This window comes from Amborella trichopoda, chromosome 6 (assembly GCF_054954075.1).
Source record: "Amborella trichopoda isolate Santa Cruz 75 chromosome 6, AtrichopodaSantaCruz75HAP2 v2.0, whole genome shotgun sequence".
Taxonomy (NCBI): Eukaryota; Viridiplantae; Streptophyta; class Magnoliopsida; order Amborellales; family Amborellaceae; genus Amborella; species Amborella trichopoda.
The window spans coordinates 18,322,720-18,394,808 of NC_142341.1; the positions used below are offsets into that span (position 1 = coordinate 18,322,720).

General features: G+C 32.8%; 2 protein-coding genes and 1 long non-coding RNA gene across 4 annotated transcripts; 2 read left to right on the plus strand and 1 right to left on the minus strand.

The window, feature by feature from the left end:
• Positions 1 to 22,270: 22,270 nt before the first annotated feature.
• LOC18427345 (small ubiquitin-related modifier 2) lies at positions 22,271 to 31,024 on the plus strand. 2 transcript variants are annotated; one of them, XM_006836396.4, is made up of 3 exons: positions 22,271 to 22,349; positions 30,360 to 30,509; positions 30,703 to 31,024. In XM_006836396.4, the coding sequence occupies exons 1-3, from the start codon at positions 22,272 to 22,274 to the stop codon at positions 30,769 to 30,771; spliced, it is 297 nt and encodes a 98-aa protein (XP_006836459.1). In that variant the 5' UTR covers position 22,271; the 3' UTR covers positions 30,772 to 31,024. The 2 variants fall into 2 exon arrangements, with proteins under 2 accessions (XP_006836459.1, XP_011620834.1); XM_011622532.3 differs by having other exon boundaries at positions 22,271 to 22,337.
• A 435-nt stretch (positions 31,025 to 31,459) lies between these two features.
• Positions 31,460 to 31,852, plus strand: LOC148781647 (uncharacterized). The gene is made up of 2 exons (XR_016058100.1): positions 31,460 to 31,560; positions 31,709 to 31,852. It is a non-coding gene; the product is annotated as an uncharacterized LOC148781647 (long non-coding RNA).
• A 1,460-nt stretch (positions 31,853 to 33,312) lies between these two features.
• LOC18427344 (ER lumen protein-retaining receptor) lies at positions 33,313 to 54,836 on the minus strand. The gene is made up of 7 exons (XM_011622531.3): positions 54,743 to 54,836; positions 54,510 to 54,620; positions 49,495 to 49,760; positions 49,128 to 49,243; positions 34,042 to 34,115; positions 33,864 to 33,927; positions 33,313 to 33,618 (listed from the first exon to the last, which is right to left on the minus strand). Exons 2-7 carry the CDS (start codon positions 54,598 to 54,600, stop codon positions 33,582 to 33,584), a joined length of 648 nt encoding a protein of 215 aa, XP_011620833.1. The 5' UTR covers positions 54,601 to 54,620; positions 54,743 to 54,836; the 3' UTR covers positions 33,313 to 33,581.
• Positions 54,837 to 72,089: the final 17,253 nt, after the last annotated feature.

Sequence of the window (72,089 nt, forward strand, 5' to 3'; positions counted from 1 at the left end):
AGATAAAGATACATTCTACCATAAGAAATTAAGTGAGATTGACCACCAAGAAAGTTGGTCCGAGAGTTAAGACAAGAGACAAGTGAACGCCGATGTGAAAAGTACCGCCAAGGCCAGGAGAGCCGCTTAGGGAAAAAAACTAAGGCCACTGAATGTCCAGATTGTCATTATCCGCAACCTACGGATGGCAAATCTCATAAAAAATCTTACTGGTAAAACTGTACCTTCATCTTCAAAACTTAGAGTTAAGAATAAAGAACAAATTATTATAAATGATATTGAGGAAAATATCCAAAATTGGAATATTCCTAAGGTACCAATTCATGATGTTTATAATAAAGGAGCGTTTAAACTAAAAATGGGATATGCCATCAAAACTGTAGAAGAAAGTCTCTCAGTAACGCAAAACCAAGAAGACTTTCACCTACTCTCTAAAAAAGTAACAGAAAACCATAAAGAAAATAATTACAAATATTTACACATTGGCCTCATTCAAATAGCCGTAAAACCTTTGACCCGACCAGGGTTGAACACTTTTGTGCTTGTATGCCTAAGAGATACAAGACACAATATATTCACAGACTCGCTACTAGGCATGGTTGAATCCAGCCTTTGTAGTGGTCCAATTTATTTTAACTGTTTTCCTAATTTTTCTGTTTCTTTAACCGACTCAAATATCCTAGATATATTGACAATAAATCTCAAAACACATGGATTCAATATGGTCCATGGTTCACAAAGTCTAGCTATAGTCTATAGAATATATTATAAGGTCATGAATACACTAAGTCCCAATACCTTAAAACTTGATCAAAAAGATCAAACAATTTTGTTCCAAACAAATATAGAAAAATCTAATATGATAGTTCCAAAAACCATAAAATGGTCAGATATAATTCTACCACAATCATGGGCATTACAAAATGCCAATCAACCACAAGAAATTCCTCAACATCATATTCCCAACCATATCATCGAACATACAGATGGAAATGTAGAAATACAATTTCAAACTACAAATTTACAAGTCCAAGATGATATTGACATCAATAGGAAGAGAAATAGTAAACATAAAATACCAAGTAGAAAATCCATTTCTCACAACCCAAATGTAATTATATTACCTCCGCCTAATCAAATGTCTTCATCCAATAATCAAATGTCTTCATCCAATTCAAACATACAATTTCAAGGAACACATAGGACCAGAGATAATATTGTAATTCCAAAATATACATCAACATCTCATCCTACAACGTCTAATACTGAACCCAGTATAGAAGAATTACAAGACTTCCAAGTTTGTACATTACAACTTGAGGAGAATAATGATGATACTCAATATTCAGAAGAATATATAGCAGCCTATCTAGCCGCCAAGCTAGAAAGGAAACAAAGGAAAATAAATAAAGCTTTTATTAAAAAAGATTATTTATCAGAAGAAAATAAAAATATCCGAGAATGGTATTTAAAAAGATTCCAACCACCTAGATTATTAGACTTACTACATAAAAAATACAATAAATTTCTTCACAAAGAAAGATTAAATATAGGATTTTTTCAGTGGCTAAGGGATATATGTTTAGAGAAAAACATTACTATTCCCTCATTCAATAAAATTCAAACAATAGAAGAAAAGACATATATAAGCACTGATGGTACTACAACAGCTAGTACACATGCACCTGAAAAAAGTATCATACTTAAAGCAGGTATCCCAAAAAAGAATGAGCCTATAATGTTGATTTAAAACATCACTTTGAAATTTTGTAACACAATGGACTATGGCTAGTAATTATATATATATATATATATATATATATATATATATATATATATATATATATATATATATATATATATATATATATATATATATATGGCAATAGTTGTGTAGTAGTATAATGCAACCACATCTCTAGAAAACGCCGTTTTTGGCATTTGTATGACCCCAAATTTTGCACACATATTGTCTTCATCATCATAATCAATCTTATGAAAAAAAAATCAATTTGCACCCTAGATATGGTGAAAATTAGTAGCCTCCAACAGCAAATCTCGACTGTCCATTTGGTGAACTTCAAGATCTAAACCTTAACAAATTCAAAATTACTTTTGTTTTTTTAGCATTGTTAATCTAATGGTTATAATGCTATATGAAAATTTTGGGAATAAAAGAATCATTCTAAGACCTATAACTAACCATCTCACTTATGGCTTATATTATCTGGCCTAAAAAAACACTTTCTAAGGCGTTTTTTCAAAAGTTTTTTTTTCGTGATTATTCTTTAGAATGAAAAGAGTGTAGATTTAAAATTTTGTGTCAAACAAATGTCTCTAGCATGGTTTTTTAAGATGGTTGCATTAAACTACTATACAACCATTGCATGAAATAATTTCCCTATATATATATATATATATATATATATATATATATATATATATATATATATATATATATATATATATATATATATATATATGATCCTATAAGACCCTCCGCCACCCATATGTGTAGGACACCAAAGGATCACCATTAAATTTGGCACGAATATATAGAAAAGTCAAGTCCCACACTCATGTGATAACTTTTTTTGAGATTTATGCCAACTTTAATGGTGATCCTTTGGGGTCCTACACACATGGGTGGGGGAGGATCCTATAGGATCATTACTCATACTCATATATATATATATATATATATATATATAGGTAGACCTTACTACAGCTGGTCAGCCGTGTATAGGTGGAATGAGAGACGTCAGATCTTCATCATGCTGTTCTGAATGCACATCACTATTTTAATTTTAATTTTTTTTTATATAAATCTGATTCATATGACATTTTGTATGTATATACCTAATACTATTGTGCACAATAAAAATATAAATAATTATTTTCAATAATTTAAAATGACCAAACTAGCCCCGCCATTTTTCAGGGATATTAAGGTTATTTTATATTTTGGAAAAAATTTATTTTTTATTTTTTAGTACCTATGTCTAAAATTTTATTGTGATCCGATATATAAAAAATTAATTAAAATGAAAATAGTGATATGCATTATGAATTGCATGATGAAGATCTGACAGCTCTCATTCCACCTATATTACTATTCATTATAGCTGGCCAACTATTGTTAGCTTTTTGCTATATATATATATATATATATATATATATATATATATATATATATATATATATATATATATATATATATATATATATATATATATATATATATATATATATATATATATATATATATATATATATATATAAAAGAAAAGTCTTGCCAATGCCTATAGGCGAAAATGAATAGTGATTTCACCTACCCTCATAATTGTCCAAATTTCATCACGCGGTCACGATTGTCCGTTAGTATTTTATTTTTTATTTTCTTTCTATAAATTACAATAACCTGAAATTTGGAGGGTATGTACATCTTACTGGGGCCCATCTAATAAAAATATAAAATAAATTATCTGTGAAAAATAAATCGACCAAAATACCCCAAAACATTTTGGGGGTATTTTGGTCAATTTGTTTCATGTAAAATATATTTGTTTATAATTTTATAATATTCCCCTATTTTTTCTGAATATATGCTCCAAATTTCTGTCATTCTAATTTGTAGAAAAAAAATGAAAAATAAAACATTACCGGACAATCGTGACCACGCAATGAACTCTGGACAGTGATAGGGGTAAGTGAAATCACTGTTCATTTTCGCCTATAGGCATTGCGTAGTGTTATATATATATATATATATATATATATATATATATATATATATATATATATATAATCTAAACTTCACAACCCTTCAAATTACAAAGGTTCAAGATAGAGAGAATTGTGAATGGTGGATTTATTAATTTTGTAGTATATTTTTTAAAAAATGTTACTTCTGTGGGCTAATTTTGTAAATATTACTATAAGACAAAGGTTATTTTTGTCATCTCTATAAGTGGTAAAATTGAAATTTTAACTAAAGTACAAGGGCACTCTACAAATAAAGTTTTAGGACACTAATCTCCAAAATGCCAATGTATTTTTGTGAAAATTTCAAATTTGCCCTTGCTTAATGGTAAAGTTACTTATTGAAATAACTTTTTAATAAAAAGTAATCATTGTTTTGATAAATACACCCATCACAACCCTTTTTAACTTGAACCTTTGTATTTTGAGGGGTAGACAAACCCATATATATATATATATATATATATATATATATATATATATATATATATATATATATATATATATATATATATATATATATATATATATATATATATATATATATATATGACTATCAAGAGCCTTAAAAGTCAAGACTTATAATTATTATGACTACATAAAAGCATGGGATGTAGTCTTATTATTCCAAAATTCTATGAGGACACATAGTTGGTTTTTACAATTTAGATTAAATACTAAAATAAGTGTATTCCGTCAATGGTTTAAGAGGTAGATATCCAAATATCTACCCAAAATACCTAATAGAATCATATGAGCTCTTCCAAGCGTCTAATAAAGGAATAAATGAGGTGGACTTATGCATGCATTCTACAGTAATTTATGAAATCCCTTGGATCCTGAGAGGGAAATATTTCGTAACCCCTAATAATGATGAATGAAACTATCTTCCTCATTTAAAAAGAAGAATTATAATAAAATGGTGGGATTCTTTCAATGACAATTATCTCCAACCACAAAATATAACAATAGAAAAGCTTAAACAAGCTAATAGGAAAATCCCACGTCCTAATAAAATTGAAAACTACTTTAAGCTCTTAAAAGAGTATAATCTAGAATTATCTAATAAAGAAATCAAAAGACAAATACTATTAGCTCTAAATGATGAAGAGTTAGACGATATGATCATATCCTCCTCAAAAGACAAGGACGAAGACCATGCTGAAGACCATGATGAAGACAATGGAGATGACTCCTATGGAGTACTCACTCCTATCAAAAGAAATCCATAATGGGCTGACCCGACTCCAAAATAATCCAAGACACGAAGGCTCAATAAAATGACAAAAGCATGACAGTACTCTCCTGTAGCAAAAACTATAGCAGAAACAACAAGAAACTGTAGTGTCGGTAAGATTATTGTAGCAAGGACAATAATTGAAGACACTGTAGTGTCGGCAAGATTACTGTAGCAAAGACAATAATTGAAGACATTGTAGCGTCGAAGGTTGCTGAGTCACGGCATCTTTCTGGACTGCAAAATAAAATTTTGAAGTCCGATCTCTTGTCTATAAATAGGGAGAAAAGCCTTATCCTCAGGCATCGAAAAATTTTAGGAAGTTTTCCTTTCTGCAAGTTTAGTGCTAGTCTCTGGTCCTAGTTTCTGATATTAGTATCTCGTCTTGTTTCTTTGGAAAGTCTTGTATTGTACATGTGTGATTGCTTCTTGAAGGAAGTTCCAGACTACATTTCGGAACAATTGAAGCTATTTACTAGTTTTTGCATATGCGAAATGTAAGTATTTGGTTATGCAAGTAAAGTTTGTGGTTTGTATTAGAACTATAAGAGTCTCTTATATGACATGGTTTGTTATTAATTTGTCTATCTTATTGCTATTTTGTTGCATGTTTGTTGTCATACTATTATTATTGGGTGTTGTTTTATTTAGAAATTTAAATATTTTCTATTTTTGTGGCATATTAAATCTTTTCTATTTTTTGTGGCATGTTAAATCTTTTCTATTTTTGGTTGTTTATTGTCATGCTTGTTTGTTGGTATCAGAGCCAAGTTACACTATCTAGTTTTATTACTTAACTTTTGACCTTTCCAAAATAAGTAAACTATTGAAGTTGTAAGTGACAATACGCCTTATCTTGTTGAACCCTAAATCGTGGTTGAGTGAGTACGCGCAGAGAGTAAGTCGCTAATGCTATTTTCCCATTGACTATGAAACAAGAAATAGGTAACTGCGTTATTGACTCAATGGCAAACTTATTTAGGAGTAGATCTCAAACTTTAAGCGATAATACTAGCTCTTCAGGCTCTCATATAAGCAGTACAAAGAATACTGAAGAAATAATTATATCTAATATAGAGAAAAGCATACAAAATTGGAATATTCCTAAAATTCCTACTTGTGAAATTTATAGAAAAGGCTCTTTTCAATTTAAGAGTGATTATACAATAAAAATTGTTGAAAGACTATGTCTATCCTTGGATCTCAAAATACAATATCTCTTCTAACTAAAGACAAAATAGAAGAACATATAAAAAAGGGATATAATTATTTACACATAGGGTTAGTCCAAATTGCGGTTAAACCTCTAATCCGTACTGGACTTAATAATTTTGTCCTTCTCTGTTTAAGAGACGTGAGACATAGAAATTTTCCTGTTTTTTTATTAGGAATTGTTGAATCCAGTCTTTGTGAATGCCCGATATACTTTAATTGTTATCCAAATTTCTCAGTTTTTTTAACTGACCCTAATCTTCTAAAGGTTTTAACTTTAAACCTTAAAACTGATGGATTAGATATGGAAACTGGTTCCCAAAATATTGCGGTCATTTATAGAATCTGCTATAAGGTTATGAATACTATATGCCCCGATGTAAAGAAGATGGATAAAAGGGGAAAACCTTATATGTTCAAACTAATGTGGAAAAATCAAATTTGATAGTTCCCAAGACTATAACATGGAGTCAAGTGAATCTACCAGCACAATGGAATTTACAAAATGAAACCCCTTCGAGACCTGTACAAAATTCTAATGCGAATTCTATAATAGAACTTCCTAGTGGAGAAGTCTAAATACAATTTAACCCTCAAATGAGTGCTAGAATTCATATTGCTTCCCAAAGTCCTAGAATTCCTGCTAGAAGTTCTACCTCTTATATTCCTCATACAGAATGCGAGCATCAACATATTAATGCTATGCTACGCGAATTAAGAAGAGTTGGAGAAGTTCAAATCCCTAAAACTGATAACTCCATGCCTGAATCACCAAGACAGACATTTTCTGATGTTGAATATGATCCCCAAAATGTTAATGTCATTGAGGTAAGAGCATTTCAAATAAATTATGAAAAAATTGAAGCCGATTTTAACTCGGATCATAATAAAGAAATTAGAGAATGGTTTCTAAATAAAGGAACTGAGAGATCACAACAATATATTAAAGAAAAATATATTAAAGCCATGAGCAAGGTTCAAGGAAACATGTTCTTTTTCAGGTGGTTTGGAGAAAGGTTTGTCAAAATACATTAGTTAACTTTTTCATTTGAATATATAAACAAAAAAATATGTTAAAAAATCTCCTGAGGTTGACACACTAAATTCTGTGTATAATAATTACAAAACATCAAAAGGAGAAATAAAATCAAGGCATCCTCCGGAAGACATTATCCTAGATGGCAAAGGGACTATTGCTGCCCCTTACAAAAAAACTTATGATAACCCTAATATGGAAGGTTTTAAATCTATTATAGAACAAAATAATTACACTAACATCTATCTTAAATTCATAAGAGAACAAGCTGATAGAATAGAGAATTTAGTATCTAAAAAAGATACTTTTCATAAACCCTCATCATCTAAACCTATACAAACCCAGGTTAAAACTACTGCCCTTTTAATTTTAAACCCTCACTTGAATTACCTAAAAATATATTTAAATTGCAACCTGTGAGCTCAGAATTTCTTCATGAAGTTATTTCTTGACTAGGAAATCTAAAAATAGATGAAAAGGGTAAAACTCTAGAAAAAATTCTTGAGACTTCTAATAATATGATTTAAGATATTACTATTGACTGTTCTGAGCAAGACATTGAAAGTTTAAAATAAGTTTTTAAGCAAGCTAAAAGTGAGCCTGTTGAAATCAACAAAGTTGATTATGGAATTAAAACCAGGCCTACGGCTCTTACAAAAATGTATTACCCAAGGCCTTCTCCTGTTGACATTCAACATGAAGAAGATATCCTAATGGGCTCCACCATATATGATGGTAAGGCAATAATAGAATGGAATCTAGATACCCTGAGTGAATATCAAGTCCTTACCCTACTTAGACACATGATATGTATGCTACTGCTAGTATAAATAATAGAAATCAAGATCTAGATGTGGTTAAAGCAATTATAGTAAGATTTACAGGACAGTTGAATAGGATTTACAGGATAGTTGAGATGTTGATAGGATAATTATCTTATCGAAATAGAGAAAAATTACATTTTGGCTGCAAAAAAGCAGTATACCATAACTAGAGCAATACAACCAGATCAAATACAAATTGTTCAAGTTACTAGAGATGAATGTGTAAATACTCTGATATATATCATTGCTCTACATTTCATAGGTAATACAAGCATTCTGACTTAAAGACAATCAGACCTTTTGCAAAATCTTAGATGTCCTACCCTTTCCCATTACAAATGGTATAAGGATACTTTTAGCTCTAGACTAATGGTTGAGGACTGTAGAGCTGGTTATTGGAACGGGTCAATTTATTGCTGGCCTTCCAAGATTATTTGCTGAAAAGGTAAAAAATAAGCTAAAAGCTAAAAATAATGGAGAATTAAAGTATGACATTTATACTATTGGTGAATTATCTACTGAAGTCTATGCTACAAGTCTAGAAATTTGTACTGACCTTAAGCTTAGAAAACAATTGGAAAAACAAAATCTAACCAAGAGAAAAGAGTTAGGAGATTTTTGTGAACAATTCGGGTTTGAAACCATAAAATCAAAACTCGGGAAAACCCAAACTGATAAAAGATCTTTTAAACCAACCTACAATAAAAAATCTAAAAGATTTAAAAGAAATTTTCTAAAAAAAAAAAAGCCTGTGACAGAAGAAGAAAGGGATAGATCCCCTAGGTTTAAAAGAAAACCTATTATTTGTAGAAAGTGTGATAAATTTAGCCATCTTGCGAACAAATGCAGAACTAAAAAGAAAATAAATAACCTAAACATTAATGAATGCCTTAAAATGCAACTCTGCCAGGTCCTCTTAACTTCCGATGAAGAGTCAAATTCATTTTCTGAAGAATCTATAAATATTATGGACGATTCTAGCTCCTCTAGTGAGGAAGAATTGGAGAATAACATTGATTGCCAATGTGATTATTATAAATCAATTTGTCTTGTGAACGGATTAGAAATAAACACCTTAACCCAAGAAGAAAATATGAATCTATATATTATTGACAAAATAGATGATCATGTTGCTAAAAGAGAAGATTTACTCACTTACATGTCTAAATTAAAACCCAATGATGAAATGATAGAATAAAAGGATTCTTATATGAAACCCACGAATGATTTTAAAAATATCATAAGAATGATAAAACAAAAAGAAAAATCTAGAGGAACTTTCAAAGACACTACCATGGAAGAATTGAAGTATGAAGTAAAAAATATTAAACGAGAAATAAAACAACTTAAAATAAGAATTGAACAATTATAGACTCCTATTAGAGGAGGAAATGAGCCGAATGTCCTACATGTGGATGAATTTGAAGACTTAAATATTCCCTCAATTGAAAATAATCATATTACTGGTAAAAATCTGGGGACATTAACTTATGTCAACCTTGTTGATAAAGTTATATCTCAAAAATGGCACACTTATGTCACAATCATAATTAATAAAGAATTTAACTTTCAGGCTACCTTAATAGACTCAGGCGCAGATTTAAATTGTATCAATGAAGTTCTTGTCCCTTCTAAATATTTTGACAAAACCATACAAATTTTAAATACTGCTGATGGTAAAAGAATGATGATTAATTTATAAACTTTCTGATGCAGTTGTTTGTAATAATAGAGTTGTCCAGCCTTCTATATAGAGAAAGCGACTGAAATCAAAAGAGGAGTTCCTAGATTAGTAAGAAATTATAAACTATTAAAATAAAGCTTTGAGGTGGATTCATTATCCAATCCCTAACAAAAGGGATTTGCTCAATAGGTTATTTAAGGCAACTGTATTCTTAAAATTTGATATAAAATCAGGTTATTCGCAGATACAAATAGCTGAAAAGGATAAATACAAAACTGCATTTACTGTACCTTTTTGGGCATTATGAATGGAATGCCATACCATTTGGACTTCAGAATGCCCCATCTAAATTTCAAAACACTGTGAATGAAATATTTAATCCATATACTACTTTTACAATTGTTTATATTGATGATATACTTATATTCTCTGAATCTATAGAGCAACATTAGAAACATTTGCATATTTTTCATAAAATAATTATGCAAGCAGGATTGGCAGTTTCAATTAGAAAGATTAAACTTTTCCATACTAACATTAGATTTTTGGGACACAATATTTCCCAAGGAACTATAACTCCTATTGATAAGGTTCTACAATTTGCTGACAAATTATATATATATATATATATATATATATATATATATATAGGAAAACACTACGAAACGTCCATAGGCGAAAATGAACTGTGATTTCGCCTACCCCCATCACCGTCCAAAGTTCATCGTGCGGTCACCATTGTCCAGTAGTATTTTATTTTTCATATTTTTTTACAAATCAGAATAACCTGAAATTTGGAGCGTGTATTCATCATAAATAGAGGAATCTTCTAAAATTAAAAAAAAATTATTTTACATGAAAAAGATTGACCCAAATACCCCCAAAAGGTTTCAGAGGTCTTTTGGTCAATTTATTTTTCACGAATAACTTTTTTTATATTTTTTTTAGATGCACCTTAGTAAGATGTACATACTCTTCAAATTTCAGGCCATTCCAATTTTTATAAAAAAACTAAAAAATAAAACACTAACAAACAATTGTGACCGCACGATGAAATTTGGGCGGTGATGGGGGTAGACGAAATTACAATTCATTTTTGCCTATAGGCGTTGGGAAGACTTTTACATATATATATATATATATCTATAGGCGAAATGATTAGTGATTTCGCCTATCGTTATCACCGTCCAAAGTTCATCGCACAGTCACAAGCCACGGTAGTATTTTATTTTTTATTTTTTTCTACAAATCGGAATGATCTGAAATTTGGAGGTGCACCTAACAAAAATATAAAAAATTAATTCGTGAAAAAAAATTGACCAAAATACCCTTGAAATTTTTGGGGGTATTTTGGTCAATTTATTTCATGTAAAATATTTTTTGATATGTTTGTAGATTCAAATATTTTTTATGAACACTCAATCCAAATTTCAGATCATTTTGATTTATAGAAAAAAAATGAAAAATGAAACACTACTGGACAATCGTGACCGTACGATGAACTTTGGACGGTAATGAGGGTAGGTGAAATTACTATTCATTTTCGACTATAGGAATTATATATATATATATATATATATATATATATATATATATATATATATATATATATATATATATATATATATATATATATATATATATATATATATAGGGTGCGGTTTTTATAGAGCCTAGGCTCTAAACAATCAAAGTAGAGCCTACCTTCTATTGAAACAATATCTTCTATTGAAAATTTTGAGGTAGGCTCGAATTTGATTATTTAGAGCCTCGACTCTATATAAACTTTTCTCGTATATATATATATATATATATATATATATATATATATATATATATATATATATATAAAGTCTTCCCAACGTCTATAGGCAAAAATGAATAGTGATTTCGCCTATGCTCATCACCATCCAAAGTTCATCGCACAGTCAAAATTGTCCGATAGTGTTTCATTTTTCATTTTTTTTCTATAAATTGAAATGATCTGAAATTTGAAGCGTATAAACATCTTAATGAGGCGCACCTAATATATGTGAAATAAAATTGAATCGGTTATAATTTGAGCATATGAGACTAGGGATAATTGAATCAGTTATAAAATTAGGTACAACATTAGTGTTGAACCTCCACAAGATTACTCTGCACGTGTCCTTCACAAATGTGTGTGAAATAAAGAGGCATACATTACCCAATTAGATACCATATTTTTTGAAAACCACATATCTGCACATCCATCTCTCTCTCTCTCTCTCTCTCTCTCTCTCTCTCTCTCTCTCTCTCTCTCTCTCTCTCTCTCTCTCTGTACATGTAGTATACTATTACTTGGTTTGTACACTTAACGAATTGAAAGACTCACAATCAGTGAGACGAGCTCTAGCGACAATATATGGCATCTGATAACAATTTGGCATACATTCTACTCATCTAAAAACCTTTCAAGAAACAAGTTGACAAATTATTGCCATAGTGATACTACATTGCATTTGATAACTTTAATATTACATACAATTCATCAACTACCTGCCAAATAGGCTAGTCCATTCAATAACAAAATTGTTTATATAAAGTTCAGTAGTCCGGCCCATTGTCAAATAATGATTCGTTCCTTGTACCCAATGACCTTACAATCCAAAAGGAAGGGGAAAGAGTACAATAGCATACAACTTATATATTTTTTTGAGTGAATGGCATACAACCTACATCAATAATACCAATAATTTAACAACAAACTTTTCAAAAAAAAAAAAGAAAAAACCCAACAATATAGCCCCTCCTTTGAAGTTGTTCTATATGAATTTGTCGTCTCTATCTGAGACGTAAAACACGTTATGATGAGTGACAATATTGTTCCAAATGAAATTACAAATATGAACTTACAAGCATGCCTTCCAAACAATTGCTTCTTATCATCAACACACATTTGCTGCCTTCTTATGGGGTCAAAGCTTACGGCGTATTTTGTCCTTAGCCCTATAAAAGGAAGATAAATTCATATGTTAGAATTTCAATTGGAGCTAATACAATTGTAAAACAAATACATCAATAATAATGAAGATAATACAATAGAAATCAAAATACTGTAAAGGTATGCAGTTGTACCTTTCACAATTGAACAACGGTCAATTCCTTTTGTCATGTCCACTGCCATTACAGACCGCACATTTCTTTTTTTTTGTCTTCGGCTTCCATCCCTCAAAACGAGCTTTCATTCTTTTAATGGTCAGTCGTCCCTTTGTCCGTGCTCGTACAAGTTTAAGGACATTACGACAATGGTTACTTCCACTTGGTGTGTCACTACAACTAGCAGAATTGTCATCTTCATTTACATGGCTCATGACATTATCCTGTAGACCTCTCTTGCAGACAAACTTTTCATCAAACTGACGAATTCCATTTTTTATTATGGACATTACGAACTCATGACCCTCTACACTTTGTGAAGCATACTCAACAAGGGATCGACTTGCCCGGTTATCCTCATTATATCTAATGGAGCGTGGTAGTTCAGATGTTACTTGAATTTGTTCCCCAGTATCATTAAGAAAAACTCTCTTCTTTACGTCCTTGGTCCAATGCCTCACTGTATATTATAAAGGGATTTCAAACACGTATTTCACCATAAAAATCTTAAATATATGCTTGCAAAGGGGGCCTATCCTCTTGAAGAAGTGACAACTGCAAGAAATGGAATTGTCACAGCAATTGAATTTCACTAAGTAGGATCTAGATCACTGCCACCTTAAAGGTAGTAACCTGTTCATTGTCTTCAACTGTCTCCCTCATAAAATTAAGGCAATTAGCCACCTCTTCTCCAAATATCTTTAAAATATTTTGAGTATAGATTTTTTATGCATGTGACTCAATGAAAGTGGTTGTTCTCAAGACTAGAGTAGTTTGAATATCTTTTAAATTATTTTTCTTCTCTTTTCGCACTTGGACTTTTGCAACAACTTCTAATAATGTACGCAAGCTTGTTGTGGATGGCAAGTACATCTTAAAGTGTGTATTCATCCCTTCACTCCTTTGATTAAAGTGCACGAGCGGGCTAATCATTAAAAAAGCATTGTTTTGAATGAAATAAGGCTGGACCACGGTAAGCCATCCTGATCGCCAATTCTGGAACTTTATATCAAAACTGTTGGGTGCATCTCAATTGGAGTGCGCGAGCGGGTTAATCCCATCTTTTTCCACATAACAACACACACACACACACACACGCACATATACATGATATATATATATATATATATATATATATATATATATATATATATATATATATATATATATATATATATATATATATATATATATATATATATATATATATATATATATATAATATGTGTGTGTGTGTATGTGATGCTACGGTACGCCGATTCGTATTCTACTACAGTAACACCAAACGGCCCAGATCGAATCTGGCCTGATGATGACCACAGATGTCCTGTAGTGTTTTGTTTTTTATTTTTTTCTACAAATCAGAATGATCTAAAATTTGGAGCGTGTATTCATAAAAAATAGGTGAATCTACAAAAAATATCAAAAAAATATTTTACACGAAATAAATTAATCAAAATACCCTCAAAAAGTTTCAGGGGTATTTTGATCAATTTGTTTTCTGCAAATTATTTTTTATATATTTTTATTAAGTGCGCCTCACTAAGATGTACACACATTCTAAATTTTAGATCATTTTGATTTGTAGTAAAAACATTAAAATTCAAACACTCTCAAATAAACATGACCATCAGATCGGCCCAGATTCAATCTGCGCCATTGGGCGTTTACTGTAACGGTATGTCCATGGGCTACAGGAACCTTTCCCATATATATAGATATATATATATATATATATATATATATATATATATATATATATATATATATATATATATATATATATATGTGTGTGTGTGTGTGTGTGTGTGTGTGTGTGTGTGTGTGTGTGTGTGTGTGTGTGTGTGTGTGTGTGTGTGTGTGTGTGTGTGTGTGTGTGTGTGTGGAAGACACTACAAAACGCGAAATTGAACAGTGATTTCGCCTACTCTCATCACCGTCAAAAGTTCATTGCACGGTCACAATTGTCCGGTCGTGTTTTATTTTTCACTTTTTTTCTAAAAATCAGAATGATCTGAAATTTGGAGCGTATGTTCATAAAAAATAGATAAATCGATGAAAAATATCAAAAACATATTTTACATGAAAAGTATTGATCAAAATACCCTTGAAATGTTTTGAGGGTATTTTGATCAATTTATTTTTTATAAATTATTTTTTTTAAACTTTTATTGAATGAGCCTCACTAAGATGTATGCACACTCCAAATTCCATGTCATTCTGATATGTAAAAATAAGAATAAAAAATAAAACACGATCAGACAATCGTGACCGTACGATGAACTTTGAACAGTAATGAGAGTATGCAAAATCACTGTTCATGGGAAGACTTTTCCATATATATATATATATATATATATATATATATATATTGCCTTGGATGAAAAAACTATTTCCTGCGCCTGCTTCCTAACTAACTGATTTGGGGTTATTGGAGAGTTTATCAGGGTTTTGTCTGCTATTGGGACTATGTCCATTTTCCCTTTCCCTTTGTTAGAACAGTTTCTAGAACTGCAGTTCACTACGAATAAAAAATAAAGAAGTAACTATAGATACTATGGAAAGACAAATACATAATTGGAATATCCCTAAGTACCTATATCTGATATACATAAAAAAAGATTTTTTGAATTTAAATCTAGTTTTGCTATTAAGACAGTAGAACAGAGTATATCTATTAATAATGAGCAGGAAAGTTTGCAACTACTTTTTGATAGGATGATACAAAACCATAAAACTAAAGAATATAAATACCTACATATATGACTTATTCAGATAACTATTAAACCTTTAACTAGATTAAGACTAAATAATTATGTCCTATTATGTTTACGGGATGATCGTCCTAATAAATTTATTGATTCCCTCTTAGGAATAATTAAATCCAACCTTTGTAACAGCCCTATATATTTTAACTGCTTCCTTAACTTTTCTGTTTTCTTAGCAGATCCTAACCTCTTAAAGGTTCTCACTCTGAATATAAAAACCCAAGGGTTTGATATGAACCCTGGATCACAAAATATAGCATTAATATACATAATATGTTATAAACTAATGAATACATTATGCCCTAATGCTCTGCAAATGGACACAAAAGGACAGACTGTGTTCTTCCAAACAAATATAGAAAAATCAAATACAGTTACACCAAAATTTATAAGTTGGTCTCAGATTACCCTTCTAGAAAATTGGTACTGTAGCAATCGACAGTCTAAAATCCCTATAAATAGAGAACCAGACCAAATCATTGAATACCCAGATGGCAATATAGAACTACAATTTAATACAAATAGACACACAAAAATAAATCTATCAGAAGAATCTATTAGAATACCATTTAGACATATGTTGCCTTCAAGGCATTCTACTTCTTCTATAACTCAAAGACCTATAATGCAAGGATTAACAAGAACCAATAGTAGAAAGTCTATGAACCCAGTTCATCTGATAATGAACCAACACCCTCTGACTTGGACTTCAATATACTTACTCTCCAGAAAGAGGAAAGATTCAAGATAGATGTAGAAGGACTTAGAAACGATTTCTTGTCCGAAGAAAATAAACAAATCTGAGATTGGTATTTAGCCGAATTCCCTCAAGAACTTCTAAATGCCTTTCATAAAAGATTTAATAAGTTTATTAAGAAAAGCAAACAAAATATAGGATTCTTCTATTGGCTAAAAAGTACGTTAAAAGAAAACGAAATACCAATCCCAGACTTCAGTATTAATACTATTGAAAACCAGTAGTGAACCTTCTATACTAATGAAGGGGAAGAAATACAAAGTATTCATCCCCCTGAAAAAAACCTTCAGATAAAAGGAGCACTAAAGGAAAAACCTGAAACTAGAGCCTCTCCTTATAAAATAATTCCCAAAGAAAATGAACATTATACCCATAAAATAGATGTTATACCCCACATAATTGAACAAAACAATTATACTAATATTTTTCTACAAACTATTGGGAAACAAACCACTAGGATTGAAAATATAATAAGTAAACCCCAAAAATATACTTAAAGACAAGGCAGTATATACAGATAAGAAAAAGGCTGTATTATTTAAACCACCTCCAGAACTAAGCAAGGAACAATTTAGCCTAGACGGTATAAAAAGGAAGGAAGACAATAAGGACGTAATAGATGAGCTGGTACAAAAACTGGCTAAGCTAAGTATAAAAGGGAAGGTATAATAATTGAACCAGAGAATATGGTTCTACAAGAAGAAGACTAAACCAATAATGAAATCTAGGAGATGGAAGAAGCCTTTAAAACAGAAAGTCCTGAAATCAATAGAATAGATTACGGTAAAAAGTTTAGACCGACCTCTCAAACTAGAATATACTACCCAAGACCAACTCCCAAAGATATTCAGTTTGAAGAAGACCCAATCACTAGTACCGTGTCATATTCAGGAAGAACAATAGTCAATTGGAATATAGATGGTATGTCTGACCATCAAATACTTGATACAATGAAACATATGACCATGTACGCCACAGCATGCAAGATAGGTGGAAACCATGATCAAGAGATAGCTAAAGCAATCATCTGTGGTTTTACTGGATGGTTAAGAGGATGGTGGGATTTCTACATGGAAGAAAATACAAAAAATGAGATACTGACAGCTACAAGACAATGGACTGTGAAAATTGAATACGGTCAAGAAATAACCAATAACGAAAGCGATGCAGTCAATACATTGATATATGCAATCACACTTCACGTTGTGGGGAGCACTGCACTTTTAGATGCTAGGTCTGAAGACCTCCTGTCCAATCTTAGGTACCCTACATTGTCTCATTATAAATGGTATAAAGATGTATTTTTCTCCAGGCTCCTTTCCAGAGACGATAGTAAATCAGACCACTGGAAAGAGAAATTCATTATTGGAGTACTCCATTTATTTGGCGAAAAGGTCAAAACCAGACTGAAAAATAAACATGGTGGAACAATCCCATATACCCTTTATACATTAGGAGAACTGTCTGCAGAAATTTGTGCAGAAGGTCTTGCCCTCTGTACAGACCTGAAATTAAAAAGGCAATTGGAAAAACAAAAAATGACAGGCAGAAAAGAACTGGGAGATTTCTGCGAACAATGTGGATTCAATACAATACCAATAACTAAAGATGCTAATAGAAGAAAATATAAGCCTAAAAAGTACAAATCAGGAACCAATAAATCTATAAAAGAGAAATTCTCTAAAAAATTCTCACCTAAAAATAAGTTCAAAAAATATAAAGGGAAAATAAAAATACCTGCCTGTTATAACTGTGGTAAAGTAGGACACTATAAAAATAAATGTCGAATAAAAAAGAAAAAGGATGCCCTATAAACAGAAGAGAATATAAAAAATCAATTACTGCATATACTACAAATAAATGAAGAATCTTCAGATAATTCATCTGATTCTAGTACTGAACTACTTGCTGTGGAAATAGAGAATGAAGATTTGATTCTCAGTAGTACTGATTCAGAAGATAATACTAGTTGCTTCTGTAATACACTCTCTAAAGAAGAGAATCTAATTATCAATATTTAGATAAAATAACTGACCCTGAAGAAAAAAGGGAAGCCTTAATACAATATATTAATATTGCAAAAACAAATAAGAAACCTCCTCCTGTTGTCAAAACAAGAAGATTATTATTTTGCCAAAATACTAAGAAGAGTTGAAGAAAAGAATAATGTTAAAAAAGAACCATCCATATCAGAATTAAAACATGAGATAAATGAAGTACGTAATGAATTAATAGGTTTAAAAAATAGGATACAGATTTTAAAACTAGCCTCTAACTATCAAGAAAATAGTTCTGATAATTCTGATGAAAAATTAGAATTCAATAAAATTATAAACAAATATAAGCAACCAATACCTCCTACTAGTCATGAGCCAGAATGTTCTAGCACCATACAAACTGATAATTATGTAAACCTACTTGACAAAGTGGTTACCCAAAAATGGTTTTTATTAGTAAAGATAATAGTCAATATGGAATACAGTTTTCAAAGTTTAGCATTAATAGACTCTGGTGCCGATCTAAATTGCATAAATGAGGGATTAGTCCCCACTAAATATTTTAGTAAAACCACTCAAATATTAAATACAGCTGATGGGAGTAGATTAATAATAAACTATAAACTTTCCAATACTGCTGTTTGCAATAATGGAAATTGTTTTGAAATGCCTTTTATAATGGTAAGAGGATTAAGTCAAGCGGTAATACTTGGAAGTCCATTTCTCAATATGCTATATCCACTTAAAATAGATATTTCAGGAATAGAAGCTAATAGTCAAGGACATAATGTAAAATTTGGGTTTATCAAAAAACCAAAAACCCGAGAGGTAAATAGTATTAAGGAAGCAATTCATAATAAAGAAATATTCTTATATTATCTTAAAGAAGAAATAAAATACAAGACAGTGGAAGAAAAACTTTCAAATTCAGAAAATAAAAAAGAAATTGATGATCTATTGCAGAAAAAGCTTATTTGAAAAAGCTCTTCTCCTTGGAGCTGTTCAGCATTCTATGTGGAGAAAGCATCAGAGAAAGAAAGAGGGGTTCCTCGACTGGTAATAAACTATAAACCCCTAAATAAAGTCCTAAGGTAGATAGGATATCCAATTCCAAATAAGAAGGATTTGCTTGATAGACTAGTTGATGCTTGCATCTTTTCTAAATTTGATATTAAGTCTGGGTATTGGCAAATACAAATTACTGAAAGAGATAGATATAAAACTGCTTTCAATGTCCCTTTTGGACAATATGAATGGAACGTAATGCCTTTTGGACTTAAAAGTGCTCCATCTGAATTTCAAAATATTATGAATGATATTTTTAATCCTTACACAAAATTCATGATTATTTACATCGATGATGTCCTGATATTTTCCAAAAACATTGAGCAACATTTCAAACACTTAAATGCTTTTATCAAAGCAATAAAGATAGCAGGATTAGTAGTCTCAGCCAAAAAGATGAGTCTTTGCTAAACCAAAATACGATTCTTAGGATATAACGTCTTTCAAGGAAGCATAATTCCCATTGATAGAGCAATTGAATTTGCTGAAAAATTTCCTGATATTATCATAGATAAAACAAAACTTCAAAGGTTTTTGGGATGTCTTAATTATATCGCAGATTTTTGTAAAAATTTAGCCATTGATGCTAAACCATTATTCCAAAGACTAAAGAAGAATCCATCAAAATGGACTGAAGAACTGTCAAAAAAATAAAAGCTAAAGAGTTACCCTGTCTTACTCTCTCAAATCCTACTGCCTTTAAGATAATAGAATGTGAAGCCTCCGAAATAGGATTGGGAGGAATTCTTAAATAAAGAATTTCAAATACCGAACAGCTGGTTCATTTTACATCTCGAGCTTGGAATCAAAAGCAACAAAATTACTCCACGGTTAAAAAAGCAAATTTAGCCATTGTTCATTGTGTTACCAAATTCCAAAACGATTTATTAAACCAAAAGTTTCTTATTAGAACTGATTGTAAAGCTGCCAAATATATTCTTCAAAAAAATGTAAAAAATCTTATATCCAAACAAATATATATATATATATATATATATATATATATATATATATATATATATATATATATATATATATATATATATATATATATATATATATATGGTACAATTTCTATAAGGATGCAACCTTGAACAATTCAATTAAGGTGCACCTTAAAATTTTATCATAAAATGTAATTTTGTTATAAAAAATTCTTAGTATTATCTTAAAATCTATTTTCATACCTAATTAGAAAATTTTAAATATAAAAAATGGTAAAAATCAAGTAGATCTATAAATATACGAAAGTCTTGAAAATGGACGGTCTAGATGCACTATTTTCGGGACTCAAAAAACTTTTTTTTTTTTTTTTTTTTCATACATCTCAATGTCGAGATGATTGATTAGAGGGTTTATTCAACATTAAAACATTTTCGATAGATTTTTGAGGTGCATATGTGATTCTACATTTTAAGGTTGCAACCTTATATAAACTTTTCCCATATATATATGGGTTTGTCTAGAGTTAACAACTCTTCAAAATACAAAAGTTAAAGTTAGAAGTAGCTCTCATGAGTATATGTATAAAGATTATTATTTTTTGTTTAAACAAATATTTTAATAGGTAACTTAACTATTAAGTAAGAATAAATTTCAAATTTTTACAAAAGTACAATGGCATTTTGAAAGTTAGTGTACTAGAATTTGATTGGTAGAGTACCATTGTCTTTTAGTAAAAATTTCAACTTTATTTTTTATAGAGATTACGAAATTACCCATTGTCTTGTAGTAATATTTATAAAATTATCCTTACTTAATGATGAAGATATCACCAAAAGTAGCTTCTTTCTTTTTTTTTCTTTAAATAGACTATAAAATTAATAAATTCATCATTCACAACTCTCTCTATCTTTAACCTTTGTAATTTGAAGGGTTGTGAAGTTTAGATTATGCCTATATATATATATATATATATATATATATATATATATATATATATATATATATATATATATATATATATATATATATATATATATATATATATATATATATATATATAAGAAAAAGTTTATTTAAGGTTGCAACCTTAAAATGTAGAACTACATATGCACCTCAAAAATCCATCGAAAAGTATTATTTTAATGCTTAAAAGCCCTCTAATTGAGCATCTCGATGTCGAGATGTATAAAAAAAAAAAGATTTTGAATCTCAAAAATAGTGCGTCTTACAACACATTATCTAGACCATCCATTTTTTAAATTTTCATATGTTTATAGATCTACTTGATTTTGACATATTTGAAATTTAAAATTTTATAATTAGATATGAAAGTAGATTTTGAAGTAATCTTGAAAATATTTTACATTAAAATTATATATTATAATCTTTGAAGGTACGCCACAATTGGATTGTTTAAGGTTGCAACCTTATCAGAGGTTTGGTTGAAATAAACGGACGATGAGGATGAACTGGTATTCTACACACGTGCGTAATTCAAGTACCAATTAAAGTGTACCTTCTTCCAATTTAATTTTGAGACGATAACTTGGAATCTTAAAAACAAAGATCACAATCTCCATGGTGGACAACCAAAGGAGCGAGCAACCCTAAAAGGAAGTAAAAGATCCACCTCAACTCCTTTGATTTTCAGCCCTACGATGGGTCCACGAACAATTTCCGCCCTACGTTCTTATTCTGCCTGTTCCTTTTTCCGTCGTTCTTTTTTCCCGTGGGTGGATTTGAAAATTTAATGCATTGCAATTTTGGAAACCTCTCTCTTAAACACATAAAAGGGCCAACGTCGTCAACCGTTCATCATCATTGTCTCTCCTCTCTCTTGTATTGTATTGAGTTGCAGAGGATAATGTCGGGAGCTACGAACGAGGAAGAGAAGAAGCCCGTCGATCAATCGGCTCATATCAATCTCAAGGTCAAGGGCCAGGTTTCGTTTTCTTTCTCCTCTCTCTCCAGTTCTTTCTTTGCCACTTTCACTTGAGTGCCGTGATCTATAGATTCACTGTGTTAACATTCTTTTTTTTACCTTTTATGGGTTTTGGTGTCTAGGTCGAGTTGGATTTGGATACTGTCCGCTTTGTTATTTTTATGCATTTTAGTTTATGTGTTTGGTTTCATGTTTGAATTGTGAGGGTGATTTGGCTCGTGGTTAGGGTTCAGTTGTTTGCTTTGTCTGATAAGTTGTGATATGGATATATGGTACAGTGATATGGGATTGACTGCCTAGTTTTAATTGATCACTTTGATTTACTCTCGTTTAGACTGCAACATTCACAAAAATAGCAAACTGTTTGCTGCTTACTGTACTCTATCTCTCTCTCTCTCATATATATTTTTTGGGTTCATGGTGATTGTATCTAGACAACAACGTCCATGGTTATTGAATTTTGAAGGAAACCCTAGATGTGGGCAGTAATGTCCTCAATGTGTATCACCTTCTGTATGTATTGATTCAGTGGTAAGGTACAATTTTATTCGGTTTTAGTTTACATGACACAAACAATGATGAGATATCTAAAAAATCGTTTCCATTCATTTGCTTCATCACTTGTTTTCTTCTGTTATTTTTTTTCCTTTTAAAATTTATATTTTGGGTTAGAATCTTTTTATTGCCAATGTTTTCCTTTAGCAATTTGTTGTGGAGATGTATTTTCAAAAAAATTGTCGTGGAGAGTCTCCACTGTGTTCATATTGCTGCTGGATGTGATTCATTTGGTCTGAATATCATGCAAGTATTATTTCTACATTGTACTGCATGTCTCAGATGAACACTTTCTGAGAATGTTTCCCTGAGGCTGTTATATTATCAATCTTTTGAATCACAAAAATTTCAAAACTTTTTGCCAAGAACATCCTAGGAAAGTCGCATGGATATTTGTTATTGTATTTATTTTGTATTCTTCATATTCTTATTTTGCTTCAACCTGCCTGTGCACCAGGCAAGTGTAAAAGACAATTTGGGTAGACATGGAAAATACAAAATAGAAGTATTATGTTAGTCATTGGGTCTGTTGGTGCTCCATGTTTGACTCATTGTAAGCCTTCAGAGCCTCTGCCTCATTTTGTTTTATTTTTTTCTATATACCTGTTCATTCTTCTGCCATCTACTGGCATGTCCATGTCTGCAAATTCACCATGATATGATAACTAGGGTGCTGTCTCTAGATATGAGGACATTAAGGGAAGAAGAATTGGAGTATGTTAAATTTGTTTTTGTTGAGAATGTGCGTGAATCTCAGTTTTGAAATTATGTACACTCAACCTTTGTTGATCGGTATAGAGGAGAAGAATTGGAGTATGTTAAATTTGTTTTTGTTGACAATATGTGTGAATCTCAGTTATGAAATTATGTACACTCAACCTTTGTTGATCGGTAATCATATACAATCATTTCCCCTGCTAGAGATTCATAGTGGGTCCCATCCTCATGTTTATAGTGGATGGGTCTTGGGGTTTATGTTACTCGAGTTTTGTGTTCTCTCTCTTCCTCCAGTAAATTTTCTTGCCTCATTACAATATGATGTGCTAGCTGTTTCATTTCTTTCCACATTTCATTATCTGATTCTGTTTTCATTGTTGGCTTATTTATAGAAAAAGTTGCAAAATTGTATATTCTAAATGTACTGGAACATGCTGAGATCACCAAGAAAGAATATTCTAAAGACTACTACTAACACTTATTTGGTGTACTTCAATAATCTGAGTATCAGCCTTTGTTTCAGTTTCCTTACCAGTTATAATGGTTTGTATCACCCATGGAAAAAGTGAGGACCTGCTCTGATCCATGTACTGCTGGAGTTTGAAGTAACTCATACTTTCAAGTTTATTTCATTTGACTCCTCAGTATCTGAACTGTTGGACAAACAATATAATTACATTATGCAAGCCAGATGTATGTGTGATTGTCCAAAAACCAAAATTAGAGGAAGATTTTGTATACTATTCATTTGCTTATTTTTTGGGATATGTTTCCTTTCACTTTTTTTGTCATTCTATTTTTTCTGCAGTTATGTATTTTAATATAGGTTTGTTATGTGCAATCTGTGGCAAGTTGTCTTGGCGACTTGCTTGGATAGGGACCTGAACAAGAACAAAAAAATTTGTTTTATTCTTCAATATTTGAAATTTGGAATGATTTTTGCAGAGGATTCCAAATGTTAGCTTTCATTTTGTTGTTCTTGTTTTTATTTTTATTTGCATTTTTGTATACATATTCTTGCTTCTGCCATTGCTATTTTTCTCAGTTTTTATTGAAATGGATATATTCAATTGTCTATTTCAGTGTTGTAAAGTTCAATCTTGCAACATGACTCATTGAGGACTCAAGCTGAGTTGACTTGTCAAGTCTCATGGCAATGCTTTGAAGGGCTTGCATAAATTCTAGAAAACTATAGCAGAATGGGAACTTGCAAAACAGAAGAAAAATAGGAAACATAATTGAAAAATAGAAAACCTTAGATTTTAGTGGAAAGTTTAAAAAAACCTTAGATTTTAGTGGAAATCCTAGATCTAGCGAGATTAGGTCATCTTCAGGGGAAATAATGAGAAAATATCTTTTTTGTGACTATTGTTTTTGTAGTTTAAGAATTTATATGAATATTTTTTCCTCAAAAATGACTAAAGAGCTTCATAAAGAAGAGGATCTGCAAAATAATCTCTAGATCTTCCTAGATCCAAAGGTATTTTGTGGATATAACTTGAAAGAGAAAGAAAGTACAACAAAATAAACAAAATAAATACCTAATATCTCAATTTCTAAAAGGGTTTTGATCTGGAAAATTGATAGTGAGAGTTGTTTCTTTCTTCAATTGTATATAAGCCTAACGTACTACTCATATCTCCACCTAACTCCAATGCTGAAGATTTGCGCATCACTTTTCTTTCAAGGAAGAAACTCTCCCAAAAATCTCAAAATCTATAATTGATTCGGCTTCCAAATGTTGTCATAGTAAAGGGGGTGAAAATAGGTCAAAACTCAAGAAACCCAACCTCACCCTTTAAATAAGGAAATCATCTGAAATAGAAAATTTATTTTTGGGTGTAAGTCTTACTGAAAATGATGCTGACGTGGTGTCCTTATGAATTTGCTATAGACTTGGGGTCCGCCCTAGTCTTTTGGTAGACTCACCAGAGCCTTTAAAAAATGATTTTTTTAAATTTTGACTTTTACACAAATAAAAATCAGGGCTTGCCGGAGCCAATTGGAACTGGGCGATTCTTGAGTTTGAAGTCCGAGTTATAACATAAATTATATTTGGTTGTTGTCATTATTCTGGATGAGTGTTCTTGTTTAGATTTTCCATTATTGTTCAAAGAATCATTTTAGTGGTCTCCTTGAAGATCAACTTCATCCTCCGAGCCATGTTCCATTGAATCTTATCCCAACTGTTTGGGGTCGGCTTCACAGCCTTGTTCCAACCGATCTCCTTAAACTCTAGAAATCTTTGCGGGAGGCATATACATATGTTTTGGTGAAATTGGGACAAGCGCACCTTTTTCTGTCATTTTTATATTAAAAAATACATTAACTTCTCATGTGGTATAAGAGTAGCTTGAAATCTTGGTCATCTTTCACTTAATATTGACTACTGCAGCACCATCTTTTTTCCCCTTTATGTATGTTACCTCATATTTTACCTCCATGGAGTCCCAACTCCCTAAGAGTGTTTCAGGGCTGCGTTGGATTTTTTCCTGCTATATCCTTCCCTATGTCCAGGTTGTGGTGGATTCAACATACTACATCTATCCTTATATTGAGGCTACAATACATGTTACCTGTCTCATATATATATATATATATATATATATATATATATATATATATATATGGGTGTGGTTTCTATAAGGTTGCAACCTTAAACCATCCAATTAAGGTGCACCTTCAAATTTGATCTTAACATATAATTTTGATGTAAACTATTCTTAAGATTATTTCAAAATCTATTTTCATATCTAATTATAAATTTTTAAGCTCCAAAAATAGTTAAAATCAAGTAGACCTATAAACATATGAAAATTTTTAAAATGGATGGTCTAGATAATGTGTTGTAAGATGCACTACTTCTGGGACTCAAAATCCATTTTTCTTTCATAATCATACATCTCGATGTCAAGATGCTCAATTAGAGGGGTTTTCAACATTAAAATAACATTTTCTGATGGATTTTTGAGGTTCATCCGTAGTTCTACATTTTAAGGTTGCAACCTTATATAAACTTTTTCCTATATATATATATATATATATATATATATATAGATATATAGATAGATATATAGATAGATAGATATATATATGGGGAATGATTTCATGTTACCATATCATTGTAATATAATGAAATCACATTTCTTGAAAACCAACATTTACATAGGGTTATGTTGGAGTATTCATATATATAAATATTTACTTAATGTACTCAACATTTTCGGACACTCAATACCCTTATTCCACCATAAAATAACCTCTTTGCCTAGGGGTATTTTAGGTAATTTAACATTGGTAAATTGAAATTTTTGAAAGCAATAAGAGAATTTTTTACCTATAATGGAGGATGATGTCACCCACATGTAGCAATGATTGCTTCTTAACCACTAATAAATGCCACTAATAGAAATATCTATCCTACCCCTCCTAATTATGAAAAGTGCCATTACTAAAAAAAAGTTTGTATTACAAAACAAGGGTATATGAGTGTATATATATATGTGCATCATCTTGGTTTTTCAATGTAGTGGTAGGTCTTGTAGTTTCTCATCATCGGATAGTCTTCAAATGTAAATTAATATATAAATGAATAAAGTTAAGAGGTTACATTGGCCCACTGTCTGTCGTTTTCTGCTTTAGGGTTGGTGCAAGTGTTTGTTAAATGGTTAAAAGGATTGTTTCCAATCACCAGGAGTCTGCCTCTTGCTGCCTGACAACTGGTTTTGACTCTACCTAGTTGTGTGCTTTTAGACATCCACAGCTTGTGCTTCATGATGCTTTACCTTAGGGATGCTGCTGGTTTCCTTATTTTTTAACTTCACATGCAATGGTTTTAGCCTGAAGAACAAACATGTCATATATAGAGCTCAGTCTGGAAAGTTCTTTCAGACTCGCCTTTGTTTATGTACAGCATATATTTTATGTGCTAAAATAAAGGAAGGGACTCCTGCCTTTTAAATCCCCCAGTTTGTATACTAGATGAGGGCCTCAAAATTTACGTGTTAAATGGACCCGAATGAAGCTTCAGCGGTGACATTATCTCTTGGCACCTTGTGGACCATGCTGATGGTTTTAAAATCTATGTTTGCATTTTTTTCTTTTTCGTTTTTTTGATAATTATGAACATGCACAATTCGGAGCCCTTCCTTATGCTTTGCTGATAATATTTTGATGACTTGATGCATCTTACACAAATCTTTCGCGTGTAGATTGTGCCAATAGCCTGTTAGTGGTAGCTACAATCCATTGAAAAAGAAAAATCGGCTAAAATCAGTTATATATGATACACATGCACTTGTACACGCACACACATGGATTCTCTACACACATACGGGCAAGCTGATGGCAATATTGCATTTTATGAGAATGTCTCTCAATAACAACATTAATAAGGAGGATTAATTGTATTACTTGAGAATTTAGTTCCAATTTTTAGTGGGTATACCGAGATAGTAGTTTCTTTATCTCGAATTAAAGAAATGTTTAGTTTTTGATAGTTTTTTGTAATCTAGTGAGGGATTGGAAGCGGTAAAGGGTGTAGTTTAGAGAGTGATATGATGGGTAGTTGGTATTCCCAAAGTGTAAAGTACATGGGAAGTAGCAGGGACTCTAGGGATCATAGGTGGTTGGAATCTCCCTTCTAAGTGAGTTTGCTAAAACATACCATGGAAGAGATATGGGGAGAAAGGGTCTCCTTGGCCCATTCTTACCCTTGAAGTATCTAAAAGGGGTGTCGTTGAGAACCACATATTGCCTAGTGGTGGCGCACGTTTTTACCCAATTTATGAATTTCTCCCTCCCTGAATCCATATCTTTGGAGTTCAATTCCCTGTTAACTCTCAAAAGTTTTGTGTAAACCAAATTTGAGGCAAATAAATGCTCTCTCTTTTGTTCGTAGCCATGTTATGGATGAGCTCATGTGCAATGAAAGCTTGCTTAAAGACACTTCTATTGTGGAGAAAAGCGTTGCTTGGGGCTAATGGTCCCATTGAGAACTGACTTAAGCCCTTCAGCGATGATTTTGCTAATTGCCTTATTGATGACATTGCAAAGATTAATAGATCTAAAATCAGCAAAGAAGGGATACTTCTTTTTTTGGGACTAAGGTCATAAAGATTGAATTGAGGGACTGCAAAATGGTTTGTCTCCTGAGTGTTTCTTTTTTGGTTTGAGAGGTTTTTAGGACTGCTAGTATGTGCCGAAATTTTTGGAAGAATTTGAGGGTTGGCTACATCCCTTTGAAGGAACATGTTTTCTTCCTTGGAGATTTTTGGAATCATAAGGGGTTTTAGATGAGGAAATAGGATGCCTACTGCCTAGGAGGTTGTTGTAGAAACTAATGGCTCCTTGGACAATATCCTTTTTGTTATTGGTGGTTGAGCCATCTTGTTTCTTAAACTTAGATATTTGTGGGAAGGCACCTTCTACTCATGGTTTTGGAGAAAAAGAATTGGTACAAGAATCCCCTTCGGTCATCCAGGTTTGCCTTATTTTTGAGGCCCAAAAAGAAGGTTCATTAATAAGAGCTTTAGATAACTCCCTTTTTGAGTATGTTTTATTTGTCCTGAAGTCAAGGTTTGTTTGTTGTTGTACTAACTTTAATTGATACTCTTGTAGCGTGAGTGTGAAATGAATAGAACCTAAGGTCTCAAAGGTCCACGTTTTTAAGGGTTCTTTTTAATATTTGTAAGTTTTCTTTGAACCCTAAGCATTGTGCATCTTTTTAATTTTTTTCCTCCCAACACTTCTTTATAATATCCTTGCAGTCTCTGTGTGTGGACCCTAAACATTTTTAAGGTTTAGGACTGCATTCTATGGGTTTTCTATTTGTAATTGTGTAGGGTTGTGGTGAGTGGTCCGAGATGGGATTTTGCTTTTAAGTCTGGTCCAGAAAGGTGGTTTAAATCTGTTTATCCCCAATTCCTGCATAGCTGAAAAGCCAACTTGCAACCGTATCATGTTGCCATATAATTTATAAGTACCCTACTATTCCTGGCCAGACATGTATTTGCAAGGTTGTTTGTGTCTGAATTTGCCTCTCTAGGTAAATGTTCGGGACCCAAAAGTGCAATCATATGATCAAAGAACCGTCTCCATTGTCTCTGTCCTGTCATTTTCTTAGAATTGGGGCAATCCTTGCTTTTTCGTCGGTCCCTGGGTCTCATTGCATATTTATATTATCTTGGAGAAAGTCATTCACACAATCATACTTAGCAGGGCTTATTTGGCTTTGAAGTCTGCAATTGTCTTCCATATCCTGAAGGTTTTTAATATCTTTATGTAGCATTGGTTATAAACTTATTATGATTTGTTTTTTGTTATGTTCTACTTATGTGAGAAAATATTCATATTGCCATCAGCTAGTTAATAACAACTTAATAACTTGTGATTTTTTGGACAATTTGCTATGATTGTGCTGTAATGTGTTGCATAGAACCTGCACCATACCATGCCAAGGTGTTTTCTGTCATTCATACAATTCTTTTATGTGTTTCTCAAGGTATACTCACCAAAATTTGGTAATTTCAATCTAGGCTGCCTTTCGAAGTGGAGATTCTGAGTTTGTGCTTGGATAGCAGCTATCTACGATAAGCAATTTAAAAATGCATAAAAATAACTTTCAATTTATGATCTGTCAAGTGAAGCAGAATTTCTGGATTCTGAAGAACATGTGTATAAACTGACATTTGCAAGCCTTGCTAATTTTATTAAGGGTTTTGTTTTGTTTGATTACAGGATGGAAATGAGGTGTTTTTTAGGATCAAGAGAAGCACACAGCTGAGGAAGCTGATGACTGCATACTGTGACCGACAGTCTGTTGATTTTAACTCCATTGCCTTCTTGTTTGATGGCCGACGCCTCCGAGGGGAACAAACCCCCGATGAAGTAAAATTTCCATTCCCGTTTAAATCTTCTTTTGCTATCACACGTGTATTATGGATTATTGGTGTGGTTGATGCTTCATGCACTTTCCCTTTCTCTCCCTCTCATGTGCATCTTCAGCCAACTTATATGAATCTCATTTGGGTGCTAGCCCATGTTAGATTGATTAATGGAAATTTGGGCTTTTGTGAAACAGCTGGAGATGGAGGATGGAGATGAAATAGACGCCATGCTGCATCAAACTGGTGGCAGCGATGGTATTTGATCTCAGGCAGTGCCCGCTTATAGTTAGTATGGCTGCTAAAATTTTATTATGTATGAGAGAATACTTATGCATGTATAGAAAAAAGGATCTCTTGTAGGATGGCTACTAAATACAGATTATTGGCAGCTTAGTTTTGGGTTTTGTGAATGGTTGTTTGGATCTTACACCATGCTTTGCATGATTTACTCATGTTGACAACTGAACGGAGAATTGTTTAATGTTCATATCGGTGGATCTTCACTTTGCATCCTAATAATCTTGAAGAGAATCCTGGGTTGTTTTTCCTTTTTTTTTGAGTATGCGGTTTTATATTAATTGCCCCTTATATGTATGGGGTATATGTGTTTGTGGTTGTTGCATCTGAGAGAGAGGGAGTTAGCATGTGATATGTCGTGAGAGTGGATTACACTTTTCATACGCTCATATGAAAACAGATGGAGAGGGGTGAGCAGATTGTGATGGTATGGGGGTATAAAGATAAACATGCTTCTTTGAAATTGTAGGAGAGAAGTGGCGGATTTGGGATTGCCAGACAGCCAAGTATTGGGAGCCCAGCGAATCCAATCCTGAGAACTCCAGAATTTCCTAGTTCACTTTGTTATTAAGGATTTTCTTTTTTTTTTTTCTGAGTACAGCTTGATCTGCCTTTGGAATCCTTACTTGGGTTTGGTGAATTAGAAAAGTCGGAGCTTGACTTTGTTTTTTGAACTTTGGAGGGTCGACGCTTAGTTCTGAGTTTTCCAGACACCGGACGAAAAGAGAGTAAAGAAAACGCCAGCAATACTTAAGGTGAATTTGTGAACTGTTGGAACTTTAAAAGGGTGGGTGAATTGAAAGAAAGTGGGATGAATTTATGTGTGGGTTGACATTGAAGGTGTGTGAATTGTATGTGTGAATGTATGTGGGTATTGGCTGATTGGTTTGGTGGTGTTAACAGTTTAGGGTGCGCGAATTTGAACAAGTCAGGTGAATTTATGTGTGGACTGACACAGAGGGCATGTGAGATCGCCTTGGTGTTGACTGGTGTTTTGAAAACCGGTGGGGTGGATTGCCCACCTATTCATCCCAATTTGGATCGATACGATTAGCGATTTGGAGTGCTTGCGTTTGTGACCAGATGAAAATAGAGATAAAGAGCAACAAATAAAGACGTACAGGATGTTGTATACCAACCATAGGAAAAAGCTTATACAAGGTAATTTATAAAAGGTTGCAATAATCTATTGTCTATTTCAAATAAATAGTACAGATTTGATACTATCTTAGAAGACATCTTTGAAATCTACTTGGTCCAATTGAAATAGACGCTTAAAAACATCACCAGGCTGCGACTTTTTATAGTTTGCACCTTAAACTATTAACATATTAAGTTATGGGATCGTTTGCAAAGAGATCATTTATCTTTTTATCACAATTATTCTTACTCATTAGATTTCAAATATAGTTTGAGGTGAATCCCAAAGTCTGAGAATATCTTTTTTGAAACTATGTCTATTCAATGATACTTTTACAACCATCAATTTTTAAATTTAAAGAATAAAAATAATTGTGACCTTTATGTACATAAGGTAAATGGTTTCTGCAGATAAATTTAGTTGGTGGGAGGTCCAAGCCCTTGTTACCTATATCTTCTTTTTTATTTCATGTGTAACGATGACAAATTTTTTTAAATAAAGAGCATTATAACCTTAACCTTGTGGATAAGGCCCACGAACTCTAGCCAACATGTACATCAGCAATTCCTAATCCTGATCGACAATTTTCCAATCACTAGCATTGACAATTGCTGCCTTGCATCCACAAGGTTTGAATTCCTCACTAACCCTACCTAAAATAATTGAAAAAAACAACTGTTGGAAAACTGGGGTGCGTTTTGCAATTGGTATATGCTATCAATCAAAGGCATAGCCATCAATCAAAAGCATTAGTTTAAGCTCACAATCACACTCCCTAACGTAGTCTATAAACCTTTGAAAATGATTTCCTAAATCAACTTTGTGGGACTAGCTTCTACACTCTCAAAGTGAATCTGGGAACCAGGTTCTTACACAATGAAATAAAGCAATTATTCGACAAAAAACCTAAAAAAACCTTGAACAGTTTCAGAGCCTCAAATGGCTTTGAGAAATCCAAGACAAGCTGGTCGTGAATGCTTCAGGTAAGCTGCTTTGAGGAATAGTGACCTTCCAGCTTGTGCAGCACGTGCTTCTAATAACACAACGGAATCACATAGATGAGAATCATAGTTTGATTGAGTACGATGTAAGAACATCCAAATTAGGGATTGCGAAAAGGGGGAAAAAAAGAAGAAGCTGAGTTCACTACACTGAAAAATAAAGGTCAACAACCCAAAACTTACAGTGTCATGAAAGATCAAGCAACGGCAACAACTCAAGGCATGATCTTACGCTGTCATGAAAGATCAAGCAACTGAAAAACACCTCGCAATAATTGTTTATGCTTTGTGTTGCCTTGTATGCAGGGTAAAGCTCCCAGCTTCAATTGAATCACAAACTTCTAAAAAAAATCTCCATCTAGGAATGGTCTCAACTCTATTTTCTTTCATTTGAATAATCAGTTTTAAACTTCTCCCCATACAAAAATATACCATGACTTTTTTCAAGTACTGAACCCTCCCTCTTACAAAAGTAAACAGAACCAACCCAACAACAAAAAAGCCCCAAAAGAGTTGCGGGTGCAATTGAAAAGAATGCCAAACACCACCAGGAAAGAGCAAACCGATGCATTGACCATATGTGGCAGCACCCCCTGGTCCTTCAGAATGTTAAAAAAGAAATAGAAGATCTTTCTTAAGCCGGTAACTGAAGTTTTACATTGTTCTTCCAGCTGCATGTGAAAATTACCAAAAATGAGAACCATCAAATAAGTCGCAAGCAAGCAAACAACTATAAAAGTGGAAGAGATATTTTGTTTATGGGCAAGGTGAATCCCTTAAAAACCTCCTTACACTGGACCAATACTCCAATTTAACATTTACATGGGACGCCTAGGGGACAGAATATACCTATGGAAGCAGTTAGCCTTTTCTAACATATATATACACACACACACACACACACACACACATATACCTCTGGAAGTAGTAGTAGAAGAAATCGGCATAGAGAGCAGTCTGCACAAGCCCGGAAATCCATGCTGTCAAAAAAGCACAGACGAAGAGTTCAGCAATAAATTAGCATAGTAGGGGTAACGAGAAAGAAGTCAGAATTTATCCAAGCTAGCTAAAGATTGAAGACATGATTGTCGTACTTATCCAATGGACATAGTGTTTCTCGGTGAAGTAGCGATAAATCCAGTTTAAAATGTACAATGCCCTGTAGCCACTGCACAGAGCCACCAAGAACAGATCAATGGGAGATGCAAATCCACATCAAGGAACACCATTTAAACCATTTCCCTTGAGTATAACACAATGGCAGAATATTATCTGACAACATATTTTCAGAAAATTTCACTAAGAAGACTCTCGCCATTAACACAAGCCCAGTGATATAACCTCATACATACTGTTAAATTCACGCACCATGCACTCTGAATGGTATGACATTTTAAGCAAAGAAAGTTGCAGATCTATCAGATTACAGGTTAGCCATGAACTTCAGTTTCTGCAAATGACAGCTACGCATCCCCATATACCAAAAAATTTGACAGTTAGTACTTTTTTTTTTTCAATCATTAACTTTAGTACTTTTTATTATCGATATATAGAGCAGATTAGATTAAATCTAGAACAAATAGCATATGCCAGCAATAATTACCAATTGCATATCACCTTTACGCAGAACTAGTTACCCCCTAGCACCAATTACAGATCACCTTTCAAGATGATCAACGAGCAATGTGATTCAAATTTTGTATTAGTAGCCAAAGAAAACTGCATATTAAGTTCCTCAAGCTTTTCTTTTTTTTTTTTGCAGAGTAAGCAATAACCTCTACAGCTACAAATATTGCAGTGATGTACTTTGGAGTTTTGAAGGCATCCCATGTATTATTATTGGTATGATCATATAAAAAATAATCATTAAAAAATGTCCACATTTTTTTTAAATAATATTTAAAACCTGGGGCCTCAGTAGGAATAGAACTCTAGACATCATGATATGGCACTGTGCCCCACCACTATGGCCACTCAGGCGGCTATTCCCAAAAAAAGGCTGTTTGGAACAATATTAAATTTTATTGTGCTATGGAAGTTCTATAGACACAATAGCCGCTGTACCCAAGACCTCATAGCAAATTGGTTCCCAAAGATATTTTCAAACAAATTCTTATATAAAATTTGGAAAGTATCTCTCCCTACCATAATCTTGGTGCTCAGCAAGAAAGAAATCAGAGGGCAAAAGAGAACTGAAACGAATCCATTCAAATAGTACGAGACATATAACATGATGATTTGAACCTCAGGATTCTTACATAACACTCCCAAAGAATGATAATGAAAACCTTATCTACAAGAGATGAGAGTTGTGCCCTCATACTGACAGCCATGACTCTGTGACTTTTGGAGTACTGTAGTGAGGATTCTTATATATAGTGAGCTCAAGAGAGAGCTCCTTACATTTCAGCCCTTCTAATATTCACTTTGTAAATATTTGACACATTTGTTCAATAGGTGGTGCATACCCCTCAAACCTCTCACTAACTTAGCAAAAAAGGAGCCACTCTTTTTTATGTAAAAAATTTATGTATTATTACATTGTCATGTATCCGTGAGTAAACAAAATTACAGTATGTGTGTGTTAGTTCGCAGAAAATTGGAACCAAAATTTACTCCTTAGGAAAAGGGGTATAGTAGTAAGATGCTTAAGTCTTGAGGTTCCTTACATGAGGAAATCCACAGATGCATTGCCATGAGTGTTTGCACAATATATGTATGGATTAACAAATGTCAAAGATTTGGTAGATTCCAATTTCAAAGGGCAGGGGGGAGATTATATAGCTAATTTATCACATTTCGGGAATCACTTTCGATCAACAAGGAGGTACCTTAACTTCTGTTGAAAACTTTAAGTCCGGCCAGCAATCCCTGGGACTCTGTAAAAGTTGCATTCACCATGCCAATTGGGCCTGAGTAAGTCATTAGGGTTTTGGTTGAATGATTTTTAAAAATGTCCCCAATGATGGCCAGTCTTGGGTTGCAGCAAGTACTACCATCAAAGTTGAGTTTGATGCTACCATGCTCAGAGTGGTATCCAGTGGGAAGACATGGAGATTGTGTGCTCGACAATAGAATATGATTCCACTGTAATCCAAGGTCCACCAAGGTGTAGGATCTAATTCATATGGTTTTGGGCCCAGAAGATGATGCTCAATTTGATTTGATCCTTGAGAGCATTGCCATGGGTTTCTATACTCTCAACAGCACATCTGTTTTGCTCTAACCAAAGGGCTCAAACAGAAGTGTCACAGCAAAAGACCTAGGCAGGGATCGGGGAGAGAAATATGAGCAGAAGTTGTTACACTGTTTCCAGCTAACCCATCCCTATGAATAGGTTAAGGATGATGGACCAAATTTGGGTGGCCAATTTGTAGTGAATGAATAGCTGATCGATGGTCTCCAGTTCTTTGCACATGGCACACCTATTGGGTAATGGGTGGCCTCTCCTCTAAGTGGGATCAAGAGTAAGGGGCCTTCTTGGAGATAATTAACCAATTAAAGGCCTGCACCTCTCGTGGTGCAAGGGTGAGCCCGCATGGCAATGTTTGGGCTCTAAGTTAAGGGAACCTTGTGGGTAGGGTGACGATCCCGCTCAGAACCTCGATCCCACGGTTCCTGCAAGGGGTCTTAAAGGGACCCCGTTTATTCGATTTTGGGATCTCGCTCCTAAAAAAGGGGACCATGTTCTATTCATCAGTGGATTCAGTTCTATTTCAAAATAGATCCTCGCTTCCATCAACCATGGTCCAAGGTTTTGGTATATTAATAACTTGGGTTCCATGTTTGTGGGTTCTACTTTCATTAATGGATGATACCAGGATAGAGATTGCCATTGTCTGAAATTCCCATTATTTAGGAATAAGAAGTTCCATGATGTCAAAATCCAGTCCCTTTTTTGGATAGCACGAAATTCCATTATTTTAGATTCTTAATTTGAACTAGGCATAGTCTAGAGTGACCACTTACCCATTGTTTTGTTAAGTGCTATTGTGTAAGCCATCCCTCTTAGTTGTGAGAATATATATTTTATTTAAAATTTTATATTTATGATGCTCTATTGTTTGAGAGTCTTGAATCTGATTACAATTGTGAGATGAGAATATATGCTTTCATTTCAAGCTTTAAAAAGCTTCTTTTACATCAGAGCGAGAAAGAGAGAGAGAGAAAGAGAGCAGCAATGAGAAAAACAAATGCAATAGCTAAATGATCATGAGCAATATCGGTCAGCCATATGCTTTGAGGATGGAATCCCCCGAGAAGGGTTAGAATGGCAATTCCCACTCCTTGGGAGGTACCGAATAAATGACCACTTGAATCGGGGTTCAAGGCCTAAAGATTCCACTGCCCTGTAACAAGTGGCCCCAAGCCTTGAGGAGATAGTAATACATCTAGGAAATCATTCCATCTGACATATTTCCCCTTGGATTGGGGAATAGCGACATGAACTAAATGTCTTGTCCAAGCCAAGGAACTTACTTCGAATAGTCCTGACCAATGGTTTAAAAAACGGATCGGTGACCCGGATCGGGCTTCCAAAAAACCGATCCGGATCGGCGATCCGGATCGGGAATCGGGTGAATCGGTCAGAATAAAACTTAAAAAAAATTCGAAAAAATTATTAAAATTCATTATAAATATTGGTTTTTAGGAATTCAATAAAAAATGAGGGTACTCCATTAAGAATTTTCATGTTTTTGAATGAATATGCGAATATTGATATGTTCTTTCCCTGCATGAACCGCCATTCAGCATTTAATTTACAGTATTTCGTGCTCATCCCTACACTGTTGTTGTTGGGACTCGATATGTGAATAATATGGCTGGGATAGGGTGGCCTCAGAATCATCATCTCACTCGTTTTCTCTTTGAATAATATGGATTAAAAAAAAAATTTCAAAAAAATCGATCATGGATTAAAAAAAAAATCACAAATTTTCAAAAAATTCTATCATGGATTACAAAAAAAAATTCGATCATGGATTAAACAAAAAAAATCACAAATTTTCAAAAAATTCAATCATGGATTACATAAAATTCGATCATGGATTACATAAAATTCGATTATGGATTACATAAAATTCGATCATGGATTACAAAAAAAAACAAACAAAAAAAACAAAAACTTCAATCGTGGATTACAAAAAAAGAAAAAAATAGTTCGATCATGGATTACAAAAAATTCAATCATGGATTACAAAAAACTCTATCATGGGTTACAAAAAAAGCAAAAAACAAAAAATTCAATCATGGATTAAAAAAAAACAAACAAACATTTCGATCATGGATTACAAAAAAAAAACAAACATTTCGATCATGTATTACAAAACATTCGATCATGGATTACAAAAAATTCTATCATGGGTTACAAAAAAAAACAAAAAAATCGATCACGGATTACAAGAAAAGAAAACAAACATTTCGATCATGGATTACAAAAAATTCTATTATGGGTTACAAAAAACCAAAAAATTCGATCATGGATTACAAAAAAACAAAAACAATTCGATCATGGATTACAAAAAAATCGATCAAGTATTACAAAAAAATCTATCATGGATTACAAAAAATAAAAATAAAAATAAAAAAAATAAAAAAATAAAAATAATAATAATAATAATAATTCCGTACGGAATCGCTGATTCACTGTTCGGACTCGCCGATTCCGTACAGTGAATCGGCGATTCACTGTACAGAATCATCCGGTTCTCTCTAGAACCGGACGTTTTCCGATTTTTGGGCGATCCATTTCCTTTTTTACGATTTCCGAGTCGAACCGGGCGAGTCCGGTTCGACTCGACGTTTTTTAAAACGCTGGTTCTGACAAATGACGATTAAGAAATAATTCAGCATTTTTGAACCACGAAACGCTTGGCTTCCATTTGAGTTGTAGATGTAACCAAACTGCTATTAAAGACATCGCAGAGAGAATTACTAGAAAAAGAGCTCCAGTATAAAGATCTTCATTGGTGTGCACGCCAATTGTATACCACCATAGTCCATCTTGTCCTCTTGCCCCTTTGGAGAGCCAGCCTTTGAGAAACAATGGAAGCAAACGAGACTACATTCGAAGAAGATGACTTTGGAGTGGTAGGATTCTGGATTGCCAGGGACTCAGAGGGAATGGTGCATGCCAAACTTGTGCCATGGCCTAACAATGTAGTGGTCATAAGAAAGACCAACTTATAGAGCTACATAATTAATCTGCTGTTATTCATGCAAAAATAAATAAATCTATTGTTAAGGGTGGGGGGCACTTGATAAGGGATCCTTGGTAAATGGCACTTACGGACCTTAGGGCCAATCAGCTGAGGACCTTGATTCCTATACCTTAAGAATTCCAACATTAGAGCAGGATGAACCCCATTATATGTCATACTTAAACCTCGATTCCTTAACTAAGGGAACTCATACTAACTCTACTTACAACCTCATTTTTTGTATAGTGGAGCTTAGATTCCTGCTAGTCAAAACATCGAACCCCATTGAGATCGGATCTCGCTCTCATAAACCTAAGGATCTTGCTCCTTGTCTTGTTCATTGTACGGACGCCGATCCTAACCCCAGGGAGCTTCCACTATAGGGCAATTCAACGAATCCCGAACTGATCCCACTCTCAATCCCACTCCTGCCCCCAACAACTATGGTTCAGCCTAAATGTTGACTAAAGAGAATTTCAAACAAATATAACTCCTAGCAAACAAAACCAGAGAAGCACACAATCAAGGAACAAACGCACTCAGGATTCATATAAACCCAAGAGCTTTTGCTAAAACAGGATCGAGAAGAGTTCCCAGCACGCAAAAGAAACTTGTTTCATTTACACTCAAATCTTTATACAAAGAAAGAAAAACCTCTCATCTGTGATCACAAAGACATGAGAAACTCGAGCGAAAAAAAAAATTCTAGATATCTGGAATCAATATACACTCCGTAATCGTATACAGGGCATATGAAGCAACAAAGTCAAACTGGTTCTTTCTCTCTCTAGAATTCCTTTGACTTCGCTGCAAAGACTTGTTTCAATTTTCTCAATCCCTCTGAACACATCAAGATCTGTGTAACAGAAAGCTTTCTTGAAGTCAGGACTCTTAATCAACAAGCTTATAGCTTGAGATTGGAGCAGACTTCCTTCTCTCTCACTCTCTCCTCCAAGGAAAAGCAAAATCGTGCTCAAAATCCCCTTATATATAGGGTTAGAACAAGATTAACAAGAAAGAAGATTTTCAATATTAGATTATTTCTTTAAATTTCACATTTCTGAACTCCTTTCCAATCTAAAAACATTAAGAATTCAGTATTTGGAAATTGCACAATTGATTGTACACCTAATCCCACAATTTGGGGGTTAAAAGATCAATTTTGGAAAGCTTGCAACCTTCATTCTGCCCTTGTTCTCTTGCTTCCACTTCCCCTCGCTCTCTTTCTTCCTCATTCTCTCCTCCCCTCTTTTCTTCTCACTTTATAATTGCATTCTCTCCTCGTTTCATCATTGACCTCTATCCTTCTCTACCCTATTTCCACTCTCTCTCAACCATGGTAGAGCACTCGACTTGTGGGTCTCCTAACCATCTCATATAGCCATGTACATACTACTTTGGTGCTAGGATTTTGCACTCCCAGCATGTCCATGCCCTTTCTTTTCTTGGCTTCTTCTTGGGGGATACTTGTACCTGAGCAGCGGTCTAGTTGGATGCCAGAAACCTCACTCATTAGTTCATGTAACCACATTTTATAAGTACTAATATATATCATTATCCTTTTCAAAAAAAGAAAATGGAAAGCTCAACGCACATGAAGAGCAAGCCTAAAATTCGCAAGTTTAGCCAACCAAACGCGTCCTTTTGACAAGTTAAGTTCTCATCAACGGCCGAACTTAACTGACCATCAAAATCCGCATTCAAGTATCTTGCGATATATCTCAACAACTTTGAACATCCAATCAATCTTATAAGAGAGTTCAAGTTTATGGAAACTTGGCTGTTTTTTCTTCCAATCTCAGATTTAGCTTCTTATAATGGAAATATTCTTTGAGGAAATCCTTTCCAACATTATCTCTACGATTTCTGGGATCATACTGCATGGAATCTTTCCATATTTTGAAAAGAATCTCAGAATTCAAATAAAAAAGCAGGTTTCCCTTTATACTCACTCCAGGCTTATTAATTTTCCTTACCTGAATCTGTTCAAAACAGACGTTGGAAACATTATTTGGTCCGTTTACATCATCCTAGGCCACTTTGTTGTGATCTAAATGCTCATATTTCTAAATGAAATCACCTAAAACTTGTTCCATGTCTTCATTGGATCTGAACAAGGCTATTTGCAAGGTGCACCACATATTACGATTATCCGATCCCTCTTTTATAGGTTGCCCCCAAGCCTACTTCCACATAACCCATGCCGGGCAGTGAACTTTCAAAAAAACCCTTAATCTTTATTAATCCCATGAGGCTGTACAACTATGTTGTTAGCATAAAACCGTACATATTTCGACCAATTTAAAGATTGTTTTTTGACCAAAAACAAGAGGTCACTATGACAGGTGTCTACACCTTGACTACGCTTGTGGTGGACTTTGGGAACCCAACAAAAATAAATTGAAATCACAACACCTTTGGCAGACATCCTTAAAATTCCATTTTGAATCATTCCTCCAAGTCTCATTCGATTTGGGCCATTATTTGAACCCAAATGGAAGGATCACCACAGGGCTACTATGACCATATACCATACATTAGGCTTGCGATGGATCTTCAAACCTCATGTTAATCTCTTTGCAAACCTCATAGAATTCATTGCATATCTTTTGTTCAATCATGACAAGCTTCCTAACAACTTTGGTTCAATTTCGACAGGGTTTAGACCAGAATCAAAGGTTCATGGCAGAAGACTACCACAGGCATTGTAGCTTGTGGTAAACTTTAGAAACCCCTTGGTGTGAACTCCAAATTTCATACTTTTGGATTATAGATTTATTTCACCATTTCAAAGGTGTCCCTAAAGTACTAGCTCTTTTGAAAGTCATTATCATGACTCTATCTGTTTAGGACTATATGATCACTTCCTGGTTCCATAATTGTGCCTGAATCTGTTACAAGCCACACCCAAACACCTGAATAATCCAACATACCCATTGTGCCATGTGTCAACACAGATACAACATGTTGATCGTAGGTATCGGGCAATTTTATTGATCTTCAGTATGTATTGATACTACGTAGAAGTGGTCATTTATCTTAAAATAACAAATATTCTTAACTCAAGACAGCTTAAGATCAAGTGGAAGGCTCAAAAAGGGAAAATGGTAGGCCCAAAAGGATACAGTTCGAAGTAGTGAGAAAAGATTCGAGGACTTATGGCCTCATTGAGGGTATGACCCTTAATAGAATAAAATAATGGACCAGGATTTGTGTAGCCGACCCCAATTAGTTGGGAAAGGCTTTGACGATAATGATGATCCCGTCCACAACATGTGGGCTGGAAGGGTGCACAAGCACCCATCCAATGGTTGAGATCCCATATGGCCATATCCAACAGCTGAAAATTAGTCTTGTATTTAATTTTTTATTTAAATAAGATATTTATCAGAATTTTGGAGTGTAGGTGTATTTCTATAAATATGACTAAAAAATGATTTAAAACTATTTTAACTAAAAAATAAAGAAAATATCTCTAAATTTAATTTGGCCAATATTTTTTATTTATTTAATTTTACTCAATTTTAATTACAAAAATGAACCTAAAACCAAAATTTCAGATTAATATCATTTTTAAATAAAATCTAAAAAACGAGATTCCTTATTGGCCCTTGGATGAGCATGGTTCAATCTGAACCACTAAAAGGTGCATGTGCACCTTTTAAGCACACACATGCACCAACCCAAAGTTTTATATAATATACAAGCATAGTTGATGTAACAAAAAAACAGCTTATGTCTTAAAGTTTGATCCCCAGACTCCTTCAGATAGGGCACTGTGCTCTACCACTAAGAAGACAACATTTTTGTGCAAACAAAGTGCAAACAAATGTCTAAAGTTTTGTACATAATTATTACTTTCAATTATAAAAATGTTTGTACATTACTGGTGTTTGAGCTTGGATCATCCTAGGAAACTATTAATGGTTCTACAAACAAAATTATCAGAATATTGACATGCATTAAGAAAAATATTATGGTATTACTACAAAGGTTTAGAAAGCATCATTTTAGAAAATAAACATAGAAAACAAGAATATTTTTTATCTTTTCTTACATCAAAAAAATTATTTTTCAAGTTTAATATTTTTTTAACTTTTCATTTTTATCTATTATATTTTATTATTTATTTATATGTATGCGTGTGTGTGTGGGGCTTTACTAGGTTGAGTGTTACATAAGACAAACACATTGGTGTCGCGTCTTGTTTGTGTATCAGGTGTGCAATAAGTCAGTTGAAAAACCCAGTACATCCCCGACATGTTTGTACAACCTTTTATTTTTACTTTTAAAGATAAAACTAAAATAAAATACAAATATATTTTGCATAAGAAAAGTAAAACATATTCTTTTTTATGCAAAAATAATACAAAATGCAAAGCCCATATTGTGGAATCATTTAAAATTTGATACTATGTTAGAGAAGAGGATGCAAACTTGAATATAAAAGAGTGAGATTCATTTAAAATAAAATTTAAATTTTAAAGACTCTTTGTGGGACGATACTAATATGATAATAATACTACTATAAATGAATACAAAATTTATGTTAATATGTTTGATAATACTACATTTTAATACTCTTGAGTTTCCTAATCTAACAAATGTATGTTTTCATTTAACTACCTAATCCAACAAATGTATATAACAAATTATTCACTCATCATGTCGCCCTTTGCATAGTGGTACACTTCAATACTACACTTCAACACGTTATCGGTTCCAACGATTTGGTCTTGAACCCTCTTGAGATAAGAACATCCACTCTACCATGAAACTTTTATTGAAGAAAAAATGACCAAGCCGCATGACATGCATGATCACTTATTGGGTCCACGTCTACAGGTGCCCACATGTTTCTGCACTAACAAAATAGGTGGAATACTCAGGTAACACTGGTCACCGCCATACTAGGTCTTTCGACCAATTTACTAGACACTTGACACATGTAGTAGACACAACACCCATGTCCGTGCCCATGTAACATTGGTTGAGGGCATTATAGAATGATATTGGGAATGTACCTGTGGGAGAGCAGCACCAAACCATTTTGTCTTGGCCAGAGTGGGGTATGAAGTGGGTGTTAAGGTCCAGCAAGGACCCCAACTCAGCAGTCTCACAGTTGAAAAGGCTCCTCCTGAAAGGAGGTGGCCAAATGGTTTGACCCCCAATCACCTCGTAAGGGCAGGAAATAGCAGTCCCATGATCTCATGCAATGAGGAACACGCTCAGAAAAGTACATCCTAGGGACCATTTGCCCGACCAAAGATGCTTCTAGAATTTGATTTGATTCCCAGTTATTTTCAAGAAAATGAATCTGATTAGAGAAAGCAAAATCGGTTCTTACAATCTCTTTACGAGCATATGAGGCTTGAGCACTAACTAAACCTTCGGAGAACCTGAAGCATCATGCCCATGTCTGTATTTGACCAGCCGCTGCCAAAGCTTACCTTCTTGGGTGGCGTAATGCCAACACCACTTGCCAAGGAGAGCCATGCTGCATTCCTTGATGTTGGTGATGCTGAAACCTCATATTTTTTTAAACAAAAAAAAATATTGAGGGGTTGTTAACTCTAGAGAAACCCATAGTTATATTTATATACACACATACATACACACATATATATGTATATCATCATCCTTGTCGTCTAAGCCTTTTCCCAACTAATTGGGGTCAGATACATATACATATATATGTACGTACGTATATTAGTTTTGAAGTGACTTAAAAAATTGAGAAATGTATAATCCACTTTTTAGTATTCTCTACAAATGCACAACGCAAACTCTATAGCTTGAAAGTCCTATAAACAATTCAAAAAATGAGATTGGAGGGCGACAATAAGAACTGAACTTAGGAATCGCCCTGGTCCTTTACTAATGAGACAAGGTGACTAGGTATAGAGGGAACTGCTCAGTTCTGGACAACCTAGGCAATTCCCCTCCTAGAGGTTCCGCGGATCCCTCCCTGCTGCTATCCCCGACTCTGCAGCGCTTTTACCCTAGCCCCCGATTGATTGGGAAATGATCTGACTTATTTTTTCAAGAAAATCCTAGAGGAAGATCCAGATGGTAGGGAGTGGGAGAGAACAACCTCAATCTGGATCAGACCAGGATGAATGGGATTGGTCTGACCTCTCGCTCGAATGGTTAACTCCCGTCGTCGACAGATGCCCCATGCCATGTTTCGTGAACAGCTATGCTCGAGAAAAAATAGAAATTGTCTTTAGGTGGTTGTTAGCTGCAAAAGTGACAAAAAAGTAAACAAGTTACACAACACCAAAGACATTGGGTTCAAAACTCAAAAACTTTGAAACTTCCCTTAGGATTGAGATCCCTTCAAACCATGATCACACCCAACTGTTAGTGGGTTGTGATCGCCTTCCAAAGTAATCAAGATTTAAGATCCATGTAGTCAGGGATCGAGATCCTTATAAGATAGGGATTGAGGTCCCTTGATGGGAGAGGTGAGCTCTGCTTAGGCTTAGGATCCAGGATCGATTTACAAGGAGGGGGGGGAGGGGGGTCTTGCCACCCTCCAACCAAGCTCCCCGCAACTAGTCCTCCTGCATGACTCTATAAGAACTCCACCATAACTTTCTTCAACTTCTTGGCAATGGATATCGGCATCCTAACAAATACTAGAATGTTGTTGAGGTAAATTGGATCATAAGTGATCCAGCCACCAAACAACGGGAATCTACAACTTCTAAGCAGCCAATTTACTTTTGATTGCCTCAACTACCCTGTGCCATTGGGATTTTATGGGTCTGCCTAGACAAAAAGGGAGGCCTAGGTAATTGTGGTGTCATCTACATGTTGCCAGTGGGAGACGGAAGGTCCACCTTGAGAGGTGACAAAACCTTTGGGCCAATTATTTCTAGCTAGAAGCTTACACAATGATAATACCTTCGATTCCAATCCAACAGAGTGCAAAAATCCATTTTTTCTCTCTTTCCAGCTATAACAAGATATCAGCATTATGTAGAGCCTCTAGAAGGCTTGGCCCTCCACATCTTTCTTTCTTTTCTTTTTTTTCCTTTTGGGGGTAGTTGCAGTAGGAATCGAACTTGAGATGTAGCATTGTTAATGCCAACTGCTAACCAGTTAAGCCCAAGACATCTAGAAACTCAGAAGACAAGCCACCAATTGGTGCATGATTAAAACGGCTCCAAAGAGGTCAAGGAATAACTCCTAAACTGCCCAAACATAAGTACAGTTAAGCAATATCCACAACCTCGTCAGTCCTTTGACACTTCAGCCACCATTTGGAATTGTGGACAATGACAATTTGCAGATGATCTTCCATAACAGGCTTATCTAGGGACGGGAACCAGATGTATGTCAAAACTCTTAGAGATGCTGAGATGATTCCAACAAAGTTTGACAGGGAGTGCTCCTTTACTAGAATGTTTAGGACTCTATAGAAGGATCTAGGCAACAAGTTTCTATTGGAATCCCATTTCCATAACAAATGATTCGTGCATTAGGAGGAATAACAATTTCCTAAAAAATGGTACGCCCGGCTACTAGGCACCCAAGACACCTGTGGCTGCCCGCCTAGACTTGGGCACCCTATTTTGGGCGGTTGTACCTGGACGGTTGCCCACGGATGTGGGCCTATTTTTAGTTTTAAAGATGCCAAAAAGGGTAAAAGGGGTAATTTTGACCCCCAAAAAGGTTTAAATAGGTTATGGGGGTTATTTCAACCCCCAAAGTTAAAAGAACACTTCCATAAGCCCTCAATCTCTTAGCTATACCTATTTTTTAGAATCAAAAATATTTTTTGTGGTTTGAAGAAGCTTCCTAAACTTTTCTTTTCTCATTGGAATTATTATCTCATATGCAAATCAAAGGCTATTAGTAATATATAGTCTATTAGACTTTTAAATTTTTTAAAATTTTGTATGGTTTGAATTTTGAAAGTTTGAACAAGTTTATTCGCAACATGCGATATGTCATGTTTATATATAAAAAAGTATGTTACAATATTTTCAAATGCAATAATTACAAAATTGACACAAATATATGCATATATGTGCGTTTGGACTATAAATATATGTATATATCTAAAGAATTTGTACTACAGGGCACTTGAGGTTCTGGGCGCCCGCCTGGGCATTAGGCGCCAGGCCAGCCACCTAGGGGCCACCTAGCACTTTTTGAAACCTTGAAGAATCAACATTGCCCTCCAGACAACCACGAGTACACAGCTCATCCATCTTTGCATCCCTAAGATTCCGATGGAACCTACAACTTATTTGGACACAGACAAGTAACATCTCAAGAAACGAGTCTGCATTGAGGCATTTCCACACTATAAGTCACCCCTTCCAAGAAGCAAAGCTAAAACACCTCCATGCCCCCAAAGCCCTAGGCTATTGGTCTAAAGGAGATCTTCCCAACACCCTTCTCCTCCACCCTTCTCAATCATACCATAGTTACCTGAGAAAACTTGAATCCAAACACTAAAGTGCCAAATCCAATTCCCCAAGAGCTTATTCACCAGCTTCAAGCTTTTATTACCTCATTGGATCTTTTAGAATTTGTTTATGATAAATAAAATACCATGACATATGTCAAGTACACATCAAGTTGCACCACTTGCAAATAAAAGTGGACATATATACAAAACATGAAGAGAGGGAGGAAAAAGAAACCATTTACATAACTTGTGTTTAATAATTGAAAGATAGAGACATTTGAATATAGAGAAATTGAATCCCTAATGAACTTTTTTAGTTTGGATACGACCAGTGTTCCAGAAAATGTTGGGCAGCATCTAGGCAGCCGGGGGGTCCTGGCTGCCCAATCACAATCCATAATCAATACTCCATAGACCATACTCCACGTTCCATTGTTCATATCATTCCATAATCCATATTTCCATTCAATGATACAATCACACAGGCATACACGTAAGACATAAAGAGTAGATAGTAGAAACTAGAAAATAAGGCAAAAAAAAATACTCTAAGACTCAACACCAAGAGTCAAGTGTCTTTAGTCATCATCATAAAAAGTACGGCAAGCCTCATCATCAGAGTCATCTCCCATTTCAACATAACATTGGTCCTCCTCTATTTCTTCTGAATTTGCCTCGTCCTCCTCTTCTTCTACCCCCCTCAACAAGGGGCATTTTCGCCCCAGGGCGCTCACCTAGGTGGGGTCCCAGGCGCCTAGGAGTCCCTAGGGACTCCCCGCCCAGGATACCTGCCTAGGCCTGGGGGATGGGCCTAGGACCCCTGGCCGCCTAGGCACTAGGCAAGCCACTTTTGATTCACTCGTTATGACTAGCATTTGAAGAGCAACATCGATAAATTGTAGGACTGTTGAATGTGAATTGGATCAGTCATTTCATAATTTTTAGGTAAATGGACGATGTCCAATGCAAATAATCTGGTATTAATGTAGGGCATGGAATTAAAAAATTTCTTCAGAATATTAAATACATATAAAGGAAGTTCCTAACATAATTTTGCAGTACAACAAATCAATACAAAGACGTGCATCTAAAGGCCTTTCATACACTCCAAAACAATGCTGCACTCACATCAAATCCACTAATAACAACGGCTACCCCTATGCAAGGCAAATTCTAGGTCACAAACTCGTAATAGATAATCCAGGATAGGTTGCTCATTAAAATGCCAAGGTACTCCCACTGAATTTTGAACGTCATGGGCAATCTGGAACATGTAAAAGACAAGGCCCCATGCACTAAGCTTATGTAAAATACTTATATTTGTTTTCTGACACAAAGAAAATGTAAAAGATGAGGCATAAAATTAGCAAAATTAAGGCTGTTAACCCAAGATCATCTATGTAGGATGCATCTCTGCCAAAGAGTTTGTTCAAGGATTTGCATACACCGACACTAAGCATTCTGCTATTAGTGTAGCCTTTCAACCCACATTTGGGAGCTTATTATACGATATATTTTAATAAGAAAACATATCGAGAGTTCAGTGATAATTTACCCAAGAAGAAAAACATATTGCCCAGTCAAGTTGTCAATATTCCTAGTCCTCTGCAATAACACCAGCTGCGGAAGGATGGCAACAGCCTCCAAATACAAAGAGAATGCCCACAAGACCTGTTTCATTTTAAAGGCATGCAAGCTTAAGGTGAGGAAAGTAATGCTGGTTAAAAGGATAACTTCAAACGTTTGATAGCACATGAAAAACCATCTAAAAGATAAAACATGAATAACATCAATTTTCCTTCAACTTATGATCATTTTCTTTTATTTTCTTATTTCAGCTTATGATTAGTTCCAAAATGAGAAAGCAATAATGGAATATATGAGCTTAAAACAGCATTAATGACTCGAACCAAATATATTACCTCCCTGAAAGTGAATTTCTCATTGATAAGTAATGCCAAAACTAGGCAAGGTAAAATCAAAAAATAGTGTCGGAAGGTGTCTTGGTCTTTATCGTAAGATCTTCGGACAATCTTGTGATGACGCATATACCACACGATAGAATACGAGCTTCCCAAGAAAATTATTTTCATTGCACTGTTATAAAGCGATATGTAGTTGGTAAATAGGTCCAAATACCGAGTCATAAAAACAAGAGTGTATAGTTCCTGCGTCTTCAAAGAAACCCCTGCATACAGTGACATAGGACAAAATTATAACTCCTTTATATTTATTTCATTTACCAAAGATGAAAAGACCCTTCCAGGAACAGGAAAAAAAAAGACCTTAGAGATTTTTGAATCCTATAATACATAAGGAGACTAGACCCATTGAATAAACAAGACATAACTTATACATTAGAGATATAATTTTGACACCAGTAGAAGGTCATAATAATTCCATTACAGGTGCAAGAAACTCCAGAACTCACACGCCACATGGATTACAAAGGCACAAATATAGGAGCCAAAATTGCATTTCAAACTTCCAAATGGGACAACAAGTTGCCAAACATTGGCGGTCAAAGACATCATATTCATGTGGTCAAACATAATACATATAAGGACTTGGACAGTCGTAGAATTGGTTGATGGCAATGTCAAAAAAGGCGGCTAGGCAGCCGTCTAGGCAGGTGCCCAGACACCTGGGTGGCCCTGCGGTGTTGGAGTGGGTGGTCCATGTATGTATTGCTCGTGCGTGTTTGTGAGTGCCGTGTGTAAGGCCCCAAATGAAATACTTAAGATCATCTGAGGGTGTGCATGTCTATGTGTGCACGTGTGTAAGGCCTTGCATAACATACTTAAACGTCATCTTTTTATTTCTTATCTCATATGTAAAGTAAGCGCAAGTATATGGAACCATGTTTGTGAGAGAGAGGCCTTGAACACTGGGAGGACATTCTTTTTCTTCTTCTAATATGTCAAGATAGATAGATAGAGAGAGAGAGAGAGGGACCTTGCATCGAGCACCTGGAGGTCATCTTCTTCTTTTTCTTCTTCTTACATGTAAAGAGCGAGCATATGGGTCCAAATCTGTCTTTGTGTGTATATGTGTGTGTGAGAGAAAGAGGCCTCCAATCAAACTCTTGGAGGCCATCGTCTTTTTCTTCTTATATGTAGAGAGAGCACATGGACCCATGAGAGTGTGAGAGAAGGGGAGAGAGAGAGGCCCAAATGCGCCTTGACTTGTTTTCCAAGGCAACTTTCATAAAATTTAAAACAAAAAATTATGGGGTCTGCACAAAACGGGCGCCCAGACCCGCCTAGGCGCTCACCTTGAGCCCGCCTACGCAGGCAGAGATGAACTTTTTCAACACTGGTTGATGGAGATGCAGCACCTTAATTGACATTCCCAATTTTGTGATTCCACAAGGAACACAGATGAACTTGGCTTGGACAGAAAACCACAGAAGTATTGGTAGACATTATTGATCTACAATGCAGACTCTCATTTGTCTTGAGTGCCAAGTAAAACAGAGTCCATAAAAATATAGTCAAGAACTTATCATTAAAATTTGTTCCATTTAAACAAATGACTGAACTATCAAAAATGCCAGTAAGAAATAACCATATGCATGAATGCTTGATGAAGGGACTCCCTTTTTCTTTTTCTTTTTTGTTTTGGGGCTGCCAAGCATAATCTCTTTGCATACTGATTTATCAAGTAGGTGAAATTTCAATAACAAGAAATTACAATGGATAACCACAAGTACATTCTTCATCATAAATAATTTGAAAAAATTAAAAAAAAAAAAAAAAGATCGGCCAATCATGTTTTTAGTGATCCACCCAAAATATGAGCTGATTATTAACAATCATATGATTTAAATAAAAATTGACAAATGGGCCGTGTCAGTTTTGGCCCAATCTGCCCCATTTGTACATATGACAAGGGCCTGTTGAGCCTTAAAATTAAGGCCACGGCCAGCCCTGGCTCGAGATGCCCCATGAAGGGGCATGGAAGCAATCCATGCCACACTGGGCCCGAGCCTGTTAGACTGGCCCAACATGCTTGCAGGCCTAACAACAATTACCGAAAGATAACAAATTCGAAATGTCCAAAAGTGCCATCTACTAGAAAAGTATACCTTACATATGGTAACTAAATTAGAAAAGCTCACACCTTGAACCATTGGCTTTCTAAATGATATCTAAATGATGTTGAAAGGCAACCATGGTTTGACACCCACATTAAAGGTAAATGATGTTCGGCAGACAATGTGTTCTGCTAAGAATTAGTTTCTCTATCACTTGGGATTAAACAGGGTAAATTCCACTCAAATGCATTAGTTTCACTATGTGAGCCATCTTCAAGCACTCATCAATTGCATATAGAGGCAGCCCCTAAGAAAGGTCACTATCAAGTGGAGCCCAACACAAGAACTTAGATTTAGAGGGCGGACAACCAAAGCTTTCAAGGTAGTTCTGCCTTAGTTGCAGTGTCACGTGGACACCAACACAGGTGCTGTATCTAGCGTCTTAAGTGTCTAGTACTTTGAGCTGAAACGCTAGTATGACAAAGACATGTCCGTACACGTATTTTATATGATTATCGCATAATATATTTATATATAATTCAAACAAGAAAGGAAATTATTAAAATAAGATAAAATTATATTTATTTCATAGTCACATATTATTCTAAAAAATTATTTCATAAAAAATTCTAAATATTGTCTTTGTAGTAATAATGCTTATTTTGATTCCCTACTAATTATAAAATTTTGCACATTCTGTCACAATATCATTGATAGCATATCGATAACATGTTAGACTTTAAGCTCAATCTCCCAACGTCCCTTTTGACATAGGCGTGTTTTATATAAGATAAAGCTCTTTAGTATTGACATGTACAGGGCAATAAATGATGCTACCACCCTGTGATGGGCATTGAAAGCTTCAACAAATAACAATAAGGAATTCCTATCTTAAAGGATTTAAATGGACAACATCTATAGCAAGTATTAAATGTTGATATGTAAATAAAAAATTTCTTAAAAACGAAAAAAATGAATCAGACACTTTGTTAAAAGTTTTAGACACTATTTAATAGATAGACAACCGATATGTACAAAACATGTGCCAGAGACGTGTCTGGGCGTGTCAAAAAGTGCCCAAGTGTTGACATGTGACGACACATGACACCAGCCAAAACTTGGAGAGTCTAGTTCTCACTAGTTAATTGACTGCATATGCAGTCTGTCCTTACATAGACATATTTCATGTGCTTCAAAGCAACCTAAGACGTGTCACGAGCATACATGCAGCTCATATTTATGCAAGGGATTTTCATTACTAAACCATTGTCATGATTGAAGATGAATAGCACGATTGTATTACTTAACAGCAATTGTGACCTATTGCAAACAAACAAGTCAGAATGTTTTCATCTTTGGAAACATGGGATGTGGTTAAAAATCAAAGCAACTATATACTTCAATAAGGGCTAGCTTCTCTTTTGAATGTGGTTAAAAATCAAAGCAAATCCATCCTTCTACTAGGGCTAGTTTTCTTGATGCTATATTATTCAAGGAATGCTTCCATCAGAGATAAGAGTGCAAGCATTCTTCACCAAATGCATTTTCTTAACTGTGAAATTTGCTTTGTCACGGTTAAAATGAAATCCTACGCCAACTACCGCACAGTCTATATGAAATTTTCTGCAATTGAGCACAAACCACACCTTTTCTCAATTCTCATTTCATGGTATTAGGAAGTCTTCATCTTTAATACTAGGTACTACCTCCATTCCTTACTGATAAAGAAAAAAAAAGAGAATAAAAAAAAACATATAAAAAAAAATACCAGCTCTATTCCTGCAAAGAAATTATATGTGTTATGACCGCTTAAACATGGTATGATACGTCCTCATATTAGTTTGTGGAAGTAGCCAAAAATGTAGAATAGCAGCTCAAGCTTAATGAATCGCAGTCACATTACAATTTACAGTAAGGTAGATACAGACCACTTTGACATTATGCCTCCTTTGGGTATCATCTCTTGTTTCTAGTTTAAGTGTTTGTCATCACAAACATCACATTCCATCCAAATCTTACTCCACAATGGAAACAAACTCCAGCTGCAATAAGTTGCTGCTATGAATGATAAAATTGAGCATTCGACTTTGAATTCAACAAGGGTTTGTAAGTGAAATTTTTGGACATATGATGCGACTATCTGAACTGTTCAAAGTTGTTCAAAGTACAGCTAGACTCATACATTGGCCATGAGTTATCAGGGCCATTAAATTCAAGGTTAGATTCAATTGTGAACTTTCAGACTTGTCTTCGTTAGAGAGTTCTATGAAGCAACTTTGTAAACTAATGGTAATATTTTCACCATGAAAGGACAACAAGAATTCTTAAAGTCACTGCTAGTCTAGAAAGCAGGTTCTCACATTCCCTCACTTTATCTTCTATATCAATAAGCAGGTTCCACTTGTCTATGTTATCTAACACCCTTGGAACCCAAAGATGTCATAGTCAAAAATAAATAAATCTCGATCCCCATAAATAAATGCAATTGAATCAATGTGCCCCACCATTATCCATATATCACACAATACATTTTTTTTTTTTTAAGAAAAAAATTAAGAATGCAATACTTGTAGCAGATTGAATCAAACAATAACGAGAATATGCCATGACCATGTACAATCACTGAATACTCAACTACAACTATGGAATGCAAGCACGAATGTCAAGTACTACATATCTCTTCACTTCTAAACAAGCAAAATTGTATATATACCTAGATCTGAGAGGAAAATCACAACACTAAAGCGCATAAAAAGAATCAAAACCTATATTGTATGAATCTCACGCCCAATAACCAAATATTCAACAAAACAAATTTACAGGACATCAACGAACATAAGATAGTGAAATTCAACCAAAACAAAATCCTTGAAACAGAGAGAAATAGGGAAGAACACAGACCAGCACAGGATTTAATGGTGTGGATTTTCAGAAGCAGCACCAAAACGCTCATAAGATGGGTCATATCCCCCGCTAGCCTGAAGATATTCATTTTCCCACCCCACTGCAACTCTGAAACAAACGCACTGACCTCAAATGGCGACGACTCTTAGGGTTTCTAGCAGAGAGAAAAAGAGTCGGAGGCAATGTATACTGAATTGATCTAGAGAGATAGTGAGAGAGTCTTGACTTACCACTGCTGTGTGCAATGCGATGTACAGATCGGCCTCCTCTCTCTCTCTCTCTCTCTCTCTCTAGAAACCAAGGGAGATGGAAATAGAATCGGACATATTTAAAAGCAAAGCAGGAAATTGTTAGAAAGAGAGTGTGTGTTAGAGCGAGAGCGATGGTACAGTGGAGCAACTTCTCGCTAGCATTTTTGCTGAAATTCGAAGAATGTCCCTCGGTGGTCGGTAACGTAACGTCTACCCCACCTCGCTGAATGCTCTTTCATGGGAAATCACCGATCATACCTCTGTCAAACATCCAAAGTACTCCAACGTCCTTTAAATTCTAAACGAAACTTTAGGGCCTATTTCGCAATGCGAAAACCAATCAAATTTGAGCCTACATTAAAATTTTCACTAGAAGAGGTTGTTTTGATGTTCAAATATCTTTAAATTCATATCTCGATATCAAAAGCATAGACACAAGAAAAAAATAGATTTTAAGTTTTAAAAATAGTATATTTTGTAACGTATTTTTTGACCGTCAATTTTCAAGATTTTCAAATTTCATAAATATGTTGATCTACACTATTTTTGAAGCTTTAAACTTTATAAATGAAAATAAAAATATATTTTAAGGCTATCACAAAGATTTTTAATATTGAAACCACATTTCTCGACACTAGTTGAAGGTAGGCTCTAATAAGATTGTTTAGAGCCTAGGCTTTGTATAAATCGTGCCCTTTGGCAATTAACATTATAGAAATTTTTGGAACTACTTTTATTGAAAGAAAATGTTTCATGAGTTGTGCATGCCTACAGACTTACAAACGTCAATCTTTAAGGTTGATGTTATTTAAAGGACATGCTTTTTGTAGAAATGTGCACTTGACAATAAATATATTTTTAAAATATAATTTGATCCCTTATAGATAATATATAATATTTAACATGGAGAACATGAATATAAAAAGAAAAAAAAATTGAAAACTAAAAATAATGATTATATTAAGAAAACAATTGATCTGTTAGTCACACTTGTTTTTAGATGGCCTGCCTATTTGCATCCGTCTTTAAGATAGATGCTTTATACCACTAGAGCGCATATTGTGAAAATACGATCCAGCCCGGATGAAACATTTTTTCCTTATAAAAATGTTTGGAACTACTTTTTATTAAGGAAAATTAGATGGATGCATTTATTCCGTCTAATTAGATAGATGTGAAAGTAGGTGGTCACAATTAATCTTGACCATTGGATGTAAAATTAAATGGATGCATTTATTCTATTGACCAAGCTCAAACTTCAAAACAAGTTTTTTCAAATTTTTTGACACACCTAATCTATCAAATTTCACATCGGATAGTTGTAAATCATTGTGACTTCTGCGTCTCAAAAGTAAATGGTCTCATCAGATTGAATATGGGCTGATTTGATCGCCGAGAGTGTTTAAATTTTAATTTTTTTTTTCTACAAATCTAAATCACTTGAAATACTAGCTGAAGTTCTTCTCATTAAGCCGCACCTAATAAAAATATAAAAATAATAATCCGTAAAATTAAAAATGACCAAAATACCCCCCAAAATTTATGGGGGTATTTTTATCATTTGTTTTCATGTAAAAATTGTTTTTAATATTGTTCAAAAATTCACCTATTTTTTTATCAACACAGGTCTAAAATTTCAAGTGATTTGGATTTGTAGAAAAAAATTAAAATTCAAATACTATCGGGCATCCGTGATCGTTAGATCGACCCAGATTCAATTTGAGCCGTTGGACTCATTTTTTTCTGTGAGCTAGGGGGCTCACCATAGCATCTTCCATATATATAGATATATATATGGAAAAAGTTTATATAATGTTGCAACTTTATAATATATAAATTAAAGATGCGCCTTAGAAATCTATCGGAAAAAATTGTTTTAATGTTGAAAAACACTCTAATTGATCATCTGGGCATCGAGATGTATGAATATGAAAAAAGAAAAAGATTTTGAGTCCTAAAAATAGTGCATCTTGCAACATATTATTTAGAATGTCCATTTTCAAGATTTTCATATGGTTATAGATATACTTGATTTTAACTATTTTTGGAGTTTAAAATTTTATATTTTGATATGCAAATAGTTTTTCAGATAATCCTAATAAACATTTACACCAAAATTACATATTATGATAAAATTTGGATGTACGCCTTAATTGGATTGTTTAAGGTTGCAACCTTGTAGAAACCACACCATATATATATATATATATATACTGAAAGAGACCTCTTGGATAGACTAGTCAATGCTTGTATATTTTCAAAATTTGATCTCAAATCAGGCTATTGACAAATCCAGATTGCCGAAAAAGATAATATAAAACTGTTTTTAAAGTTCAATTTGGACAATTTGAATGAAATGTTATGCCGTTTGGATTAAAGAATCTACCATCGGAATTCCAAAATATCATGAACGAGATTTTTAATCCTTATACCAAATTTATGATTGTCTATATTGATGATGTACTTGTTTTCTCTGAATCAATTGATCAAAAACACTTAAGTACATTCATAAAAGCAATAAAAAATGCTGGCTTAGTAGTTTCCGCAAGAAAAATAAATCTATGCCAAAGAAAAATTATATTTTTAGGGCACAATATTTTTCAAGGAAGAATTATTCCCATTTATAGAGCTATAAAATTTGCATCCAAATTCCCAAATATAATTACAGGAAAGACTGAATTACAAAGGTCCAAAATTGTAAATATGTAAACCTAGTAGACAAAATCATAACTCAAAAATGGTTTACCAATATCAAAATCGTAGTTCAAAAGGAATACAGCTTTCAAACTACCGCCCTGATAAATTCAGGAGCAGACCTAAATTGCATCAATGAAAGCTTAGTACCAACTAAATACTTCAGCGAGACTACCCAAATCCTTAATACTGCAGATGACAGCAAAATGCTTATAAACTATAAATTATTAGATACTGCAATATGCAATAATGGTGCTTGTTTCAATTTTCCATTCATAATGGTAAAATAATTAAGTCAACCTGTTATTCTAGATACTCCTTTTTAAAAAATGCTCTATCCAAATAGGATTGATGACACATGGATAAAAGCTAGTATTGAAGGGCATAAGGTTAAATTTACCTTTATTGAAAAGCCCAGAGTCCATGAAATTAATAACATTAAAAATAAAATTTCTTCTAAAGAAAAATTTCTGTATTATCTGAAAGAAGAAATAAAATGCAAAAATATAGAAGAAAAGTTGTCTCTTCCTGAGATTCAAACTAAAATAAAGTCTCTGAAATCAGAAATGGAAAGAGAAATATGTGTCGATGTCCTCAATGCCTTTTGGGATAGAAAACAACATATAGTAGAACTTCCTTATGAACCAGATTTTCGAGAGGGAAAAATTCCTACTAAGGCAAGGCCTATTCAAATGAATAATATGTTACTCGAAATTTACAAAAAAGAAATAAAAGAATTATTAGATAAAAGGCTTATCAAGAAAAGCTCATCTCCATGGAGCTGTTCAGCCTTTTATGTGGAAAATGCCTCAGAAATAGAAAGAGGGGCTCCAAGATTGGTTATAAATTACAAACCACTTAACAAAGTGTTAAGATGGATCAGATATCCAATCCCAAACAAAAGGTAAATAATCTAAAGCAATTGGTCAGGTTTACCTCTAAAACCTATAACCCAGCTCAACAAAATTATTCAATAGTAAAAAAGGAAATACTCATAATTGTTCATGTTATTACGAAATTTCAAAGTGATCTGCTTAATCAATCATTCCTTATAAGAACTGATTGTAAAGCAGCTGAGGACATCCTGCAGAAAGATGTAAAAAATCTTATGTCAAAGCAGATATTTGCAAGATGACAAGGGAAAACAAAAGGAGCCAACAAAACCAAAAGCCGAAGATGGACATAGTCCCTAGTCCAGGATCATCCCCGGCATCTCCATCAATACCAAATGCTCTAATAAGGAGACAAATACAAGATATTGATATATTTCCTCTTCAAACACCAATAAGCACTTAAACTCCTAGTGCAAAATCTATATATTTAAAAACAACATATATTTCCTTGCTGATCATTGAAAATGAGCATCAGTCAAAAACTCTGACGAAAATAGCCGCCTCATACCTCAGGCAGCATATGCATCCTAATATGGGTGAAAAATGCAGAGAATGGTACGAATGTATCCTGATAGAAATAAGATCAGTTTTTATAGTTCATCATTCTAAAAATAACGATAATGAAATAGCATATTCAAAGTTCCAAATAAAAAAAGTTATTACTTACAAAGAATGAGGACTGGATCCTTTAGAGCCAAGGATCATGAATACAAAAGGATTTAAAATCAAATCTTACCATTACTATGATTACATAAAGGCTTGGGATGAAGTCTTCTCATACCGGAATACAAAAAAATTCCTATAGCTGGTATCTTCAGTTCAAACTAACTGAGCCAAATAATTTTCCAAATTGGTTTAAAAATTGGTTCTCCATACGGGGATCCACAAACCAAATACTACCAAAAGAACTACATATTTCACAGAGAAAATTCTCTGACTATAATAAAAAAAGTCTAAAAAGAGACTACCACATATATTTTATGACCTTATATCAGGTCCCATGGATTTTAAAATTGGAGTATCGAGTCTCAGTAGATGATATGAATAGATGGGATTATATCCCTGGATTACAAAGACAAATCCATATCAAATGGTGGGATAATTATAAAAATGACTCCTTAAATCTAGAAAAAATTAAAATGAAATTTATACCTTCAATTTCACCCCAAAAGATGGAAATATCAGAATATGTTGCAATATTACAGCAACAAAACCCCAAACTGTCCAAAGAAGAGCTTAAAATAAAGCTCTGGAATGCCATAGAAAATAATGAAGACAAAATATCCACCTTTACACAAAGTGACGACCAAGAAGATTATACTCTGATGAACGGTGACGATTGTGCCGGCATCGAATTTTCTTCAAATTAAAGAAAATTCAGGAGGGACCAGAACGACTCCAATCTATCAAGGACACGTGTCCCAGCCACTGTAGCCACCATCCGACAACATCTTACTGTAGCCACCAGTTGACAACATCTTACAATAGCCACACCAGCCGATAGCATCTTACTGTAGCCACCAGCCGACAGCATCTTACTGTAGCCACTATCAGCCGACAGCATCTTACTGTAGCCACCAGCCGACAACATCTTACTGTAGCCACTACCAGCCGACAGCATCTTACTGTAGCCACTACCAGCCGACAACATCTTACTGTAGCCACCAGCCGACAACATCTTACTGTAGCCACTACCAACCGACAACATCTTACTGTAGCCACCAGCCGACAGTATCTTACTGTAGCCACTACCAGCCGACAACATCTTACTGTAGCCACCAGCCGCAGCATCTTACTGTAGCCACTAGCTGACAGCATCTTACTGTAGTGTCGGTGTGGATTTCGAAATAAACATAAAGAGTGGATTTAAACACAGTAACACAGCAAAACATTAACATAGAATAAATACAACAGAATACAGAGTAATCATGAACATAAATCAAAACTTAAAAGTAAACTCACATTTGACAAATACAGAAGCTGGTGAATAACTTTAGCTGCTCCGGGATGTAATCAGGAACTTCTTCCAAAAATCAGTCACACATAACACTCTCACACTTTTACAGAAAATGAACTAAATAAATATCCGAATGGCTTGATACGCCACTAGATATACAGAAAGAAAACAATAAAGAGAGAGCTGCAGAAAGAGAGGACTGTAGAGAGTTGCAAAGAGAGAGGATTGTAGAGAGTTGTAGAGAGAAGAGCTTGCAGAGAGAAGAGCTTACAGAGAGAAGAGAGAAAAGCTTGCAGAGAGAAGAGCTTACAAAGAGAAGAGGACTTAGAAAAACTTAGGATGAGACAACTTTTCTTCTATATTTTTGTATTTTCTTTTTTCTTTCAGATAATACAGAAATTTTTCTTTAGAAGAAATTTTATTTTTAATATTATTGATTTCATGGACTCTGGGCTTTTTAATAAAGGTAAATTTAACTCTATGCCCTTCAATACTAGCTTCTATCCGTGTGTCATCAATCCTAATTGGATAGAGCATATTTAAAAAAGGAGTCCTTAGGATAACAGGTTGACTTAATCCTTTTACCATTATGAATGGAAAATTGAAACAAGCACCATTATTACATACTGCAGTATCTGATAATTTATAGTTTATAAGCATTTTGCTGCCATCTGCAGTATTAAGGATTTGGGTAGTCTTGCTGAAGTATTTAGTTGGTACGAATCCTTCATTGATGCAATTTAGGTTGCTCCTGAATCTATCAGGGCATTAGTTTGAAAGTTGTATTCCTTGTGAACTACAATTTTGATATTGGTAAACCAGTTTTTAGTTATGCTTTTGTCCACTAGGTTTACATATTTACAATTTTGTACATTTTCTATTATATTCATACCACCTTTGGAGGTTTCAGGTTTAGGAAGGGTGTCTTTAACCTCAGGTGGAATATTATACTCAGTGATTAGATTATCTTCTTCCTCAATTGCTTCACTGATACGGTTCTGAGTTAATTCTAAGATTTGAACCCTTGCTTTCAGAGCTATCAACTCATTTCTGACTTCATTATTTTCATATTTTAGCTCAGATATTTAAGGTTCCTTTTCGGTATATATTTTATTTTGTACCATTTTCAAAATATCTTGGAAACTATAATCTTCTTTTGTTGGGACAAGAGAAGACTTCGGTTTTCTAGAAAGGGCTTTGGACATATTGATATATTGGATTAGGGCTTCATTTTTAGCCTCTGGGTCAGATATTTTGTCGATGAGGTCTATGACAAGGTCTTCTTCTTTGGTGAGGGTATAGATGCTTAACCTGTTCATATCCATTATTGCCTTGTAAAAATCACATTGGCAATTTTTCTTTTCTTTTTCTGGATTATTTTCATTATCGAAATCTGAATCAGAACTGCTGATAATGATATCCTCATCATTTATGTCTCCAATCAACATTTCTTCTTCTGATTTAGAGGAATCAGAGGTTTCATCCTCTATTTGGAGTATTTCAAATAATTGCTTTTTAATATCATCATTTATTTCCAAAGAGTTAATTTTTCTTTGGACTCTACATTTGTTTTTGTAATGGCCAACTTTGCCACAATTATAATAGACAGGGATTTTTCTTTTTCCCTTATGTTTGAAAGATGGTTTATCTTGCAAGAATTTTTGGAAAATTTTTCTTTCGCCTTTGAATAGTGTTTAAATTTCCTTTTTCTAAATTTTTTATGTTTTCTTTTATGGGAAGGCTTTGAAGGGGGAAGAGTATTAAATCCAAATTGCTCGCAGAAGTCTCCTAACTCCTTCCTGCCCGTTATTCTCTGTTTTTCTAATTGTCTTCTAAGTTTTAAGTCTGTACATAAAGCCAGACTCTCAGCACAAATTTCAGCTGATAATTCTCCTAGTGTATACAGAGAATAAGGAATAATTCCACCATGCTCATTTTTAAGCCTTGTTTTCACCTTTTCTGCAAAAAAGTGTGGGAGACCAGCTATGAATTTTTCTTTCCAATGGTCTGACTTACTATCTTCTCTTGATAGTAGTCTTGAGAAAAATACATCTTTGTACCATTTATAATGAGAGAGTGTTGGGCATCTTAAATTTGATAACAAATCTTTCGACCTTGTTGCTAACAAAGCAGTTCTTCTTACAAAATGGAGGGTGATAGGATAGATTAATGTATTGACTGCATCTCCTTCTTGTACTATATTGTCTTGACCATCTTCTCTTTTAACTATCCATTGTTTTGAGGCATTTAATAATTGGTTTTTTTATTCTTCATCCACATGAAAATCCCACCTGCTTCTTAACCATCCTATGAATCTACATATTATGGCTTTGGCTATCTTATGATCTTGGTTTGCATTTGCCTTGCAAGCGGTAGCATACATGGTCATATGTTTCATGAGGTCTAGGATCTGATTTTCAGCCATGCCATCGATATTCCAATTTACTATGGATTTTCCTGAATAAGAGACCGAGGCAAAGATTAAGTCTTCTTCTATTTTTACATCTACTGGTGTAAGTCTAGGATAATACATTCTAGATTGGGATACTGGTCTTACTTTTCTCCAATAGTTGATTCTATTAATGTCTAAGCTTTCAGTATTAAAAGCTTTTTCCATTTCTTCAATTTCTTTATCAGGTGCCTTTTGTAGAACCTGAACTTCTCCTTTCTGAGTTTTGGAGGACTAGGCCTTTTCATTTATATTTAGCTTTTTTAATCTTTTGGCCAGTTCATCTATTAACTCACTGTTTTCCTCTTTTTTCTTTATCCCTTGCAGGCTAAATTTTCCTGCTTCAATAGTTTGAGGGGGTTTGAATAGGACGACTTCCTTTTGTTTATCCAAGCTTCTGGATTCAGGAGTTGGTTTTAACTTCTTTACTGCATTTTCTATTCTTGTAGTGTGTTTTCCTATCGTTTGAAAGAAAATATTTGTATAATTATTCTGTTCAATAATATGGGGTATTCCAACAAGCTTAGCCATGCTTTGGTCGCTATCTTTTGGTTCTAGTTTGAGAGGTGAGGCTCTAATTTTAATTTTCTCCCCTAATTTTTCTCCTTTAAGCTGTAAGCTAGTCTCAGAGGGATGAATGAACTCAATTGTTTCTCCTTTAGTAGTTTGAAAAGTTTGAAAATATTTTTCAACCATATTTACCTCAAATTTTGGAATTTTTATTCCATAATCTTTTGCTATGTATTTTAACCGTTTAAAAATTTGATAGTTGCCTTATATTTTATCATGAAACGATTAAATTTTAAATGGAAGACATCTCTCAGGGGTTCTTTAAATTATTTGAAGAACCATTCTCTTATTGGTCTATTTTCTTCAGAATAGAAATCTTTTCTGATCCATTCTTAGTCAATCTTAAATTCTTCTTTCTGAATAACATTTACATCAAAGTCTAGATCAGAGGGTGTTGGTTCTTGTTCTTCTATTTCAGAAGATCCTGGAGTATCTACCCTATAGACTGGTTGTTGAACCTGATTTGGAGTTCTATTAAGTCTTTCGATAGCAGTTCTCCTATGAGTGGATAATCTTTCATATTCTGACTATGGGATCGAAGAGGTAGAGCTTCTGGGAGGATCCCTAATGCTAGGTTCAGCAATTCTTAATGTAGTTCTTCTGAAGAATGGAAACCTGATTTGTATTTCTCCATCAGAATATTCTATTATTTGTTCAGGGTCTTTGTTATCAGGGTTGTTAATTTGGGATTTAGTTTGTAAGGACCATCTTTCTGGTAATTTTACCTGGGACCATGCCACTGACTTTAGTATGACTAGATTTGATTTTTTCATGTTTGTCTGTAAAAATATGGTTTGTTCTTTTGAATCCATTTTCCTAGCATTTGGGCATAAAATATTCATTACCTTATAATATATTTGGTAAACAAATGCTAGATTTTGAGAACCTGGGTCCATATCAAAACCTTGAGTTTTAAGGTTTAGGGTCAAGACCTTTAATAGATTAGGATTTGTTAAAGCCACCAAGAAATTTGGAAAACAGTTGAAATAAATGGGGCCGTTACAAAGACTTGATTCTACTATTCCTAACAAGGAATCAGTAAATCTTTTATGCCTGCTGTCTCTTAGACAGAGTACAACATAATTGTTTAATCATGTTCTTGTCAATGGTTTAACAGCTATTTGTACCAAACCAATGTATAAGTATTTGTAATCTTTCCTTTTGTGATCTTCGATCATCCTTGGGGAAAGTAATTGGAATTTGTCCTGAGTTTCCATGACATAAATACTTTGTTCAATAGTTTTAATAGAAAAACTACTTTTCAAATCAAACGTTCACTTACTATAGACGTCTAAAACTGGTACCTTAGGTATATTCAAGTTTTGGATTTGTTTTTCTATATTATCTATTATTACTTATGCTCTGTTATTAACACGTAATGTATTACTAGTAGCAGCTGTCCTATTAGATAAAGTTATGATAAAGTTTGCCATTGTAATTCGAGTCAATCGGAAACGGTCCCTATACTTTTCTAGCTCTTTCTGGCCTTAGTGATCTTTGAGTCACGGCGGCTTTGAACTTACTACTGCAAATTTTTCTCAGAATTTTATTTAATAGTTCAGTTTTCTACTGGTGATACAGTTAGACCACTGTAATATGAACTTGGCTATGATACTATAAGGGGAAAATATACATAAGGACTGGATTTAAACACAGTAACACAGCAAAACATTAACACATAATAAATACAACAGAATACTGAGTAATCATGAACATAAATCAAAACTTAAAAGTAAACTCACATTTGACAAATACAGAAGCTGGTGAATAACTTTAGCTGCTTCAGGATGTAGTCACGAACTTCCAAGGCTGTAAAGGGGGGAGCACTCTGCTCATTCCAGGCATCCTGAGTTTTCCTAAGTCCTCTTCTCTCTGCAAGCTCTTCTCTCTGCAACTCTCTATAGTCCTCTCTCTCTGCAACTCTCTACAGTCCTCTTTCTCTGCAGCTCTCTCTTTACTATTTTCTTTCTGTATATCTGGTGGCGTATCAAGCCATTCGGATTTTTATTTAGTTCATTTTCTGTAAAAGTGTGAGAGTGTTATGTGTGACTGTTTTTGGGAAAAAGTTCCTGACTACATCCCGAAGTAGCTAAAGTTATTCACCAGTTTTTGTATTTGTCAAATGTGAGTTTACTTTTAAGTTTTGATTTATGTTTATGATTACTCAGTATTCTGTTGTATTTATTCTGTGTTAATGTTTTGCTGTGTTACTGTGTTTAAATCCACTCCTTATGTTTATATATATATATATATATATATATATATATATATATATATATATATATATATATATATATATATATATATATATATATATATATATATATATATATATATATAGGGATAATCTAAACTTCACAACCCTTCAAATTACAAAGGTTAAAGCTAGAAGGAGTTGAGAAGGGTGGATTTTATAGCTTATTTTTTTTAAAAAAGTTACTTTTTGTGATATCTTCTTCATTAAGTAATGGCAATTTTATAAATATTACTATAAGACAAGAGGTACTTTTGTCATCTCCCTAAAGGGTAAAGTTAAAAATTTTATTAAAAGACAATGACACTCTATAAATAAAATTCCAGTACACTAACTTCCAAAATGGTCATTATATTTTTGTAAAAATTTCAAATTTGTCATTGCTTAATGGTTAACTTACCCATTAAAATAATTTTTAAACAAAATTAATGATCTTTTTGATAAAAGAGAAAGAAACGTCACTCGCCAAGCACACTGGTGAAGTACTCGAAACTCAAGAGCAGACTGTCGACCCTCCTCCCCTCAATGAAGAGGAGATAGATGAAGTCCCGGAGGTCTTAGAAGACGGTGGTCAAGGCACAGCTAATGAACTAGAAGAAGTAAAATTGGATGACGAAACTGACCTGAAGCCGACTTTTATTTCAGCCATCATGCCTCCTGAAGAAAAGAAGGAATACACAGAATTCTTGAAGGCTAATCGAGACGTATTTGCTTCGCATTACGAAGAAATCCCGAATCTCGATCCCCGGGAAGCAGTCCACAAATTAGGAATTGATCCATCCTCCAAACCCGTCAAACAGAAATCCTGGAGGTTCAAAGCAGATCTAGAAATTCAGATCGAAGCAGAAGTCAGCAAGCTTAAGGTGAATGCGGTTTTGTACATCATCAATATAAACAATTGTAAAAGTGGTATATGGATTAAATATTTCATTCATAATATTTTGAAATTCATAAGGTGCATTTTTTAGTCCAAAAGGCATTACATTCTATTCATAATGTCCAAACGGTACTGTGAATGCAGTTTTGTACGATCTGAATTTGTCAGTATCATGATTTCATATCAAATTTGGAGAAGACTGATGCTTTGAACAATCTGTTCAGTAAATCCCTCTTATTAGGGATTGATTACCGAATCCATGTCAATGCCTTGTTTAATGGTTTGTAATTAATTACTAATCTAGGTACTCCTCTCTCTAATTCTGCTGCTTTTTCCACATAAAAGGCTGGATAGCTCAAAGGGGAATAAGATTTTCTTATAAGGTTTTTATCTAATAAGTTTTGTATTTTTTTTTTACAAATTTCTAATAATCGATTAATCTTAAGCTGATAAGAAAGACAGTCTGACCTCTTGCAAAACCTTAGATATCCTACACTTTCCCATTGCAAATGGTATAAAGATACCTTTATGTCTAGACTCCTTACAGTTGAATATTGTAGAGTTAGTTACTGGAAAGGACAATTTATTGTTGGACTTCCTAGGTTATTTGCCGAGAAAGTTAAAAACAAGCTAAAAGCTAAAAATAATGGTGAGTTGAATTATGACATCTATACTCTAGGTGAATTGTCTGCTGAAGTTTGTGCTACAGGCTTAGAAATAAGTCCAGACCTTAAACTTAGGAAACAATTAGAAAAATAAAATCTAATAAGGAAAAAAGAATTAGGTGATTTCTGTGAACAATTTGGTTTTGAATCCATAAAAACAAAACCCCACAAATATCAAGCTGATAAGAAAGGATTTTTTAAATCATACAAGAAAAAATCTAAAAGATTTAGAAAAAATTTCTAAATAAGAAAAAGGTTGAAGAAGATAATAAGGAAAAATCTCTCAAGAATAATTCACCCAAGAATAAAAGGAAACCTATCAGCTATAGAAAATGTGGTAAATTTAGGCATTATGCTAATAAATGTAGAACCAAAAGAAAAATAAATAACTTAAACATTGATGAGGGCCTTAAAAGACAACTCTTGCAGATTCTATTAACCACTGATGATGACTCAAATTCTGTTTCTGAAGAATCCATTATTATTATTGAAGATTACGACTTCTACTAAGGAAGAATTGGGTAATAATTCTGATTGTCAATGCGACTATTATAAATCAATTTGTCTTATGAATGGATTAGAAATTAATACTCTAACCCAGGAAGAAAATATTATTCTAGATATTATCGACAAAATTGAGGATCATGTTGCTAAAAGAGAAGCTTTGCTTACATATATTTCTAAGCTTAAACCCTCTGAAGATTTTCCTGAAAAAAAAGATGGTTATACTAAACCTACTTATGAATTTAAAAATATTATAAATATGATGAAACAAAAGAAAAAATCAAGAGGAAATTCTAAAGATACTACTATGGAAGAATTGAAATATGAAACAAACAATATTAAGCAAGAAATAAAAAACCTTAAAAATAAGAATTGAATAGTTAGAAATTACTCCTACAGAAGGAAATGAACCAGTCATCCTACTGGTGGATGAATTTGAAGTCCTGAATACCCCTTTAACTAAAAACAATCATATTGCTGATAAAAATCTAAAAAATTTGACATATGTCTATTTAGTAGATAGAGTTATATCTAAAAATTGACATACTTATGTCACAATTGTGGTAAATAAAGAATTTAACTTTCAAATTGCAGCCTTAATAGACTTAGGTGCAGACTTAAATTGTATCAATAAAGGTCTTGTCCGTTCTAAATATTTTGACAAAATTACACAAATATTAAATACTGCTGATGACAAAAGAATGATGATTAATTACAAGCTTTCTGATGCAGCAGTTTGCAATGATGAAACCTGTTTTATATTATCATTCATAATGGTAAAAGCCTTATCACAAACTGTCATACTTGGAACACTTTTTCTAAACCTCTTACATCCAATAAAACTATTGGATCATGCTGGTATAGAATATGAAATTGATGGTCAAAAAGTAAAATTTGCATTTTTTGATAAACCAAAAGTAAATGAAATAAATCAAGTCCAGAATCAATTAAAAAATAAAGAAAATTTTTTATTCTCCCTTAAGGAATAAATAAATTATAAAATAATATAGAAAAAATTAAAATCTTCCATTATTCAAAATGAAATCAAATTATTTCAAGAAAAGCTTGAAAAAGAAGTTTGTGCAGATATCCCTAATGCCTTTTGAAATAGAAAGAGACATATATATATATTTATAATGTATATTGTTATTAATTTATATATGTATAATATGTTTTTAAATTTATAATAACATACTGTAATAATATATATATATATATATATATATATATATATATATATATATATATATATATTATTTCAAGAAAAGCTTGAAAAAGAAGTTTGTGCAGATATCCCTAATGCCTTTTGAAATAGAAAGAGACATATATATATATATTTATAATGTATATTGTTATTAATTTATATATGTATAATATGTTTTTAAATTTGTAATAACATACTGTAATAATATATATATATATATATATATATGTATATATATGTATATATGTATATATGTATATATATAATATTGTTTGAAGATTGCAAATATTATAAATTATATAATATTATAAATATTATATAATATTATATAATATTGTATAAATATAATTTATATAAACAATATTAAATAACATATGTATATAATATTTATAATGTACATATTATATAAATTTATATATAATATTTTATATTAATATAATAAACATAATATATATTATATATACATTTATATAATAAATGTATATAATATTATACATATTATTTTATAATATATTATTACATTATAATATTTAAATTTTTTAATATAAAATAATATATAAATATAATAATATATATATTTATATATTATTTATAATATAAGAAATAATATATTATAATAAATATTATTTTATATATTATATATAAAATATAATATATATTTTATATATAATTTTTATAACATATAAATTTATAGTAAAATATAAAATATTATAAAATGTATTTATTATATATACAATTATATTATGATAAATATATTATATTTTAATTTTGTAATAACATTTATGTAACATTTATTATAAATATTATAGGAGAAAAAAACTTATAGCATGGTATTATAATATAATACATTTAATAATATTTATATATTTATTAATATAAATACATATTTACAAAATTTATAAGCATTTATTAATATACATGTATATAATAGTATAATATTAATAATATCAATAAATGTAATTTTCTAAAACTTATATTTATAAATTTTATAAATATAAATATAACTTTATAATGAATTTATAATATATTATAAAAGAAATACCAGAATTATTGGAATATCTTTATAATCTATATACTTTCATTTATAAATTTATAATATTATAAATTTATATTTATAATATTTATAAATATTATAATGTATAATAATATTATAAAATGCAGTTTATAATAAATATCATAAGTTTATAATATTTATAAATAATTATAAGTTTATTATAACAACATTTAATATTTATAATATATTTAGAATAAATTTTATTATAAATTTATTATAAAGTGGTATTGTAATATATTATAATATTATTTGTAGATTATAATATAATTTATAATAATATTGGTGAAAAAAACTGGTATTTATAAATTTATAATATTTATTATAATATAAACAACATTTATTATAGATTTATAACATGTTATAATACCACTTTATAAGTATAATATTATTATAATATATTTTATATTTATAAAGTACATTTATAAATATAAATTTGTAGATAAAATGTAGTATAAAATTTTATTATAAATTTATAATAAAATTTTATTATAACCTATATACTTTATAATATGCCTTGTTGTAGGCAATATTTATAATATTGCAAATATATTTGTAATAAAATTTATATTATAATTGCAAAAGGCATTTATAAATATTATAACATGATAATAATAAGGTATTTATAATAACATGATATTTATAATATTGGTATTTATAATAAAATATTGATTGAAATTTTATAAGAAATAGTTATAATAACATGGTATTTATAATAACATGATATTCAACAGTTATAATATGTATTCTGAAAAACCGGGTATATATTCATGTTATTTTCAAATATTTTCATGTTATTATAACAACATACGATATTAGTGGTGTTTATAATATACCATAGCAAATTATAACTTTATATTATAATAAAGTGGCTATTGTAATTAGTGGTCAAGCAAATATAATTGAATATCTTATATTTGTTAAAACAAATTATAAAGTGCTTTTCAACGAGTGAAAATCTTATAATATACCATATCTTGTAAGTATGATCCAACATCTGATATGTTAGCACTTTATAACTATAGTTATAAAGTGCTTTAAATATCTTTATAATATTTCAGATATTATAATTTATACCAGTATTATAATCTTAGGATTATAAAATGGTTATTACAAAATTCGAAAATGATATTCTAAATATTACATAAATATCTTTATAATATTTACGGATTATATAAAAAGTTATTATAATAGGATTGATGAATATAAGAAGATGAAAAGAAGCACGCTCTAAAATAGCCGATAATTTTAGGGCCATCTATTTCAACTTTTAGGGTTCCTGAAAGATATTTATGTTTCAGAGGATCAAAACCCCATTCTTCATATGTAATGATCTTTAAGATCTGGAATTTTGAATAGCCTATAATTTTGCTATTTCTACTATAATGGAAAATCCTTATTGACTCTGTTTCAGTCAATATTTTTTAACAGCCGATAATTTTAATTTCTATTGTAATGGTATCTTGATATTATTGAATAGCTGATAATTTTCACTATGTTTCAGTCAATACTATAATATAATATAGTATTATATTATAATATATAATATATATAAATAATGTATTAATAACATAAATATATATAGTATTATAATATAATATATATATATAATATAATATATAATATATATATTAATAAATAATATATAAATAACATAAATATATAGTATTATAATATATAATATATATTTTTTATAAATAATATATATTTATTATATAGTATTATATAATATATAATATATATTATAATATATATATATATATATAGATATTATAGTATTATATAATAACATAAATAATACATAAATATATAAATTGCAGAATGCTGTTAATATAACTCTATCAATAGGAGTTATATATAATACATATTTATTATATAGTATTATAATATATAAGAAATAATGTAGATATTATGCTATATATTATTTTATATTACTATATAATTATATTTATTATATAATATTTATATAATAATATAATATGATATATTATATAAATATATACATATTTATAAAGACATAATTATAATTGTAATAACCACTTTATAGTACTGTTAGGTTCAAAAATCCTAAAATTATAATTAGTCGTAAGTCATTATTATAAAAATCTGGCGGCTGATTGCAAGCCCATTTTTCAAAGACTTCGAAAAAATCCGCTAGATTGGGGGAAGCAACATACTCTCGCAGTAGAAAAGATAAAGGCAAAAGCT

What these genes read in the sequence shown, in the direction of transcription:
- LOC18427344 (XM_011622531.3), bottom strand. Translation starts at nt 54,600, where the DNA reads ATGAATATCTTCAGGCTAGCGGGGGATATGACCCATCTTATGAGCGTT. An exon ending in CAATATGTTTTTCTTCTTGG is followed by an intron (nt 34,116 to 49,127) that starts GTAAATTATCAC and finishes GGCTCTGTGCAG; the next exon opens with TGGCTACAGGGCATTGTACA. An exon ending in ACACTATGTCCATTGGATAA is followed by an intron (nt 33,928 to 34,041) that starts GTACGACAATCA and finishes CTTTTTTGACAG; the next exon opens with CATGGATTTCCGGGCTTGTG.
- LOC18427345 (XM_006836396.4), top strand. Translation starts at nt 22,272, where the DNA reads ATGTCGGGAGCTACGAACGAGGAAGAGAAGAAGCCCGTCGATCAATCG. An exon ending in ATCTCAAGGTCAAGGGCCAG is followed by an intron (nt 22,350 to 30,359) that starts GTTTCGTTTTCT and finishes GTTTGATTACAG; the next exon opens with GATGGAAATGAGGTGTTTTT. An exon ending in GGGAACAAACCCCCGATGAA is followed by an intron (nt 30,510 to 30,702) that starts GTAAAATTTCCA and finishes TTTGTGAAACAG; the next exon opens with CTGGAGATGGAGGATGGAGA.